The sequence below is a fragment of the Schistocerca cancellata genome, chromosome 2, assembly GCF_023864275.1.
Source record: "Schistocerca cancellata isolate TAMUIC-IGC-003103 chromosome 2, iqSchCanc2.1, whole genome shotgun sequence".
Taxonomy (NCBI): Eukaryota; Metazoa; Arthropoda; class Insecta; order Orthoptera; family Acrididae; genus Schistocerca; species Schistocerca cancellata.
Window position 1 is genome coordinate 805,403,715 of NC_064627.1, and position 72,089 is coordinate 805,475,803.

Below are 72,089 nucleotides of genomic sequence, written 5' to 3' on the forward strand. Positions count from 1 at the left end.
ATAGAGTATCTGTCTTAGAAGGAACTTCCAGCAGGACAGCTCGAATGGTCCTGAAGGTGTCGAATAGGTATAAAATACAGATTGTTAAGGTGTACGCTCCCACCTCAAGTCACCCTGACGAAGAAATTGAATCCTTTTATGAAAGTCTGGATAACACCTGTAAAAAAGGTAGCGATTGTCACTTCCAGATGGGCATTGGCGATTTCAATGCAAACGTTGGCACCAAGAAACAAGGCGACACAGTGGTGGGCAACTATGGGATTGACGACCGAAACGATAGAGGTGAGAGATTAGTCCAGTTCGCTGAGTACACCAGTATGTCCATCATGAATACGTTCTTTAAGAAGCACCCTGACCGAAAATGGACTTGGAGGAGCCCAAATTTCAGTGTCAAAAATGAGATAGACTTTATTCTGTCAAATATTCCGCAGATTGTAAAAGACGTATCAGTGCTAAATCAGTTCAACACTGGCAGTGATCACCGTCTTGTGAGAGCAAGGGTCGAACTCAATGTAAGAAATGAAAGGAGTAAACTTATGAAAGGGAAGAGAAGGGTAATCAACCTCAAAAACCTGGAAGAACATTCCTCGAAATTCCAAGAAGTCCTCCAAAGCAAGTTCCACGTAACTAAAGATTGTGATTTGGCGGAAATGATTGTTTCAAGTGCACAAGAAGTCGGTGGCCTATGCCAAAAAAATAAACAACCAAAGAAATTCAGTGCTAAAACTGAAACCCTTTTACAACAGATACAGAAATTCACTGAAGACACCTTACGAGCAAGATTGGAGAACAAGACAGCCAAACGCAAACTCACAATCGGTAAAAAGCAGATTATCGCACTCGATGGAAATGACAGTCGAATCACTGAAAAGGAGGCGGTTTTGAAGTTCATCAGAGACTTTTATAGCAATTTGTATAGCAATCCAGGGGAAAATTTGAGTGTATCTAATTTAAATGATATACCTAGTGTTCCAGATACACTCCCATAGGAAGTCAAGTGTGCTCTAGATAGCGTGAAGAAGGGAACAGTGCCGGGTGATGATGAGCTCAGCGTTGACATCCTCAAACTGGCAGGAGAGGTAGCAATAACTCACTTGGCAAAAGTATTTACTTCCTGCCTGCACTTTGCTTCAATCCCACTATCGTGGAACAAGGCTAAGATTATTTTGATACACAAGAAAGGAAGTATTCACAATATTAAAAAGTACCGTCCTATCAGCTTGCTCTCAATTTTGTACAAAATTTTCACAAAGATCTTGTTAAACCGAATTAGTTCCACCCTAGACTCAGCCCAACCTATAGAACAAGCTGGATTCCGAAGCAATTTTAGCGCAATTGACCACATTCTGACCGTTAGTGAAGTGATAAGCAGAGCGAATGAATACCAACTGCCTCTCTGCATTGCCTTTGTTGACTTTGAAAAGGCATTTGACTCCGTTAGCCATGTAGCTGTCCTCCAAGCTTTGAGTGAGCAAGGAGTGGGAGCAGCATACATTGAAGTGCTCAGGAAAATTTACGAGAATTCTTCAGCTTATGTTAACGTCGGCGAATCAACTCAAGAATTCCGCATCATGAGGATGTCAAGCAAGGCGATCCCATCTCCCCAAAACTGTTCTCTGCTGTATTGGAAATGGCTATGTCAAAGCTGAGCTGGGAAGGTAAGGGAATTAGAATTAATGGAAGAAGGCTTACCAACTTGAGAGTTGCTGATGATATTGCCTTACTGGCCAAAGACTTCGCAGAGCTCCAAAACGTAGTTACAGATCTTGCATCGGAATGTCAGCTGGTTGGCTTGAACATGAACCTTTCCAAAACAAAAGTAATATCCAACAAATGGGTCCCACCTGGAGATGTGAAAGTCAAGGACAGTCTACTAGAAGAGGTCAGTGAATATGTCTACCTTGGCCAGATTATAAATATGAAGGGAGACATAAGGCCAGAAATCTATCGACGCATCAAGTTTGGCTGGCAAGCATTTGGGAAGAATTCAAAAGTATTCAGATCAAAAATGCCAGTAAATCTGAAGAAATAAGTATTTGATCAATGCATTCTTCCTGTGATGACGTATGGCTGCGAGACATGGACACTGAACTCATTCACAAAAGGGAAACTTAGGACAGCACAGAGAGCCATGGAGAGATCAATGCTGGAATATACAAGAAAGGACAGGAAAAGGGCAGATGACATCCGGTCTGTGACGAAGGTTAATGACATCTTAGAGAGAATAGGTTCCTTGAAATGGCAGTGGGCTGGCCACGTTGTAAGAAGAAAAGACAACAGATGGACGAAGCTAGTGCTGGAGTGGAGTCCGAGAGAGAACCGGAGGCCTAGAGGAAGACCACCAGACAGATGGGACAAAGACATCAAGAAGATCGCGGGTAACACCTGGCAGAGAACTGTCCAAGACCGTCCCACTTGGAGAAGACTTCTGATTCAAATGGTTCAAATGGCTCTGAGCACTATGGGGCTTAACTTCTAAGGTCATCAGTCCCCTAGAACTTAGAACTACTTAAACCTAACTAACCTAAGGACATCACACACATCCATTCCCGAGGCAGGATTCGAACCTGCGACTGTAGCGGCCGCACGGTTCCAGACTGTAGCGCCTTTAACCGCTTGGCCACCACGGCCGGCGAGAAGACTTCTGAAAGCCTACCTGAATCCACGACTCGAAGACGCCACATCATCTAATGATTGAATTGGCTGATGATGATGATGAGGTGATAGATTCTGACCGGTGAACGCCGGTTGGAATAATTTAGCTTTCGAAGGAACTTCAACTTCCCGAGATCTGTATGTGCTCCATTGCAGAACTTTAAGCTTGCATTACAGAATGGAGAATAGACAGAGCATGAGTTTCTGTTCGTTATCCCTCATGTGCTGTTGTGAAAATCATCTATGCTGAACTTTGAATTATTTGAGCTGCAGAATATTTTGTGTATTCTGATAACGAAATGGTCTTCGTTTTCCGCACGTCTTGGCTGACTGTTTAGCTTGGGGATTTTGCTACCATTCTGGTAAAGCTCTTGATGCAACTTTACTGTATTTAATAAGACTTTTTCTGCCTGTATTACACAGCTATTGTAGGACGACTTCCTGTTTATCTGCGATACACTTTCATGAACAAACATTATCAGCATTATTCTCTGATGTCCACATCAATTATAGACGTTAAAACAGGAACTTCTCATTAATTATTCATTTATTTTTATTTAATGTTGCTATTTATTTTGTTAACTTGCAATTCTAATCAAGGCATAGACTATGTGACTACAGGATCACAGCCACAGGTTATTATTTGCAGCGAGTTAGCTCCTAGGCATGAATCCAGGGTGTGGCTCGACCCAGTGACATAACTGATCTTTTTTTAACGTGTCAGTGCATAGCCCTGTTACCACCTAAGGACCAAGAAACATCAGGTAAAGTCGTATTTGACTTGCTCGTATGAAATGCTATAAGAGAGTTTACTACTCAGCAGAACATCCATTAGGTAACGCCGCACTATCTAATTCAGTAACGCTTCGCAAAGGTAAAAATCATGATACCTTTGGTGTACGTAGTTAATAAGGAAAGTCAAGAACTTCGGTAAGTGCTGTTACACCACATTCCGAACTGCACAACTTCTGGCAAGGCAAGCTATAGATAATTTATTTCATTACGATATTGTAGTGCCTGTGTTATTCTAATTAGGATGAAAAGTTACTTTGGACGTGCAAAATTTGTGCCGAACCGGAACTCAAACCACGATTTCCCGCTTATCGTGAGCGGCCACTTTCTTTAAATTTTCTTTTGATTTTAAATTTTTTGCTTTAGAAGCACAGTCAGCGGAAGACTGGAAGAGGCAAGGCGAGCAGGAGTCGAATTCCAAGGCCTGGCCACAATGTCTACCCCCTCCTTTCACCGAAGCGCACCATTACATTTTTTTTATGTTTATATATACATTACTGGCCATTAAAATTGCTACACTTAGAAGAAATGCAGATGATAAACGGGTATTCATTGGACAAATATATTATACTAGAACTGACATATGATTACATTTTCACGCAATTTGGGTGCATAGATCCTGAGAAATCAGTACCCAGAACAACCACCTCTGGCCGTAATAAAGGCCTTGATACGCCTGGGCATTGAGTCAAACAGAGCTTGGATGGCGCGTACAGGTACAGCTGCCCATGCAACTTCAAAGCGATACCGCAGTTCATCAAGAGTAGTGACTGGCGTACTGTGACGAGCCAGTTGCTCGGCCACCATTGACCAGACGTTTTCCGTTGGTGAGAGATCTGGAGAACGTGCTGGCCAGGGCAGCAGTCGAACATTTTCTGTATCCAGAAAGGCCCGTACAGGACCTGCAACATGCGGTCGTGCATTATCCTGTTGAAATGCAGGGTTTCACAGGGATCGAATGAAGGGTAGAGTCACGGGTCGTAACACATCTGAAATGTAACGTCCACTGTTCAAAGTGCTGTCATTGCGAACAAGAGGTGACGGAGACGTGTAACCAATAGCACCCCATACCACCACGCCGGGTGATCCGCCAGTATGGTGATGACTCTTCCAATGTGCGTTCACCCCGATGTCGCCTAACACGGATGCGACAATTATGATGCTGTAAACAGAACCTGGATTCATCCGAAAAAATGACGTTTTGCCATTCGTGCATCCAGGTTCGTCGTTGAGTACACCATCGCAAGCGCTCCTGTCTGTGATGCAGCATCAAGGGTAACCGCAGCCATGGTCTCCGAGCTGATAGTCCATGATGCTACAAACGTCGTCGAACTGTTCGTGCAGATGGTTGTTGTCTTGAAGACGTCCCCATCTGTTGACTCAGGAATCGAGACGTGGCTGCACGATCTGTTACAGCCATGCAGATAAGATGCCTGTCATCTAGACTGCTAATGATACGAGGCCGTTGGGATCCAGCACGGCCTTCCGTATTACCCTCCTGAACTCACCGATTCCGTATTCTGGTAACAGTCATTAGATCTCGACCAACGCGAGGAGCAATGTCACGATACGATAAACCGCAATCGCGATAGGCCACAATCCGACCTTTACCAAAGTCGGAAACGTGATGGTACGCATTTCTCCTCCTTACACGAGGCATCACAACAACGTTTCACCAGGCAACGACGGTCAACTGCTGTTTTTGTTTGAGAAATCGGTTGGAAACTTTCCTCATGTCAGCACGTTGTAGGTGTCGCCACCGGCGCCAACCTTGTGTGAATGCTCTGAAAAGCTAATCATTTGCATATCACAGCATGTTCCTCCTGTCGGTTAAATTTCGTGTCTGTAGCACGTCATCTTCGTGGTGAATGAATTTTAATGGCCAGTAGTGTATATTACGCCATACGCCAAAAATTGTGACGATAATGTGAACGAAAAAGGGCCATCTTGCCCGCGGGGATCACCTTATCGAAGCGGCCGGCCGGAAAGAGGAGGTCGTCATTGCAATGGGCATCACCAGTCATCAACCGTCGGCGTGTCCGGGGCCGCTGCACACAGTCAGAGATTTTCTATTACTGTAGGGGAATCGTGGAAACATCATCTCTGTATATCAACGTCTTTTCACATCCGGCACACCCCGGCTGGGCGGTGGGTACCTGAATGACAACCCCAAATAGTTACCAAAAAGATTTCGTTATTGCGTTCTGTTCGATATGGCCAGGAACTCATCGATCATGTACTGCCACAAATCGAGGACTTCCCTTTCGCTGTCGCGGTACATGTAGTGTATCGCTATTCCTTGGACCTGGGTGACCGTATTCATCCGGGTCATCGGGAAAAGACGGCGTCGGGATGAAGGAGGTCGGCACAATTGAAACATGGGGGTGGCCTAGGAGGAAAGCCATTATCGGGGGGATCAGTTTCCAGCACTCGCATGGAGGGCCACAGTTCAGTTTGTGTTCGTCCGTATCTATAGACGCGCAATGGGGACGGATGGAGTTGTCAGTTAGGTGACTGGCATGTAGTCGGGTCGGAATGTTATCGTTAGTGACCACATACCACATCGACCGCACTAAATTGGACAGGAAGGGCGCGTGGATGACTCTCCAAACCCGCATCCAGTCGACCTTGGGGTGGCGTCATACAATTCATTAGTCGGATTCCAGCGTTGGACAACAATATAATAAATCTTTGCTGTCGGATTCCGTGTGTCCAGTATAACTCCCAACATACAGCTGTGCTCCACGAAAAACTTCCTAATATGTGATAGTGAGGGCTATAAATGTCCAACAGGTGCCGGTGGGCACAGCGTGTGTGGGGCCACTTGTAACATCAGGGTGCCAGGAAGACTGTCTGTTGGTGAAAGCCAGAGTCGCCGCATTGAGCCAAGGTACAGCGCCAACGCTCTGTGCTTGACATGAGTTAACTCCAACACCTCCTTTGTGGAAGGTAAAGTAAGAGTAACACAACGGATGTTAAAAACAGCACCAGCATTCACCACTCGTCCGAATACTAGCTGTATCCTAGAAGCCATCGTGTCTGTCATCGGCAATACATGGGCGTAATGATGGAGTTGAGAAGCCATGTACACACTGACATATTGAGCGCGTTGCAAAATGTCCAAAGATCTAAATTTGTTGAGCCAAGCCTCTATGCGGTGTCGTCGTACGACCTTATGATACGTAAAGGCCCCCGTACGTTGTATTTGTCGATGGAGCGATGTCCCTAGACATTTGAGCATCGGGCCCTTTGTCAGGGATACATCCAATTCTGCAGGCACGCCTCGTTCCACCTCCATGTAGCGTGATTTCCGGAGGTTTATCACACTGCCTGCCACCGCCCCTTACTGTTGGAGCCAAGAAAGCGCCGATTGTATTTCGTCACCAGTCCGTGCTAACAACATCACATCATTAGCGCATGCGCCACATCGAAAGGTCGCGTAGCGGAGGCTAAGACCTTCCAAGCGTCTCCGCAGTCCCTGAAAGCTGGTTAGAGGGCAATGGTGAATAACATGGCAGAAAGAGGACAACCGCGTCTGATGGACCTGTTGACACAGACGGGGTCGGACCGGTAGCCGTTTCCCACAATCCTCGTGACTGTCCCATGGATAGAACGAAGCACAACAGATATCGTCATGCATGGGATACCGACGTGTTCCATAACTGCACGCAGGAAACCATGTTTGACGCGATCGAAAGCATGGTCAAAATCCAGCGCAACAAGAAGGCGGCATGTTTGCATGAGCCCCACCACGTCTCTATAGATGCTCAGAGTCGTGAGCACATTACTGTTGCCTCCGAGGCAGGTTTGATCAGTGTGAATGGCTGCCTTAGATTTAAGCCTCTCACGGAGGATGCGTCTCAGCAGTTTGTAGTCGGTGTATAGTATCGTAATCAGAATAACACAGGCACTGCAATATCGCATTTATCTGCCGATACCAGGCAAGCGACTGTCAGGTACAACGTCTGAGCTGTGCTTGAATTTACATAATGTGTAAGTAGGCTGTTTAGGTTTTTATGTTGGTAACGCCACGTAGCGCTCTGTATGAAAATCACTGACTGTGCTGTGCGCAGTCTGTGGGTGGTTTGCGTTGTTGGAATATTCTCTATTGTAGTGTTGGGCAGTTGGATGTGAACAGCGCGTAGCGTTGCACAGTGGGAGGTGAGCCGTCAGCAGTGGTGGATGTGGGGAGAGAGATGGCAGAGTTTTGAGAGCGGACGATCTGGACATGTGTCTGTCAGAAAGAGGAAATTTGTAAGACTGGATGTCAATGACTTTTGAACACTATTAAGGTAAATACATTGTTTGTTCTCCACCAAAATCTTTCATTTGCTAACTATGCCAATCAGTAGTTGGTGCCTTCAGTAGTTAGAATCTTTTATTTATATGGCATTATTGGCACTCACTGTATTGCAGTAGTTAGAGTAACGAAGATTTTTGTGAGGTAAGTAATTCATGAAACGTATAGGTTATTGTTAGTCACGGCCATTCCTTTGTAGGGATTATTGAAAGTCAGATGCGTTGCGATAAATTATTGTGTGTCAGTTTAGTGTTGATCAGAATAAATAAAGAGAGAAATGTCTGAGTACGTTCAGTTTTGCTCAGCTGTTTGAAAATCAAATAACGTACAGGTTTTCCAGCACTGTCATTTATAAATTTTTTCTAAGGGGATGTTTCATGTGTTGACCCTTGGCCGAGGATACCTCAATGAAATCTTCTGATTATTTCTTGTAGGTTGTGTAATTAGTGTAGCTATTGTTTATTGCTAGCGCGTAATTGTAGAGAGAATTTTCTTTGTAGTTGTAATTTTTCATTGTTGTAATGTAAAACAGTTGTGGCATGCATCTAGATTTGCATCAAGTATTTCGCAGCTGCTATATACACTCCTGGAAATTGAAATAAGAACACTGTGAATTCATTGTCCCAGGAAGGGGAAACTTTATTGACACATTCCTGGGGTCAGATACATCACATGATCACACTGACAGAACCACAGGCACATAGACACAGGCAACAGAGCATGCACAATGTCGGCACTAATACAGTGTATATCCACCTTTCGCAGCAATGCAGGCTGCTATTCTCCCATGGAGACGATCGTAGAGATGCTGGATGTAGTCCTGTGGAACGGCTTGCCATGCCATTTCCACCTGGCGCCTCAGTTGGACCAGCGTTCGTGCTGGACGTGCAGACCGCGTGAGACGACGCTTCATCCAGTCCCAAACATGCTCAATGGGGGACAGATCCGGAGATCTTGCTGGCCAGGGTAGTTGACTTACACCTTCTAGAGCACGTTGGGTGGCACGGGATACATGCGGACGTGCATTGTCCTGTTGGAACAGCAAGTTCCCTTGCCGGTCTAGGAATGGTAGAACGATGGGTTCGATGACTGTTTGGATGTACCGTGCACTATTCAGTGTCCCCTCGACGATCACCAGTGGTGTACGGCCAGTGTAGGAGATCGCTCCCCACACCATGATGCCGGGTGTTGGCCCTGTGTGCCTCGGTCGTATGCAGTCCTGATTGTGGCGCTCACCTGCACGGCGCCAAACACGCATACGACCATCATTGGCACCAAGGCAGAAGCGACTCTCATCGCTGAAGACGACACGTCTCCATTCGTCCCTCCATTCACGCCTGTCGCGACACCACTGGAGGCGGGCTGCACGATGTTGGGGCGTGAGCGGAAGACGGCCTAACGGTGTGCGGGACCGTAGCCCAGCTTCATGGAGACGGTTGCGGATGGTCCTCGCCGATACCCCAGGAGCAACAGTGTCCCTAATTTGCTGGGAAGTGGCGGTGCGGTCCCCTACGGCACTGCGTAGGATCCTACAGTCTTGGCGTGCATCCGTGCGTCGCTGCGGTCCGGTCCCAGGTCGACGGGCACGTGCACCTTCCGCCGACCACTGGCGACAACATCGATGTACTGTGGAGACCTCACGCCCCACGTGTTGAGCAATTCGGCGGTACGTCCACCCGGCCTCCCGCATGCCCACTATACGCCCTCGCTCAAAGTCCGTCAACTGCACATACGGTTCACGTCCACGCTGTCGCGGCATGCTACCAGTGTTAAAGACTGCGATGGAGCTCCGTATGCCACGGCAAACTGGCTGACACTGACGGCGGCGGTGCACAAATGCTGCGCAGCTAGCGCCATTCGACGGCCAACACCGCGGTTCCTGGTGTGTCCGCTGTGCTGTGCGTGTGATCATTGCTTGTACAGCCCTCTCGCAGTGTCCGGAGCAAGTATGGTGGGTCTGACACACCGGTGTCAATGTGTTCTTTTTTCAATTTCCAGGAGTGTAGATAGCATTTTCAGTGCTATGTTAATGTGTTTTCTTATTTTGCTCTTCAGATTGTGCTTTTCTGTGTTATCATGTGAAATATTGTGACAATTATGGCGTGTTGAAAACGTAATACTAGGCTCCAAAGTAAACTGAGAAATGACAGTCAAGACGAAAGCAGTGTGTTAGCGCCACCGTGTAATGAATTAACTAATGTTCAACATAGTAATTTGGTAATTGTGCATAGGGAAATGGACCAGGCGGCAAATAATGGTGTAGACAGTGAAACAATTAGTGAACAGGGAAGCATTATCGATCGATCGGTCAGCAACAGTTCGCCTCAGGAATCCGAAATGACAGGACATAATCTTACCAATACTGTAGATTTAGGTTTGGGTCCTCACCGTTTTCTCAGATAAGTCAAGACACATTTTCTGCTTTTCAAACTGCGAATATTGCCGGTTCAAATGCACTGCCGAATAGCACTGAGGAACATGTTTCAGACACCAGTGCATTGTTATTACAATTAATGCAACAAACAGGACAAAAGCTTCAAACGTTAGACACAATGGAACAAAATATTCAAAAGTTAGGCACAATGGAACAAAATCTTCAGAAGTTAGACACCACGCTTAACAAACACGTGAAGGTTTAACTGATGAGTTACTTAAAATCGAATCGAAATGTCAAAATGTCTGTTATGACGTAAAAACACAAATTTGTGAGCGTTTTCAACCTATTTTTTCGCGTCGTGAAAATGCATTACAGAATCACGAAGCAGCCATCAAGGAACTGCAAACTATAGTTCATGAAAATCATGACACCTTGCAAGCTAAAATTCATTCAGTTGCATCTACCGATTCGGTTACGCAACTTGCAAAAACTCAAGGAGACTGAAAGGACATAATAGATACGCTTTCAACACAAATGGACACTCTGAAACTTGGTACAGAAAAACACACTGAGGAAATCAGTTTATTATTGGAGAAAGTAGTCGAACTTACGGATCAGTTCACTACTAATCTACAAAGGTAGATGATGATCTGAATGACACCAGACCGGTAGCCTTCACTGACTCAGATGAGTATGAACGAATTAGAAAATTCAAACAAAATCAGAATCAAATCAATACACAGTACAAAAGAGAAGCCCGGGAAGTACAAGATCAGTTGACACAGGTAATACAAGAATTACATATTTCAGAGGACCAACTGGTCATTGGAGCACAGATTAGAATTTATGTGTGGCTACTTAGAGAATGAACCAGCCGTAAGAATGCGATCGGTCATTCACGATTATCACAGTGAAGGAGAATTTTATCATGCCTTCCTCTCAGCATATTGGTCTCAAGCTACTCAAGATCGCGTAAAACATAGCATCATAATGATGAAACATTTCATACAATCTGAATTTTCCAGTCTCGTCACATATTTTGAAGACATGTTGCACAAGAATCAGTATCTGTCAAACCCATACAGCCCCTCAGAAATTATTCGCATTTGCTTAATCAAATTGCCTGAACATTTACGACATGTTACATTGGCAGGACGTTACAAAGACGACATTGAATCTTTTCAGGGACTGTTACAAGAATCGGAAATTGACACTGACAATCGCGGGATGCGAAAACAAAAACGCAACAATTACAGGTCACATCCATCACAATTCCGCGGTGACAGAAATAATAACTGGACACGGCAAGGCTATTCTTACAACACAAATCATGACCAAAACAGACACCACCCATATGACAACCGTTGGCAGAGTAATAATAATTACAGGGAAAGATCACCTCTCTGCAGTAATGACTATGACAGAGACAATCAGAGAAACAGACAATATGGGAACCAACGTAATTACTATCAAGGGAGACAGATGAACTTCAGACGCAACGGTCCACTGTGCAGTTACGATTCCGGGAGAAATTCTCCACCACATGACCGACAAGAAAGAAACTATGGAAACTACCGACATGACGACAGACGATATAATCATAACGACAGACTTGAATTTCATCAGAACTGGCGGGATTCAAACAGGGCAGGGCCTTCCCGGCAAGGTGAATTTATAGAAGCTGGGTCTCCTAATCCCAATAACGACGCGCGCCAACAAAGAGACAGTAGCAATCACTCACACTGCTGGCAGCCACAGATCGTTCTTGTGAAGCTGACAACGTAGCTGCCGTGGCTACTAATTATGTAAAAATGGAAGACATTAGGGACAACTTACTCCAGGAACATGACGTAAAACGGAACAACATGGCATATCCTGTAATTCACATTACAGTAAATGACGTAAAATTTACGGCAGTACTTGACTATGGCAGTCCCATTTCAGTAATTAGTGAAACAGCCTTTAGTGAACACAAAAAATGGAATGATTTCCCCACACTTCTCTTACGTAAGATTAAATTATAAGGTGCAATATTTGGAAAACCAACCTAGAATTCTTTTGTCAAAGCCACAGTTTCTCTATGAACTTCCTTATCGTTCCATTATTGTCAACAGAAATTATATTGGGAGTAGACTTTTTGAATGAATACAAAGCAATCTTAAACTTTCACGATGCTGAAATAAGTTTAGAGATAGAAGGTAAGTCAATAGCTTTGAAATTTCAAGATTGGCTCTCAAACCATGACGAGGAAATTAATCGGCTTTACCTTCTGTTAGACAACAGTTCGGAATTTTCGACGAAACTTGACACTAACAATCACTCTGCAAGTATTGACAGGGATGATATTGACGGCGTGTTTGATACTAATGAGTTAATTCAGAATAAAATTCAAACATTTAAAAATTTTAATGACATTGATAGGCAGGACGTTTTTGAGATTTTACAGGCACATTCCACAGTTTTCACTCACAAAGCAGGAACAATCAAGGGATTTCAATACCAATTTCGTGTTTGTGAGCATACTAAATTTTGTATTAGACCATACGTAATTCCGGTACATTATAGGGACCGTGTTAGAACACAAATACAATCTGTGCTTGACGAGGGCGTTATTGAGCCTGCAGTAAGCTCATACAACAATCCATTACATGTTGTTGAGAAGAAAAATGTATCGATCAGGCTTGTCTTAGATTCGAGACAAATCAGTACTTCATCATTCCTGAAACAGACAGGCCGCAAACGTTGGAAGAACTTCTTCAAAATTTTAATGGTGTTAAAGTGTTGTCTCCCATTGATCTCAGATCCAACTTTTATCAGATCGAACTTCATCCAGAATGTTGAAAATGCACAGCTTATCTTTGTTTCTGGATTTGTTATCAATTTTGGAAACTTCCTTTTGGTTTGAACATTTCTTCGGCAGCATTCATTCCTGGACTAAATACCATATTAACTGAGTTCTTCAAACGTCACATTACCTTATATGTGGACGACATTCTAATAGCAGGAGCCTCATGGGAACAACGTAATCGCATCCTCAACGGTGTGTTGCGTATTTTTGCAGAATCTGGAGTTACAGTTAACTTGGAAAAGTCTGAATTCGGTAGGTCAAAGGTTAAGTTTTTGGGACATATTATTTCTTCTGAAGGCATTCAGCCGGATCCTGAAAAGTTTGAAGCAATCAGAGCCATTCCAATTCCATCCACAAAAAAACAAGTCCGCAGTTTTCTAGATCTCGTATATTTTTACTGTCGTTTTCTGAATATGCAGATTCTAGTTACATCAAAACTTTGTTCTCTCACTGGAAAAAATACTATTTGGAGCTGGGACGAACAGGCACAGTTGAAATTCAGTTCTTTGAAAGAAGCGCTACTTAACGCGCCAATACTAGCTCATCCAGATCTGTCACAAGATTTCTACCTTAGCACGGATTCTTCTAAAGTCGGTCTTGGTGCCCATTTACTTCAAAAAGCAATAGAAAATGACACTACTGTTCAGAAAACCATTGCTTTTGCTAGCCAAGCCCTAACAAAATCTGACAAAAATTATTCCGTTACCCAGTTAGAAGTTTTAGCTATCGTTTGGGCATTGAACAATCCCGTTTCTTTCTTTCTGGTAAGCACGTAAAAGTATACAGTGATCATCGTGCATTACAATTTCTTATGTCTTCAAAATTAAATCATGACAGGTTAAAACGTTGGACATTGTTTCTGAAAGAATTCAACTTTTCAATAGTCTACATTCCCGGCTAGGAGAACATTGTTGCCGACGCACTATCACCTGCACCGGCTGGGCTTAAGAAAAGTATCATAGAAGGCAACCTCGAAAAAAATGTCAGTATTCTTTACATTCAGAAAGTCACCTTTGAAAACTTCATCACCACATCTTTAAAGGACATTGCTCTTGAACAAGGTAAGGATCTACTTTGGAAAGACATCAAAAGTAAATGGCATGAATGGATAAACATGCTGATTCGGCATTATTATCTGGTTAGAAACAAAATACTCGTCAAACACTGCACTATTGACAGCAAGCTATGGGTACTTTGCATTTCTGAAGATTTTGTTAATAAGCTCATTTGGTACATTCATTTCAGCTACGCATATTTTGGTCCACTATAATGTTATCATATTCTTCGGACGACTTGTTATTTTAACAAAAGAGAATTCGAAGAGTCTTGTCTATTTGTAAACTTTGTCAAAGGTCTAAACCATCTACTATCTCACATCGTACTCCGTTGTTTCGTATCATTCCTTCTAAATTAAAAGAATTTGATGCTGTTGATCTCTTGGGACCCCTTGTCAGAACATTAAATGGATTTTCGTACGTTCTAGTAGCTGTTAAACTTACTTCAAAGTTTGTTTCTTTGACTCCGTTACGTAAAGCCACTGGACGGTCTGTATACAACGCCTTTGTTAAAAATTTCTTACGTGAAGTTGGTAATGTTGCTAAAATCATTTCAGATCTTCTGTTTGGTCACGCATGCTACGGAATCATAAAAGCAAACCTGTTTTTAGTTCATTGTACTCACCACATTGTAATTCAAAATGTGCTGAGTGAAATGCCTCATGACTCCACTGCTTTACCACCTATTCTTGTACTGAAGAATGAAGAACCACCGAACAGAATCAGAGAGCTTGTACCTTTTCCGAATACACGTAAAGTTCGACACAAGGACATAATTGATTTGGCTATTAAAAATATAAATTCTGCTGCAGACAAAAGGAGAAAACTACACGGTAAAGCAAATGCAAAGGAACTATATATTGGCCAAAAAGTTCTCATTAAAGCTCATTCATTGTCATATAAGAAGAAACACTTGGTTCACAAATTTTTTCTGAATTACAATGGACCTTACAGAATCCGACGTATATTACCATGATAATTGCGTTTAAGTTGAAACTCTGCGTACTAGGAAGAGTAAAGGATTGCACCACATTTCACATGTAAAACCGTTTATTGAGAGGTAATCTGCTTTTTAACTTAGTCTTTGCCATAAAATCTTTCACTTCACATTACTAGTATGCTTTGTCACACTTAGAAACTGTTATCATGCAACAATGTTTTGAAGTCAACTATACAGGCAAGAACTTAGGGAACTTATTTAGACAGTAATTACGAATCCATTTTTGTAGTAAACAGATGACAAGGTGTTATTGTGTGTACATTCTTCCTTGTTCGTTACACGATTACATAACGACTATGAGGCTTACATACTTAGAACATATACCAGTACTGCTAATGAGATTTTAATGCAACATTTTGGTTTACTTGAAAATACATTCTGGATTTAAAGTACTTTCTGAGAGATACCAGATGACACAGTGGTTAGTTTATTAGACAGCTACACGATTATATCACGACGCTACCAATGAGTGACACAATTTATATTATTGCTTTTGCGCTGTACCTGTTTTATATCTGCACAGTTTTTCTGAATTCTTCTGGAAAGTAAAGCATGTTTTAGTAATAACTTTTGGAGTATAGCTACAATGAGACAGCCTTTTCTGTAGCACAACAATACATTACAGTATACTACTTTCTTGATCACAGTAATGTACATAATAACTACGATATGCATAGCATTTCACTTTTGTTTATTATGAGGTAAGTACATTAACTTCTACAGAACTTTGCTTATGGACGACGATAATCACGACACTTAGCACAGTTTTACCGTTAAGTAATGACAGAGATTATCTTACGACAAGACGCACAGTTTAGCGCTACAGTACACGTATTTGAGTGATTAATTTTGTACTTAAAATATTTATTTTTAAAGATTTTTGAATTACAAAGATACAGATGTTTTCTGTGATACATTTCAATCCATTGCTGTAATCTGTAACACCTGAGGGTATAATTACATTAATCCTCAGGGGGGTACACGCCTACTTTGTGTACTAAGTGTGTAGCGATGCGCTAGGAGCCCTAGCTAACGTGGTATTTGCTTATACAACTTTACACATCAGTACCATATATCTCTAACACAGAATTACACAGCTATCTGATCATTTAACTGAGAGAGACAAACGTTTTTTTTACTATGTCAATGACACATGTTTACACAATTACACATTTGGATAACTTCACACTTATGAAATTGTATTTCGTCTGTACTTTGTGAACTGTTCATATTTTTTCGGAACCATTGTGATACATGAGAGCTTTGAATGTTGTATTTGGTAAGGAATCATGATTTTTGAAGTAAGTTTGAGGTAGATGACTTTATTGAAGGTTCTGAAATTATTGAAAGAAGCTGCGACGATTTTGAGATGTGACTGATCTGTTATGATGTTATTATTATGAAAACTATGTGTATGATGCTGTTGAGGTATGTTTATGGTGAATAAGCTGATGTTATATGAGGAATGTGATTACATGTTTATATGTATACGAATAATGAACAGAGGTTAGGGAACCAAGAATTGTACTTTCATACATGCGTGAATGTGGGTATCACAACACTGCTATTCATGAGATTTCGTTTCTACACATTTGTAAAATAAATTCTCAACCCCTTGAAATTTTTATATATATAAGACTGTCACTGTAGCGCAAACTGCTGGTGTAAATATTTCAGTAAGGAAGCTAAGTGACCTTGACATAAGTCGTCGTGGGCGCCCAGCTGTGTGACAGTCAGCTAAAAAAAAAAAAAAATAGAAAAAGCCATTAGGTGGAGAAAAACGAGGCCATTGACCTCACTATTGACATTTCTTTGTAGAAAGCACCGCAAATACGACACACTCATACTTGAAAACATATGATTACACTTTGGAGCTCGTGATTTCTGATCTTTACTGAAATGCTTAATGAATTGTGAGAAACAATTTACATCTATTTTCTTTCTACTTGAGAGAGTTTATACTGCCCTAGGAGATGCCATATGGCTAGTGAATGACGTTTCATGCGTTGCTTTATATATATATATATTGGAATTGCATACATATTTTTTTTCAGTGACTGGGTAACTTGTTTCATAGAGTAAGTTACCGTGATGGATCACTCTAGTGTTAAAATGTAATACAGATATTAGACATTTCCTATTTTTACTGTAATATTTTTCTGCTTGAGCTTTGTCATATATATATATATGCTCATTTTGTTTAATATCTAGTTTCTAGTTGCACTGCAGCATTGGTTAAAACAAAATTTAATAGATGTGCTAACATCGCTATTTTACGCCTAAAGATCCAGTAAATAATAGTTTTACGATCTACTTCCGAAAAAAAAGGGAGCACAAATAGACATTTCCCTTCACAGGAATTGCATACATACTTTTTTTCAATGACTGGGTAACTTGTTTCATAGAGTAAGTTACCGTGATGGATCACTCTAGTGTTAAAATGTAATATAGGTATTAGACATTTCCTATTTTTACTGTAATATTTTTCTGCTTGAGCTTTGTCATATTTAGATATAAGTTATTGCAATTGCCAGCCATAGTTCTACTGAACTGTACATTGTATTAAGACAGTTTCACTGCTGATTTATTTTTCTTGTTGCTGCACATTGGCTCATATTAATTATAATGCTGCATTTGCTTTCCAATTTAGATATACTGCTGCTTGATTTGCCAGTTTGCATTTTTTTGTCATTGCTGTTTGTGTTAATTTGTTATGCTTTGCTGTGTTGCCTTGTTCTCTAGTATATATATCTGTGCTCAGTAGATTTAAGTTAACTTACGAGTGGATAGGCTGTATAAGAGAATGAGTTGCGATGAATTGAAAGAAATGCATTGAGAAGTTATATAAAAAGGTTTGGCAAAGAAAAATAAAAAACATTAGTGCACAATGAAGAATAATTATTTTGAAAGAGGATATGAATAGAATACGGAAAGCAGCTGTAGATAGGACTTTTTGGGAATAATGGTGAACTGAGGGAGATCTCCGAGAAGTAAAGAAAGTTTTGTTTGCAAATCATATATGATAAATACTGCAGTACCAAATTTCATACTGAAAACAAACCCTGTCCTTTCTTTTGTGTTATTCTGCTATGTGTTTGTGTACCCTTGTGTATTTGTGTTCTTCCTGTATTTATGTGTTTATCTGATAAGAGTAATGTTGTAGAATTTTTCTAATAATATGTTATTTACTTTGTAAAGATCTTTAGACATTATTTATTCTGTTCTGTTTTAATGCTCATGTGTGAAAGTAATGCTGCAAAAGCTCTTCTCATAATTTTATTTATTTAGTTTTGTCATAATTCCTGTAACACTGATGTACATATTTATTTCTATTCTTTTGTAAAGCCTGTGTTACTGCAAATGATATCTATACCATTATGTTCTTTAATGATGAATTTTGTACCTTTGTAATTGTATTGTTATTTCGTAAATTTATAATTGTATAGACACCAGTTCTTCAAATTAAGTTTCATTTCACTGCACACGTTTTATGTTGGTCATAGTGTATGCATAATATGCGAGAACTTAAAAAAAACGGGACTGTTAGCATTTGCACGTGTGCTGATAATTCAACAAGGGACTGGTTAACAGCACTGCTGGTTCTAAGGACATACCAAAAAGTTTATGAGTGTACAAGTGGTGGTTTATGGACTTGCTATATTGTCCGCAAGACTCTTCAATGGTGATTGTGCACCCGCACAGTCGCAACAGATGGCTGCTGGCCATCTCTACAAGGACTACAGTGGGTCTGCACCTGTGGTGGCCCACCAATACCATCATCTCTGCAAGAAATACTGTGGGTCTGACTGAAATAGCTCTTGCTTAAATTTCATTTTGTGAAATCTGTTAACAGGGCTGGTTTAAGACCAAAGCGTCACAAGCCGCCAAGCGGAGAGGGGAGCCACACGCCCCGCAAGTCTAAAGCCAAGTCTACGCCGGACGCACTGCACAGCGCCGCACAGAAAAGGTTTGTGCGGCATAGATAAGCGTAGAGTGGCACAGAGGAACGCAGAATGGAACACCACAGGTGTGCAGCAGTAATCCAGTGTGTGTCAATAAGAATGGAAAACGAGAAACGCCGTTCAAACAGAGCCGCTCACGAACAAACCGTATCCTTTGATGTACCGACACTGCGCGGAACTTGTTCGTTGCTGACGGAGAGGTAATGCAGTGCTATCCCGAAACTCTTGCTTTGGGTTTGGGCGGCGCGGCAGATGTGGACGCGGCTTTAGATTTCTACACAGCGCCTATCACAGTTAGTAGCAGCCGCTTGTGGATCCAAGCTGAGAGATGTGCCCATGTGCGAGAAGTGTATACATTGCTTATTACAGTTAATAGCGAAAACTGATATGAGTGGAATTGTATGAGGCTTAAGGTGGGGAGACACCAAATTATAAATAGCTTATGTGGAACAATGTTCTCGAAACGGTCCTGTCTGCTAAGGTAAAAACTAAAGTAACTTGAGCCTAATGACAATTAGTAACTTCCTTTATTCTGTGTAAAATTTGAAAAGTAACGTTTGCAAAAGTGGTCATTAAAGATATTGGTACCAAAAGTAATAATTACTTCGTTAATATATCAATTTATTACTGTTCGAAGTATAATGAACCAATTTGCTTGTTGGTGCAAGAAGATTGATTTTAAGGAAGAAAGTTCGCAAAGTTAGTTAGTATTGGTTCCTGGCTCAGCGGTAAATGCCTGTGTTTTAGTGGTTAACATTAATTATCACAACGATAACTGAAGGTACACTGCAGAGCCAAAGAAACTGGTGCACCTGCCTTATATCGTGCAGGACCCCAGCAGGCACGCAGAAGTGCCGTAACACGACGTGACATGGACTCGACTACTGTCTGAAGTAGTGCTGCAGGGAAGTGACTCCATGAATCCTGCAGGGCTGTCCATAAATCCGTAAGAGTATAAGGGGGTGTAGATCTCTTGTGAACAACACGTTTCAAGGCATGCCAGATGTTCTCAATAATGTTCACGTCTGGGGAGTCTGGTGACCATCGGAAGTGTTTAAACTCGGGAAAAGGTTCCTGGAATCACTCTCTATCAATTCTGGACGTGTGGGGTGTCGCATTGTCCTACTGGAATTGCCCAAGCCCGTCGGAATGCACAATGGACATGAATGGATGCAGGCGATCAGACAGAATACTTACGTACATATCACTTGTCAGAGTCGTATCTACACGTATCAGGGGTTCCTTATCAATCCAACTGCCCACGCCCCACACCATCACAGAGCCTCTACAAGCTTGAACAGTCTCCTACTGACATGCAGAGTCCATGGATTCAAGAGGTTGTCTCTATATCTGTACACGTCCATCCGCTCGATAAGATTTGAAACGAGACTCGTCCGACCAGGTAACATGTTTCCAGTCACCAATAGTCCAATGTTAGTGTTGACGGGCCCAGGAGAGGCGTGAAGCTTAGTATCGTGCAGACATCAAGGGTATATGAGTAGGCCTTTGGACCCGAAAGTATATATCGATGTTGTTTCGTTGAATGGTTCACAAGCTGACACTTGTTGATGGCCCAGCATTGAAATCTGCAGCAATTTGCGGAAGGGTTGCACTTCAGTCACACTGAACAATTCTCTTCAGTCTTCATTGGTCCAGTCCTTGCAGGATCTTTTTCCGACCGCAGCGACGTCGGAGATTTGATGTTTTACAGGATTCCTGTAATTCACGGTCACTCGTGAAATGTTCGTACGGGAAAATCCCCTACTTCATCGCTACCTCGGAGGTGCTGTGTGCCATCTCTCGTGCGCCAACTATAACACCACGTTCCAAAATGGTACAAATGGCTCTGAGCGCTATGGGACTTAACATCTGAGGTCATCAGTCCCCTAGAACTTAGAACTACATGAACTTAACCAACCCAAGGACATCACACATATTCATGCCAGAGGCAGGATTCGAACCTGCGACCGTAGCTGTCGCGCGATTCCGGTCTGAAGAGCTGAGAACCGCTCGGCCACCACGGCCGGCTAACACCACGTTCAAACTCACTTAAATCTCGATAAGCTGCCATTGTGGCAGCAATAACCGATCTAACAACTGCGCCAGACACTTGTTGTCTTGTATAAGCGTTGCCGACCGCAGCGCCGTATTCCGCCCGTTTACATATCTCTGTATTGGAATACGCATGCCTATACCAGCTTATTTGTCGCTTCAGTGAATGAGAAAAGTGGGAGCATGCTTTGCTTTTGAATACAACGATCCTCTAGGTTGCGCAGTTAACCCTCCGGAGAAAGTACCATAGCCTAGTTAATATTGAGGCAGGTGAGACCAGTGCTCTACCACTGGGCTTAGAAGGCGGCGGCCTGCCGTTTGTGAGATATTCTCGAATTGTCACGTCATCATACTGAAACTTACACCCCCCACCCTCACGAGTACGACGAGCGTGAAGCCACCGAAAATTTGCGGTCCACGCAATCTTCACCTAAACACGGTTAACATTGGTAAGAGCGTACTGCTTACTCTAAAGTAATGTTCAAAACGTTAATATTATTGCTTTTAGTAGCGAGTCCGAAATTAGACTTTACGAAAGGCAGTAAAGGTTGTAGAAAGGTCATGCAGCTTAACAGGCGCTACCACACACTCGTAATAAAAGCTGGTAAGAGAACGTTGTGTTTTCGGATAGAACCGGGGGTGTTGTGTTGGGTCATGGTTTACTGTAGGAATACATAAGACGTTTTTAGAACACCCTCTATAAGGTAAGAGGTCTTTTAATGGTTAGTTAGGGGGATGGCGATAAATCACTCGAAATAATGACAAACCTAAAATACCTAGGAATAACCGCTGGTAACAACATGAAGTCGATTGACCACATAAAACTGGCTGTAGAAAAAGCAGATGCCAGGCTGAGAGTCATTGGGAGAATACCGAGGAAATATAAACCATCCACTAAAGAAGTGGCTTACACAATACTAGTTAGACTATTTCTCGTTATTCAGGGATCCATGCCACACAAGATTAATAGAAGACATGTTGTTGTTGTTGTTCTTGTTGTTGTGGTCTGCAGTACGAAGACTGGTTTGACGCAGCTCGCCATGCTGCTCTAACCTGTACAAGCCTCTTCATCTTCGAATAACTGTTGCAACCCACATCCTTCTGAATCTGCTTACTGCCTTGGTCTTGCTCTACGATTTTTATCACACAAACTTTCCTCCAGTACTAAATTGGTGATCCTTTGACGTCTCAGAATGTGTCCTATCAACAGATCGCTTCTTCTAGTCAGGTTGTGCCTGTTTCTTTTCTCTCCAGATCTCTTCAATAACTCCTCTTTACTTACGCGAGCTACCCATCGAAAATAATTCACTCAGCGTCACTTGATTTAATTAGATTACATTCCGTTATACTTGTTTAGCTTTAGTTTATGTTCACCTCATATTGTCCCCCAAGACACTGTCCATTCCGTACAACGGCTCTTCCAAGTCCTTTGCTATCTATTAGAGAATTACAGTGTCATCGGCAAACTTCAGAGTTTCATTCCTCTCCCTGAACTCTAATTACTAGTACAAATTATTCTTTGGTTCTCTTTACTGCTTGCTCAATGTACAGATTGAATAACATCGGGGATAGACTACATCCCCATCTCACTCCCTTCTCAACCACTGGTTCATTTTCTTACCCCTCGACTCTTATAACTGCCATCTGTTTTCTGTAGAAGTTGTAAATAGCCTTTCTCTAAGTCTGCAAATGCTATAAACCTAGGTTTGTAATTCCTGAACCTATCTTTAAGATAAGTCATTGAGTCATTATTGCCTACAGTGTTCCTGTCTTTCTCTGGAATCGAAACTGGTCTTCCCCGAGGTAGGATTATACCAGTTTTTCCATTCTTCTGTAAAGAATTCGTGTTAGCCAGAATGAGATTTTCATTCTGCAGCGGAGTGTGCGCTGATATAAAACCTCCTGGCAGATTAAAACTGTCCGGTCCGAGACTCGAACTCAGGACATTTGCCTTTCGCAGAAGAGCTTCTGTGAAGTTTGGAAGGTAGGAGACGAGGTACTGGCGGAATTAAAGCTGTGAGGACGGGTCGTGAGTCGTGCTTGGGCAGCTTTGATGGTAGAGCACTTGCCCGCGGAAGACAAAGGTCCCGAGATCGAGTCCCGCTCCGGCACACAGTTTTAATCTGCCAGGAAGTTTCAATTCGTGTTAGCTTTTTACAACCATCACTTGTTAAGCTGATATTAACTCTGGTCGGGCCTCTTTAATTTTGCTGTAGGCGGCATCTACTCGTATCTTTCCCCTAGTGAAACATGCTTCTAAGTTATTACATCTGTCCTCTACCCGCTCCTGCTTATATATTTTGCACTTCCTGTCACGATCATTTTTTAGACATTTGTATTCGCTTTCACCTGCTTCACCTGCTGCATTTTTATATTTTCTCTTTTCAGCAGTTAAATTCGTTGTCTCTTGTATTATCCAAGAATTTGTCCTAGGCTTGTCATTTAACGTATTTGATCGTCTACTGTCTTCACCATTTCATCTCTCCATTCGGCCTATTGATCTTATACTGCATTCCTTTCCCCTGTTCTAGTCAATTGTGGCCTAATGCTCCCTCTGAAACTCGCAGCGACCTCTGGTTCTTTCAACTTATCCAGGTTTCTTAAGTCAAGCGTTAGCGACGATCAAATTATGCTCTGTGCAAAGTTCTACCAGGCGGCTGCCTCTTCCATTCCTTTCCTCCAGTCCATATTCACCTGATTTTTTTTTTCTCTTCCTTTTCCTAGTACCGAATTCCAGTCACCCATCAGAATTAAATTTTCATCTCAGTGAATTATCTGAATAATTTCTGTTACATCATCATACATTTCTTCAGTCTCTTCATACATTTCTTCAATCTCTTCATCATCTTCGGAGCTAATTGGCATATAAACTCGTACTACTGTGATGGGTGTGTGCTTCGCATCTATCTTGACTACGATATTGCGTCTACTATGCTGTTCGAAGTAGCTTACTCGCATTACTATTTTCTCATTCATTCTCACACCTACAATATAAATAAAACAGTTCCTGATTCACTTGCTTATTTTCAATACAGATATGTGCAGCGGAGAGGACATACATCTGGCAACAGTATGCAGATATTTTAAAACTCTACTGGCCCTCAAACGACGCAAAATGACCTACACTGTCCTTGATCTGCGACTGTGAAAAGGCGTCTGTACTCCTCACCAACACCAGCCATGTAAATAAACAATTCATCACCTGAGGATGATGGTTTGAACCATCGAATCACGTAGTGGCAAAATAAACAAGTTACTGACAGAGAAATTGTTTTATTTATATTGATCAACTGTCACAGCCCTTAGAATGCCGTCGGTATGTACGAAATATACATCAAACCTACTCCTGCATTACGCCTATTTTATTTTGTGTTTATAACCCTGATCCACCTCAGAAGTAGACCTGTTCCTTCTGTCAACGAAATCCACTAATCCCCAATATATATAACTTCAATAACTTCAACCTATATTTCTTAAATTTTCTAACATTCCACTCTGGAATTCGTAGAACCTCAGTTTTGTTTCTCCGATGGTGATATCCTCCCGAGTGGTCCCCACCAAGAGATACGAACTGCAGATTATTTTACTTTCAGAATATTTTACCCAAGTAGAACTGAATGCCTTCGGGAAAAATTACGGCTATGGTTTCCCCTTGTTTTACACCGTGAAAGGTGGCTACACTGAGCCACAGCGCCAGAGATCGCGCCAGAGAGTATTGTTCCGCCGCCTCCACTGGCAGTGATTATTGAGAAGTAGCGGCAGGCAGTTCTTGCCGAGAAGTTGTGGTGGACACTGCTTGTCGTGAAGTCGGAGTGGAGATGTGGTAGTAGGGAGTGTTTGTTCCATGTTTTATGCAGTTATCTGATGGGAGAGATAGCAGATGTTATTCTAATGGAGATATTGTAATGATCAGAGTGCTTTTCGTCAATATATATGAAGGTAACAAATTCCCTGTTTTTTTTCTTTTTATTATTTCTGTATCTCAAATAATGCATCATTACAGGTTCAGTCAACAAAGCATCTGGCTTGTGTTCTTGTATTAGAGTGTAATTCTGCTTTCCTTACGCAATTATAGTATTTCTAATTTTCTTTTATCGCGTCAGTATAATTGGTATTTAAAAATTCTTGTCTTGTTGAAGAAGAACCGTGCCAGATATGCGTTGAGTCATACTACCACACACAGAACAGCTACACTTGTGCTTGGTTGGCTTCGTAGATTTTATAGTTCCTGGGGACTTAATTAATTAACTGTGTTAACGAAAATTTTGTTTCATTGTTTGTTATCCTATGCAGTCAGATTGCGTAATAATACTAGTCAGGGCCAGCCGTTTACGAGACTTGCGTAATCGGACTTACAGCTACTAAAAAATATTTGCATTATTTATTTTTATTTAATTAAGCCCCCATGCACGTGGCGACCCTGCCAGGATCGTCCCTTGGAATTCTTCTGATTGTAAAAATAGTAGACAGTAGTATTGTAGTAGTAATTTGTAGTTTAGTAATTGTAGTCTATTTTGCATGTGTAGATTTGGTAATTAGCATTCTTCTATTGGTATTTTTCAAAATTTAATTTTTATTGCCTTGTATACGCGTTTGACGATTTAGTGCAATTATTTCAATTGTTCATTAATCGTGTTTGAGGGAAACATTTCGAGTGAATGGTATTGTTGGAGATAAGGAGTCATTGTGTGTAATTTTCGTACAGTGACGAATTTTTTATGTTTTGTAAATGCTTATGCGGTCGATGAAAAAGGCGAAAATGATGAATAGTGAGAATGACGAAATTGTTGACATGGCGAACTCGCCAACACAGGACAACAGTATGATGAATAATGAAGTGGAAAACAATGTAATAAGTCGGGAAAATAGTCCGGAGCCATTTCAAAATTTTTCTCATTCAGAAAATTCACAGAATACGAGATTAACGATAGAAGATTCTGGAATAGTATCGAACACAGATAGCTTTACAGCTATGACGAAGGAAGCTAGTTTTGCGGGAAATGTTAGGGGCGAAAAGAATTTCGAACCAGCTAATATGGAGCAGTTAATGGGTGTAATATTAAATTTGGGATCTGAATTAAAAACAGAGATAGGGACAATTAAAACACAGATGAGAACAATGGAAACATGGTTAGACTCACTGGGATCACAAATGGGAACAATGGAAACACGGTTTGGATCTGAATTAAAAACAGAGATGGGAACTTTGGAAACACGGTTAGATTCACGAATAGGGACATGTTTCAAAAATATGAAAGATGAATTAAAGAAAGAAATCAGAGAAGAAGTACAACCGATTTTGAATTCTCACAATAATAGATTAATTGCAGTAGAGATTAGACAAAGGGAACAGGATAGAGAACAGGAGGAAAGAGATTGCGTGATAGTACAGCAATTTTCAGAATTAAATTTACAATGTGCACACGATAAGGAAGAAATACTTGAAAGAATCGAGGAATCCGTACCAAATGACAGAATAAATAACCTAACACAACAGTGTGAACAGTTAACTACTAAATGTGACCATACTGAAACCCGAGTCGCGACACTTACGGAAGACGTAAATAAACAGAAAGAACAATTAGGTGACTTATCGGAAAGAGTTGAGGAAATTTCAGATAAACTGACAAATCTTAGTTTACATGGGGACAGAGATTCGGATGATACAGCACCATTGCCATTTGCAGAAACCGAAGAGTATCAGAACATAAATAAACATGTTGAAAATCAGGGAAAATTTAATGAACGCGTGAAAAGGGAATTTGAGGCTTTTAAAAAGCAAGTCAAACAGATCGAAGGCGAAATTGTAGGAAAAGATAGCAGAAGAAATTTAGAATCACAGGTAGCAGAGGGGTTTGAAGAAAGTAATTTGTTTCGTGTACGGGATGCAACAAGAGAGCGCCAGGCGTGTGAATTTAACAATAATCGTCATTGTGACTGGGACAGACGCGGTAGGTCTTTGTCGCCACGAGGCGAAAACTTTGACTATAAACACTTTTTGACTGTTCGGAAATTTAAGATCTTCCGCAATTCTAAGAATGACATACATCCATGTGCATGGTTAGATCAATTTATGTACGCACTTCCACCAAATTGGCCACTAAGTCACAAACTGGAATTTATGTGTGGATATTTAGAAAACGAACCGGCGACGCGGATGCGCGCACTCATTAGAGATGGTAATAATCTGAATGATTTTTATCATGCATTTCTATCGGCATATTGGTCCGAAAACACGCAAGACAGAGTCAAACACAGTCTTATCATGCAGCGTAATTTCAAACAGTCTGAGTTCCGCACGCCAGCGGAATATTTTGAAGACGTGATTCGAAAGAATCAGTTCCTTTCCAACCCTTATAGCCCGACTGAATTAATTCGCATTTGTTTAACTAAGCTGCCACAATCCATAAGACAAATTGCTTTAGCTGGAAGATGTAAAGACGACATCGAGACTTTTAAGACTTTGTTGCAAGAACTTGAGTATGACAACGACGACGGGACTTCTTGTAACTTTTTCAGTAACAGTATTTACAATAGATTTTCAGAGAAAAGAGATAGTGATCGGAACGGGCGTTATATGGGTAACTTTGAGAATGACAGACGTAACAGACAGGACAATAGATACCAGCCTTATGACAATAACAGACGTTCTAACAGAAATTACACAGACAATTATAATAACGGTAATTCGTACCGGAATGATCAATCATACGGAAACAGTAATCGGTATCACCAAGACAGAAATTATTCATACAGTAATAAAAATTCTTACTACAGAAATAATCAGGGTAGTAGATACAACAATAATTTCAGAAGTGACAGTCGAAATTACACAAGAAGTAGTTATGTAGACAGACAGGAAAACGGAAATTTTAATAACAGACACAACCAAGAATTTGTATCTAACAGACAGGAGGGACCTAATTGGCATCCTCCACGTGACAGAACTTCAGAGAGACAAGTGCAAATCGTAGAAATGGATCCGCGAAATGACGCGAATAATCAGAGACGTGACGCAAACAATCGACAATGACTAGCAGCTTCGGCTTCTGGCAGCAATATAGACGGTTCAGAAAGTAATGACACTACGGCTTTACACTACGTACGCCTGGAAGACATGAGAGACATTTTGTTAGACGAAAAGGAAAATAATGTAGACCCATTTTTACATCCTGTTATTGAAGTATGTGTGGGTAAGAATAAGTTCACTGCAGTATTAGATTCTGGGAGCCCATTGAACGTCATTAGTGAATCAGTTTTTCGTATATGTGAAAGGACTATTGCCTGTCCTGTGTTACCTATTTCTAAAACTACAATTCGAGGAGCGATTTCTGGAAAAGGTGTAGAAGTTAAACAACAGACCAACCTAAATTTCAATTGTCAAGGATACGAATTTTCTGCTAATTTTATTATTGTTCCATTACTCAGTACAAAAAATTATATTAGGTATGGAGTTCCTTAACGCACATAAGGCAATTTTGAACTTTAAAGAAGGAAGTGTGAATTTGACTGTTGCCGGAATGCCGAAATGTTAGAAATTTTTCGAGTGTTTAACAAGATCTGAGTCAGATACAAAATGTTTAAGGTTTCTTACTTCTGATGTTTTCGTTGAGCATTATGACGACAATGTGTTTATTAATGACAATGACAATAGATACAGAGACGCGATGGATGATATAATTAATAGCGAAGAACTAATTAATGAAAAGGTTAAGAAAGCTGAAGTGCCAGATGACGTTGCAAGAGAAGAGCTGCACCAAATTTTGACTTCACATGCTACAGTGTTTAGTCATCACACGGGAACTATACAAGGCTTACAATATTTATTTAAAGTAAAAGAACACACACCATTTCGCGGGAAAACGTACGCTATTCCTTTGGCTTACAGAGACAAGGTTAAGAATGAACTTCAGTACATGTTAGATCAGGGCATTATTGAGCCTGCAGTCAGTCCTTATACTAGCCCATTACACGTTGTTCTTAAAAAGGATGGGTCAATTCGTTTGGTTCTGGATTCCAGACAGATAAATAATATCATCATTCCTGAAACTGACCGTCCACAAAATTTAGATGAACTTCTTCAACATTTTCATGTAATTAAAGTTTTATCCACGATTGATATGCGCGCAAGTTTTTGGCAAATAGAACTCCACCCTGATTGTAGAAAATATACTGCCTTTTTAGCCTTTGGTAACTGTTACCAGTTTCGGAAATTACCATTTGGACTTACTGTATCTTCAGCAGCATTCATTCGTAGTTTAAACGAAATTTTACCTGTTTATCTTCGTGACAATATTACTTCATACGTTGACGATATTCTTATTGCTAAACATTCTTGGAATGAGCACAACAAAATTTTGGATTCATTATTACGTATCTTTGCAAGAGTTGGCATTACTGTGAACTTAGAAAAATCTGAATTTGGTCGTTCACAGGTGAAATTTCTCGGTCACATTATTTCTACAGAAGGTATTCTTCCTGATCCAGAGAAACTAGACGCTATTCGTAATTATGCTGTTCCTATTACAAAACGTGATGTTCGTAGTTTCCTTGGTGTCTGTAATTTTCTTAGACGCTTTGTTAGATTGGACAATTTGGCCACACCTCGTTTATGTGAACTATCTGGAAAGAATTCTAATTGGTGTTGAGATGAGGAAGCTCAGTCAGAATTTGAACAACTTCGTGATGCTTTAGTTGCTGCTCTACTTCTTTCACACCTGGATTTATCTAAAGATTTTTGTCTGGCGACGGACTCATCATACAAAGGCCTAGGTGCTCATTTATTTCAAGAGATAGAAGAAAACGGCGTTGTAGTACAGAAAACTTTTGCATTTGGAAGTCGTGTTCTCTCTAAATCAGAAAAGAATTATTCGATTACGGAACTTGAAGCTTTGGCTGTTGTTTGGGCTTTTACAAAATTTCGCACATTTTTGTTTGGCAGACATACTAAGGTTTACACCGATCATCGAGCTCAGGAGTTTCTTATGTCGACAAAATTAACTCATGGCAGATTGTCACGATGGGCGTTGTACCTACAGGAATTTGATTTTAGTATTGTTTACATACAGGGTTCTTCAAATATTGTTGCCGATGCTTTATCACGTGCACCTATGGGTTTGAAACAAAGTGCTGAAGAGGACTGCAAGGAAAACAATTATTGTTTGATGTATATTCAAGGTGTTGCGTTTGAGAACTTTATTTCGTCTTCGCTCCAGGACATCGCTAAGGAGCAAAATAAGGATCCAATCTGGAAGGACATTAAGGAGAAGTGGAGGAGAAAGGAAAGTGTAGCGATTAGACAGCATTATTTAGTTCGCAACGACATTCTTTTTAAACGAAAATCGGTCGACAGCTCTGTTTGGTTAGTTTGTATTCCTGATGAGTGGGTTAATAAGCTGATTTGGTATACGCATTTCAGTTATGCACACTTTGGTCCCAGAAAATGCTTTCATAAATTGCGAGAAAATTGCTACTTCAGTAATATGGATAAACGTATTCGATCTGTTCTTGCCAAATGCAAATTATGTCAAAAGGCTAAGCCGCCAACAATTTCTCATAGAGCACCGTTGTTTCCTATCATTCCAGCAAAATTAAAGGACATGGCTGCAGTTGATTTGTTCGGTCCAGTGGTTCGTTCTACTAATGGTTTAGCGTACATTTTTGTAGCAGTGGAGTTGACATCAAAATATGTGTGTTTTACACCGTTACGCAAAGCAACAGCTCGTTCAGTATCTAATGCTTTCATTAACCATTTTCTTAAAGAAGTTGGTCATGTTGATAAGGTTATATCAGATAATGGATCACAGTTTCATTCTAAAATTTGGCTTCATACTCTACGGCGTCGTAAAATTAAACCAATTTTCATTTCACTTTTTCACCCTCAATCTAACGCTTCAGAGAGATGGATGAAGGAAATCAATAAATTGTGTCGTCTTTGTTGTCATCAGAATCACAGAACTTGGGATCAGTATCTTCATATTTTTCAAAACATTCTGAATCAACTCCCTAATGATTCAACTTCTTTACCGCCTATATTGATATTAAAAAACAAAGCACCGACAAATCGCATATCTGAAATCGTTCCTTTTCCGCCTTCACGGAAACTGCGGCATTCTGAAGTTGTGAACCTGGCTCTGCAAAATATTGTGTCTGCGGCTGCTAGAAGAGAGAAATCAGCTAAGCGTCCTGGTCGTTTAAAAACTTTTTCAGTTGGCCAAAAGGTATTAATTAAGTCTCATCGTTTGTCTCACAAAGGAAAAGGCTTGTGTCGCAAATTTTTTCTGCTTTATAACGGTCCATATAGAATTCGCAAAATTATTCATTAGAACACTGTTGAAGTAGAAACTCTTAAATCACGACGCTCTAAGGGAATACATCATATATAAAACGTTAAAATTTTTGCGGAATGACATACTTTTGAGAAACTAACAGTTATATGTAAACACACGGAGAGTACAAGGATACCGCGCTGTGTTCCGGCGGCGGCACATACTCAAAGCAACAGTCAAGTCTGCGCGGCGCACAAGGCAGTCGTTGACCGCAAACAATTACTTCCTACGTCACGCGTACCTAGAGCTGATGGAGCGTTCAGTGCGAATGCACTGACAGCCGTAAACAAATACACAGTCTAATTTCTCTGATTAAATTCAGTATAAAGCTATAGTGACTTGATGAATTATGTTATTAACATTCAGTATTTTTCAGGATACGGTTGTATAAAATATTTAAGAACTTCAGGTAAATTCTGTGCGTGTCCGACGTTAAGACGACTTGCTATCGAGAAAATTTCAGAAAGAATGTAATTCCCAAGAAGAAAATAATAAACTAAAAAGGTAACTATTAATTGAGTTTATTTTCAGGTAACATATTTCCACTTAGGTACGTACTTTAGACGTAATTTGCTGCTCGCGATTATGTGATTCATACTTTGTGCTAATTTCATGTTCTATGAATTTACTTGTGAAGCGACGTGCTTGCGTACGTTAACTGATTTTGACAATGATTATTAATGAACTGGATTGTAACTTGTGTATATTATGCATCGCTTGGCTGCACTGCTTTTTCACTGATGTCATATTTTTTTATTATGTGCCTGCTGTGCTTATTTATTTAAATTATAATTGTCACCTGATTAATTGTGCTCATATGGTTAGGTATGTAAGTTATACTTTGTGATTTATCTGCTTGCGCCTTCATGTTTACTTATTAAGATGACATATGAACATTTATTTGCTTATGCTGATATGATGCTAATGACCTGTTTATTACGTAAGATATATGTTTACTGCTATGCGTATGAATTGCATATTTATACATTTCTGTTTGTCATCACAACTACTCTTTAATTTGGTATATAGCAGTGCTGATGTACAGTGTACGGACATGGAGTTTGGGTTACGCTGTGGTATGGGTTACGGATTGTTCGCTTGGCGAAGCCTCGTTGTAGAAATTGTGCTGCATCCACTTGTTGACATTCTGTTCACTACTGGTATATTTACTCGCTGTTGCTTGTTTTGCTTACGCTCAGTGCTTTATATTTTAACATAAGAAAATGAACTGCAGTAATTCGACGAGCGACTTTAGTACAAGAAACGTCATAGAAGTCACATGAGCTGGAGGTTTTATGGAAGCTGTATAAATTTATGCTAATAGGAAAGAAGCTAACGACATGACATACCAAAACTAGGTTTAGACCATTGACAGTTATTACACTGCATTTTTCGTGAGCAACTGAAATAGGAAGCGACACTTGACACAAGAAATACTCCACATGTTTGCTTCTGTTTGCCATAATTCTTGAAGTGGTGTACACACTGTGAAATATTATAATCATTCACACTCCGTAATCGTACTTAATTACTGAGAGTTATTCGAACTAAGTCTGTTAGAGGTCATGTATGCATTACTTTGTTTATAATTCATAATGAGTAGAAGATTTGGCTCAGATGGATTACACAGAGGTTGTGTGTTGACAGTGTGTCTTCGGATTGTATGGGATGATGAGGTTTGCATTAGGATTTTATCTGTGCTTGTTCGAGGAGACTGACTAGAGGAAAGAGTTGTTATGGAAGTAAAATGATATTGGCGATAAGGTTTATATGTGTCGACGTATTGAAGAGATATTATTGAGGTATTGAGATTGTGTGAAGTTGATGATTATTTGAGTTTTAGTGGACAAGAGGTAAGGTAAATGATATTGATGCTAAGGTTTATATGTATCGACGTAAGAGGTACTATTGAAGTATTGAGATTATGTGATGCTAATGATTATTGGAGTTTTGGTGGATAAGAGGTAAAGTAAGTGAGGTGCATATTTTTTTTTTTTTGTTGGTCTATATGGAACAAGGAGGATGAAGATAGCAGACTAGAACACTAAAGTGGAAGGAAGAGTGTCTACACACACTTTGTTAAATCACTAAGCAGTATGTACTTTTTTTTTGGAGAGAGGAAGTATTTGCATATCTTGGCTCACTGACAGTTGTTCAGCAACCGTACATTTTGATCTGGCTTGGCAAACATTGGTCTTGACATGATGACTATGACGTTGACTTAACTATTATTGACTGTTATACATTGCTGCCACTACTACTTGATACACATGATGAACATGAAATTTTGACAGAATTGCATTTACACAGTTAACACTATTCAATTACACAGTAGTACTTAATGTGGATGAAAGATGAGTGAGTGTGTTTTGTGTGTTTTCCTTTTCTAATTCTACCCACCTATCTCCTAAATATTATTTTATTTGTTTGTAGTGGCTTGCACTGACACCCATAAATATTATAGGTTTACTGATATTTGAGTATTTGTAATAGTAATATGACAATTATCTAATATCATTTGTGTGTTTATTAGAATTTGTATGTTTAGTGTAAAAGCATTTGTATGTGGATTCAAACTATTGTTCATGCCTGAACTGTCGGATTAGTGATGGTGAATATTATGAACTGTTACCTGCACTTTTCAACATGATTTGTGACACTTAGAAATGTTTAATTTCTGCTGATGAACTGTGTGATCAGTGATAGTAAATATTATGGACTGTTACTTGTACTTTTTCTACATGATTGGTGCCACTAGACACGTTTAATTTCTGCTTATAAACTCTGATGAACAGTGTGATCAGTGATAGTGAATATTATGGACTGTTACTTGTACTTTTTCTACATGATTGGTGCCAATAGGACATGTTTACTTTTTGCTTATAAACTCTGATGAACAGTGTGATTAGTGATAGTGGATATTATGGACTGCTGTCTGCACCTACTCAACATTGCTGGGTGCCATTAATGGACTGCTTCTACTGAAATGATGTCACCTGATGGTGTCTGCACCTACTCAACGTTGCTGGGTGCCACTGATGGACTGCTTCTACTGAAATGATGTCACCTGTTGGAGTCTGCACCTGTTCATCATTGCTGGGTGCAACTGATGGAACTGCTTTTATTGAAATGATGTCACTTGTTGCTCTCTGCACCTGCTCAACATTACTGGGTGCACAGATGGAGCTACTTCTATGGAAATGATGTCACTTGTCGGTGTCTGCACCTACTCAACATTGCTGGGTGCCACTGATGGACTGCTTCTACTGAAATGATGTCACCTGATGGTGTCTGCACCTGTTCCACAATGCTGGATGCCACTGATGGACTGCTTCTACTGAGATGATGTCACTTGTTGCTGTAGCACCTATTCAACATTGCTGGGTGCTACTCCTGGAACTGTCAACTACTTGTGGTGAAAGCATTTTATGTGAATATTTGTATAAACTGATTTTTTGTGTATTACTGTTTGTGAAAAGTTATGAGACTCTTACCTGTACATGTTCGTCATTGCTTACGCTATTGATTGAACTGTTTAACCATATAATACTTGTGTAAACTATTATGTAAAGTCATATGTATGAAAGAATTTGTATTCCTTACTGTATTTTATATATTAGGCTATTGAAAGGTCAGTGCAAAGCCAAAATTTTATTTAGTTATATAATATTTACATATTAATATTATCTTTCATTTTTGTCTGTATTTTTTTTGACGAATTTGGTGGTATTTTCACCACCAATGCTGGCAAAAATACCATCAAATTCTAGCCCGTGGAGGAGGGGCATATGAAAGGTGGCTACACTGAGCCACAGCGCCAGAGATCGCGCCAGAGAATATTGTTCCGCCGCCTCCACTGGCAGTGATTATTGAGAAGTAGCGGCAGGCAGTTCTTGCCGAGAAGTTGTGGTGGACACTGCTTGTCGTGAAGTCGGAGTGGAGATGTGGTAGTAGGGAGTGTTTGTTCCATGTTTTATGCAGTTATTTGATGGGAGAGATAGCAGATGTTATTCTAATGGAGATATTGTAATGATCAGAGTGCTTTTCGTCAATATATATGAAGGTAACAAATTCCCTGTTTTTTTTCTTTTTATTATTTCTGTATCTCAAATAATACATCATTACAGGTTCAGTCAACAAAGCATCTGGCTTGTGTTCTTGTATTAGAGTGTAATTCTGCTTTCCTTACGCAATTATAGTATTTCTAATTTTCTTTTATCGCGTCAGTATAATTGGTATTTAAAAATTCTTGTCTTGTTGAAGAAGAACCGTGCCAGATGTGCGTTGAGTCATACTACCACACACAGAACAGCTACACTTGTGCTTGGTTGGCTTCGTAGATTTTATAGTTGCTGGGGACTTAATTAATTAACTGTGTTAACGAAAATTTTGTTTCATTGTTTGTTGTTATTCTATGCAGTCAGACTGCGTAATAATACTAGTCAGGGCCAGCCGTTTACGAGACTTGCGTAATCGGACTTACAGCTACTAAAAAATATTTGCATTCATTATTTTTATTTAATTAAGCCCCCATGCAACCGTTCTCAGTATCAGCCCAGCAAGGCCGTTTCGGTTGATGTTACAAGACCACATAAGTCAATCATCCAGACTGTTGCCCCTGCAGCTACTGAAAATGCTGCTGCCACTCTTCAGGAACCACACATTTGTCTGAGCCGGTGACAGGTACCCTTCTGTTGTAGTTGCACTTACAGTATGGCTATCTGTATTGCGGGGGTATGCAAGCCACCACACTAATGGCAAGACCCATGGTTGATAGGGAAATAGAAGAAGTATACAAGGTGTTACAAAAAGGTACGGCCAGACTTTCAGGAAACATTCCTCACACACAAATAAAGAAAAGATGTTATGTGGACATGTGTCCGTAAACGCTTAATCTCCATGTTAGAGCTAATTTTAGTTTCGTCAGTATGTACTGCACTTCCTCGATTCACCGCCAGTTGGCCCAATTGAAGGAAGGTAATGTTGACTTCGGTGCTTGTGTTGACATGCGACTCATTGCTCTACAGTACTAGCATCAAGCACATCAGTACGTAGCATCAACAGGTTAGTGTTCATTACGAACGTGGTTTTGGAGTCAGTGCAATGTTTACAAATGCGGAGTTGGCAGATGCCCATTTGATGTATGGATTAGCACGGGGCAATAGCCGTGGCGCGGTACATTTGTATCGAGACAGATTTCCAGAACGAAAGTGTCCCGACAGGAAGACGTTCGAAGCAACTGATCGGCGTCTTAGGGAGCTCGGAACATTCCAGCGTATGACTCGCGACTGGGGAAGACCTAGAACGACGAGGACACCTGCAATGGACGAGGCAATTCTTCGTGCAGTTGACGGTAACGCTAATGTCAGCGTTAGAGAAGTTGCTGCTGTACAAGGTAACGTTGACCGCGTCACTCTATGGAGAGTGCTACGGGAGAACCAGTTGTTTCCGTACCATGTACAGCGTGTGCAGGCACTATCAGCAGCTGATTGGCCTCCACGGGTACACTTCTGCGAATGGTTCATCCAACAATGTGTCAATCCTCATTTCAGTGCATATGTTCTCTTTACGGATGAGGCTTCATTCCAACGTGATCAAATTGTAAATTTTCACAATCAACATGTGTGGGCTGACGAGAATCCACACGCAATTGTGCAATCATGTCATCAACACAGATTTTCTGTGAACGTTTGGGCAGGCATTGTTGGTGATGTCCTGATTGGGTCCCATGTTCTTCCTCCTACGCTCAATGGAGCACGTTATCATACGGGATACTCTACCTGTGCTGCTAGAACATGTGCCTTTACAAGTACGACACAACATGCGGTTTAAGCACGATGGAGCTCCTGCACATTTCAGTCGAAGTGATCGTACGCTTGTCAACAACAGATTCGGTGACCGATGGATTGGTAGAGGGGGACCAATTCCATGGCCTCCACGCTCTCCTCACCTCAACCCTCTTGACTTTCATTTATGGGAGCATTTGAAAGCTCTTGTCTATGGAACCCCGGTACCAAATGTAGAGACTCTTCGTGCTCGTATTGTGGACGGCTGTGATACAATACGCCATTCTCCAGGGCTGCATAAGCGTATCAGGGATTCCATGCGACGGAGGGTGGATGCATGTATCCTCGCTAACGGAGGACATTTTGAACATTTCCTGTAGCAAAGTGTTTGAAGTCACGCTGGTACGTTCTGTTGCTGTGTGTTTCCATTCCATGATTAATGTGATTGGAAGAGAAGTAATAAAATGAGCTCTAACATGGAAAGTAAGCGTTTCCGGACACATGTCCACATAACATGTTTTCTTTCTTTGTGTGTGAGGAATGTTTCCTGCAAGTTTGGAGGTACCTTTTTGTAACACCCTGTAGAAGCTCTAATGAGGAGTGAAGTGTTTCGTCTCCGATTTGCTTTGTAAGCGTGAAAGTTTAATGGAAATGCTCAAAAATCTCAGTAGTAAATGCTACATGAGAAAGGTTATGCATCACAGATTTACTGTCAAAATTTGAGAGCCTAAATTTCAAAAAAAGTAGGGCAATACATTTGCTTCTTCCCATCTCGGCAAATAAGCTCGATGAGAAAATCAGATAAAACAGGACCGACATGGTGGATTACCGACAGTGGCTCTTCCCACATATCATTCGAAAAAGGAGCAGGGATAATAGCGGTACGAGAAGTACCCTCCGTCACACACCACAGGATGGCTTGTGCAATGTATATATAGATGGATATATCCATGAAGTAAGCTCGCTTCGAGGACATACATACTGAGTGAGATGAGATGACTCACTGATAAGGTACTCAACTGAATGAAAGGCAGCAAACAACTCGAAAGACCACTTGTGAAATGCCGTCTTCCAGATACAAAAGAAAGTCGTTTCTCCATCGAATAATGACAGGTGATGAAAAATGGATCTTCAGCGTCGTAAATCATGAGTGGATCCAAGCAAACCATCGACACCCACAGCAAGACCAAATGGCTTTGGGGAAGGAGACAATGCTCTGTATGCTCAGAAGAGTGTCATCTATTATGGACTGCTAAAACCTGGTAAAACTGTTAACTCTGATCGCTACCAACAGAAAAGGATCGATTTAAATCGTGCATTACGTCAAAAACGACTGGAATATGTAAAAAGGCAACACAAAGTCAAATTTCTCCATGATAACGCTCCATCACACACACCAAAAGGGTCAGGAAACGAACGAGGCGTTCAGCTAGGAAATACCAGGGCATGTCGCTTGTTCTCCAGACTTGGCTCCGTGCAATTGTCATCCATTTGCATCACTGGGACACACTTTCGCTGAAGAACGCTTCAATTCATAGAAAATGTACGAAAATGGCTCGCCGACTGGTTGGCTTCAAAAGAATGAGCGTTTTTTTCGCGTGGCATTCATAGCGTGCTGGAGAGGTGGGAGAAATGTATAAATAGCAATGGAGATTATTTTCAATAAAATATTGTTTATCAGTTTCAAAAAACAGATGTGTAATTATTCCATCCAAATTGCGGTTTCATACTTCTACACCCGGTACACACCCACTGAGGTGAAAATGTGCCTCATCAAAAAAGAACACATTTGCGTCAAGGGGTTGGGTTGCAGGCTTGTCTTCACAAGAAGTTCTGCGCATTGCATAATCCCGAACTGACAACTGCTGGACCACGCACATTTTATATGGGTGAAAATTCAATTCATTATGAAGAATACGGTGGAAAGAACGTCGTGAAATGCCAAGAGCAAGTGCGTTTTTCCGAGCTGAGCGTTTCGGAGATTGCAGTACTGTTGCTCTAACTCGTGTGATATTTTGTGGAGTTGTAACACTTCTCTCAGGTTCTCTTCATACAGATGACACATCCCCCGTTGTTCTGAATGCATTTATCCAATTTAAAATTAATTGCTGTCCAGGAACACGTCCACATGGGGGTACTGCAAATCGAAACCAAAAGCACGCTGCACTGCATTGATCCAGTGGGAATTCGAGGAATACACTTCAACACAAAAAGACCGCTCCTCACGCGTCCCCTGCATCATCGCAACTGAACAACAAGTGAATATAAACCTCCCGTCGGTCACTATAACCACGCCCACTCTCCTCCATTCGACCAACAGTACCGTCACAACGTGAATTCTGAAATAGTAATTTACCCCACTCCACCCTGTACAATCTACAGAGTGCTGCTTCCCAAAACCACTCGCACAGCCAGGTCGCTGGACTCGGCATTTATGGACTGAAATCCATCAATTCTTGTTCTCCGTCGCCTCCACTACGTTTCCTCGGCTACAAGCTCTCTACAGGCTACACATGCTGTTATATGAACATTCTGCGCACAATTTCTTCATTTAAAAAGTCACAAACCACAATACCAAACGTAGTACGGTGGAACACCGAGATCATGGCCTAAAATATGAATGTTAATATGTCAGTGTTGTTGAAGTGAGAGAGTGGCGTGCCACCTCTTTCGAAATCTGGACGGCCTGTGCTTATTAGGGAAAAGAGTATCAACAGGCCTGCCCTCCGAAAAGTGTGATGGGACTGTTCTTTGTTCTCGATATGAATAACATTTTGAAGAGGGAAAATGACAGCATTAAATACATGTGGATGGCACCGCTACCAAACGTATAACAAACATAAAACTTCTAGGAATTAATGTCGATTCACAGTTAAAGTCATGTGAACACATAAACACCCTTGCAAACAGAACGTCATCAGCATGTTATCCCCTTAGAAGTACTGCAATCAGTGTGTAACACCCTGTGTGCGATTTGTGGTTTTACCAGGGGGGGGGGGGGGATGTCTTAGGGGGTTAGTATAATTATATATGTTACTAGCGTGGACCGTGGCGTTACCCATGGTTAAATAGTTATTTATAAATAGATTTTAATGCCGAAACTCACTATTCACGCGTATGCACTATCAGAAAAGCCATCCCTTGTGGTATCTTTAAAAGTACGTTATAGGTAAAGCTTATTTACAAAATCATCTACATACAGGTATACGAGGGGAATTAAAAAAGTAAAGGCACATTTGTGAAGAGCTGTATTTATTCTGATGATAGAAAACTGAAACATGCGTTATTTTTCTACGCAACCTCCCTGGACTTCAATGCAGTTTTCCCAACGTTTTACGAGTTTTTTTATTTCGTCAGATAATACGTTTATCGGTTGCATCTGTAACCAATTTTGCACCGCAGCAATGACGTCTTCATCACTTTCAAATCTTCTTCCCTGTAGTGCTTCCGTTAACGGTCGAAACATGTGAAAATCGCTTGGAGCCAGGTCTGGACTGTATGGTGGATGTTCCAGCACCTCGAACCTGAACTCCTTTATTGCGTCGGCTGTCCGTTTGGCAGAATGTGGGCGAGCGTTATCTTGCTGCAGGATGACACCTCTTTACAGTTTTCCACGACGTTTGGATCTGACTGCAGGTTTTAGTTTCGTACGCAACACATCACATCCACCATACAATACAGACCTGGCTCTAAAGCCTCGTTTACGCTGGGGCGACTCTTGCAACATTGTGGCATGCTACGGAAATGTGGCGTGCGTCGTCTTGTCATTTAGTTCTAAATGTTTTGAAATGCTTAACTGCTACATAATACTTTTTCAAAATTAATAAGCGAACATATTAATAGTATTAATAGTAAACTTTAAGTGTTCGGCTCCACAAATTTAAATTATATGTAAAGTTTTACTCCAGTGCGTGGGAAATAAACATCCCAGGTTGGGATGCATAAACTAAAACCAGAGGAGGGGATGGTCTGATGCAGAAGGGGTGAAATCCCCCCCATCCCCTCCTGCAAATCGCACACTGGTAACACCAGTGTCGTTTACTTACGTACTATTCATATGTACACTCAGTTCTTAGCTGTGGAATTCATTTCTGAGGAGCGTATGCACAAAAAGTGAACATAGTTTTCAAACTATGGAGAAGGGCCATAAGAATAATAACCAAAAATAGTAGTCAAGCTCATTGTAAAGAACTGTTCAGGACACTGCTTTTTAACTACACGTTGTGCTTACATTTACCAATCAGCTGCACACTTCAGAAATAACAATGAAAATTACTGCGCAACCAGCTCTGTCCATGGCCATGAAACAAGACGTAGACTGAACACACATTTACCAAGAAAGCAAAAAGTCGAAACAGCATTTTCTATCGAGGAATAAAAGTGTACAATAAACTGCCCAAGATGATTAATGCAATTACTAAAATTAACCTATTGAAAGCTGCAATTAAAAAGTATCTGTTGAGCAACGGATTTTATACAGTGAAGCATCACTTATGTGATACAGAGCAGGGTGTTTGCTAAAAAAAGTTATACATATAATGATATTAACGACAATAAAATATTTCTCAATTCACATAACACTTTACCACTATTTTTTTCTTTTCTTGTTTACCTTTTTTCCTTTCCTCCCTAACCTATGCAATGTATAATATTGATACCTTATCCTGTTTTTGGGCTCAATATCTCACACAACATAAAGGAATGCTGACTCAGTTTTCAGGCTGGCAAATGGGAAGTTGCCGTACACAAAATGGAAACCAAACATCGTCGCTGTGGTATTGACATGAAGTGATAGCATGTGTATCGTCACTTCATGGAATAACATGTATACAGTTCGTGTAGTGTGTGCGGTGACTGGGAGTGGGAAATGAGTGAACATTGTAGGATTAGCACTCTTTCAAACAGAGTAGTCTTGTTTGAGGGAGGGCAGAGTTCCCAATCTCCATCCGGCCATTATGAACTAGGTTTTAAGTACTTTACTCAAATGACGTCAGATAACTGCCAGGATGGTGCCTACTATAAGGCCACTAGCGAATAACTGTCACACCGTTGTCAAATCAGAACTATTAGTACACGAACGCATTTATACAGCGGGTCCCAGGAGGAATGGTCAGTATGCATGAATATGACAGGACCGAACATTCGAAGCAGCAAAGCTTAGTAAACTTGTGTTCTAAACTGCATATCCTAAGAGCTCTGAGTACTTGTTCCGTAGAAGAGACTTTTTTTTCACAGTAGCGAATATGAAAAAGTGTTCATAGCTCTTAAGGTATTGTATTTAATCTGGTGTTCCCCTCGCTACTTTTTATTGATGGCCGTATTAAAAGTTCGATGTGCCTACGTGACTTTTTTCTTGTTAAGTTCTAGCAGCAGATTTTATTATGAGGCACACATCGATGTATCTCAGAGATGTGGAAGAAGGCAAAATTATTCAAGATCCAGTTAAATACAGTTTACTTTTATCGGGAACTAAACGTCGTTATATTTGAAAACTACTTTTTCGTACCAAAAATGATTTCAGTGCTTGCTCTTTACAGCGATCAGAGATGCTAGGCTGATAGTTAATATTGGCCAATTATTGAACAGTGGCCTATCGCTGCGCTGCGCTACAAAGCGATTTAACAGTTTTTTTTCTCAATACAGTTTCAAAATTAATTGCTCAAGCTTAACTAAATTAATTTTTCACAAAACTATTGTTGAATTGCAGTTTAAATTAAACTGAAACTCTTTCTTAGTTAACTTTTCTTCATATTACGTCTTCGTAACATAGGTAGGGCATTTTTCCGAAATTAAAGATTGTTGATCCTTTTGATCTCATATATTTTTACAACCCAAGATCCATTTCGCTCACATGAGCTAACACTGAACCAAAGTGAAGACTCAGTGAGCAAACGAGGTGATCGAACCAAAGAGAGCTACCAGAATGACCTGAACAATATTAGAATGAGACTTACAGATTTATAATCTACAAACAAACGAATTCTAATGTAGAGTATTCTTACTCCTTTACTCTCTTGGGACTAGATTGTATTCCTTTTTATGACTAATACTTAAATATTTCAATTAAACTAATTAAAGTTACTTTTTTATTAAAATTACGGCTTAAAGTCGTCAAAGCGTGGCTAAAGGAGATAGCTTAGAGACCATGTTTACTGGATATATTTCTCTCGTTTTGGTCCATGGCATCACCTCTCAACTATGGATAGCAAAAGACTGCAACAGAAAAGATCTTTTTCACATTACCGAAGTACGCATTTTAGAGCCCATCTTTACTCATCTACATCTACATCTACGTGATTGCTCTGCTATTCACAATAAAGTGCCTGGCAGAGGGTTCAATGAATCACTTTCAATGTATCTCTACCGTTCCACTCTCGAATGGCGAGCGGAAAAAACGAGCACTTAAATTTTTCTGTGCGAGCCCTGATTTCTCTTATTTCATCGTGATGATCATTACTCCCTATGTAGGTAAGTGCCAATAGAATGTTTTCGCAATCGGAGGAGAAAACTAGTGATTGAAATTTCATGAGAAGATCCCGTCGCAACGAAAAACGCCTTTGCTTTAATGATTGCCACTCCAATACACGTATCATGTCTGTGGCACTATCTCACCTATTTCGCGATAGTACAAAACGAGCGGCCCTTCTTTGAACTTTTTCGATGTCGTCCGTCAGCCCCACCTGATGGGGATCCCACACCGCACAGCAATATTCCCGAATATGGCGGACAAGTGTAGTGTAAGCAGTCTCTTTAGTACCAGACCTTTTTGCTTCGGATGATCGTTCTTGTGATATCCCAGAAAATTGATCATCCCTCCTATGTTCGAATTACGTTAGTTTCGTTGTTCTTAAATTATAATCCCGCGACATGTCTAATATCTTTGTAAAAGTGATCTGTGAACGAACAAAGCTGCCACTACTACTACTACAGACATATATAAAAGACTTGACGCGTGGGGTGACCAGGAGCCTGCGATTGTTCGCTGATAACATTGTAGTGTACGGTAAAATGCCTTCTTTGAGCTACTGGAGGAGGATACAGGCGGAACTGAATATAATTTGTATTTAGAGCGATGAATAGCAGCTTCTTCTAAATATGAAAAAAGTTAAAATTAATGCAGACAACTAGGAAAAGCAATCCTGTACTTTTCGAATACAGTATTAGTGGTTTGCTGCTTGTCAAACACACATCCAATAAATATCTAAGCGAGACGTTTCCAAAGCGACATGAAATGGAGCGAACACGTAAGATCGGATCTATGAAAGGCGAAAACGGAACATTTGTGCGTCCCATTCTTCAGAACTGCTAGAGTGTTTCGGATTTCCAATAGGTCGGATTAAAGGAAGACGTAGAAGCAATTTAGAGCAGTGGTGCTAGGTTTGTTCCCGGTAAGACTTATCAGCACGCGAATAGCTTCGGAACTCAGATGGGAGTCCCTGGAGGAAAGAATGCTTTTTTTACGGAACAATATTGGAAAACTTTAGAGAGCCAAGATTTCCAAGGGCCTGCAGGGCGAACTACTGCCATGAACATGTATGGCGCACAAGAACCGCGAAGACAAACAAAGAGAAATCAAGGTACGTATGGGAGCGCATAGAAAGTAGTGTTACCCTAGCTGCATTTGCAAATGGAACAGAAAAGGGAATGACTAGCTGCAGTATAACTTATCCTCCCCCATGCAACTTGTGGTCACTCGTGAAGTATGTTTGCAGATGTAGACTAAGATTATTGCTGATGGACTGTAGTTGTTGAGGGAGCATATAAACATCCGTCTCTCACTGTGAAAATGGCTTTTTTATAGTTTTCGTACTATCAGAAAAGCAACATCCAAATTGCGTTGGCGAATGCGCTGATGTACTTAAGAAAAATCTTCATTTGTGTCTATAGAGCAGTATTGTTTTCTTTTCTGCTTATCTTTTATCAGTAAGGCAAGTGAATAGGAGGACAACGGCCAGACTGATGTGATACCTTTCCATGCTCATATTTACTTATTTAGCCAGAGAGACAACAGAGAGGGTAGACTTTAGATGGGCCACACAAATTCTGCATACTGTGAGCATTATAGGAAGGTGACGGAGAGGTAGGATATGTGGAGAAGTTGGAGAGCGGTAGGAAGAGGAGGTTGAGGAGGAGGAGGAAGGCGCCGAGACAATATTGACACGGCGGTCCGCAGGCAGCCGCGAGTGAGCCTAAGGGGCTTTGTGTGTGCCGCTAAACCTGTGGCGCATGGTACATTCTCCTCCAAAGGCACCCCCTGTCCGTCTCCACCATGTTTTCTCTCTGCACTAGCAAAACAACACTGTGGTCGCATCTGAAGAGTGACATTAAGATACAGCTGAAAGGTGACATAATTTAGCAATATAATAACGCAATGAGACCTCGGGCTATATTTTTTTAGGTTCCGGAGAAATGTAGGCACGCGTGAGGTTGTACTAATCCTGAGACTTGTCTTAGAACATAGGTTAAACAAAGGAAAACCATCGTTTATAGATTTTGTGGATTTAGAAAAATTTTTTGCTACTTTTGACAAGAACACACTGATTGAAATTCCGAAGACAGCATGGAATATTAGCGATAAGATAGAGGAATTCAAAGGTTATTTGCAACTTGTACAAAAAACGGACTGCATTTATAAGAATTGATGGACACGACAGAGCAGCAGTGGTTAAGAAGGGAGTGGGATATGGTTGTAACCTATCCCTGATGCTATTCATTCTGTACATTGAGCAAGCAGTAAAGGAAACCAAGGAGAAAGGTGGAATGAGAATTAAAGTTCAAGGAGACGCAATAAAAATATTCTGGTTTGGTGATGACATTTTAATTCCGTCGCAGACAAGTAAGAACTTGGAGCATGTACTGTATCGAAGTATGTCCTAAAGCTTCCTTGCTTTGTATCTTTCTTTAAAGAGTTCTTTTAGATTTAAACGTATAAAAAACGATATAAATGAGAGTAATACCAAAATTACAGATGAGTCAAAAACAACTTTACAACTTTAGAATGATATGGAAATTTATTGAGGTAACTTACAGATCGGTAGCTGTGCTATTTTGTAGCAAACAGCCCCAAGTTTCATTCAAGTAATGCATCCACCACCAGGAATTTCAGCGTAGTGCATAGTTAAGATGGCTACTTCCACTAGTGCGGAGCGTGCTGGCCGTGTGTTTTGGTTTCATGAAACGAACCCTGTAACAATTGTTCGACCTAAATTTCGCACCGAATACGCCAAAGAACCTCCAAGTAGGCCCAAAATTTACTCTCGACACAAGGAAGTTGTTGATACGGGTTGTCCACAGTAACACATCACCAGGTTGCCCGCGTGTTGATGGTTACGTCGAACAGATTAGGGAGAGCTTTGCCCAAAGTCCACGTCTTGCGAGACTAGCATTCTATAGAAGGCTATTTGGCGAGTATTGTGTAGACATTTACACTTGAAACCATACAGATTGACAAAGGCACAGCACATTCGTAATGCAGATCAGGTTGCTCGTGGGAAATTCTCTGTGGACATGTTGCGTCGAACAGAGGACGACCACGAGACATTCCTGAACATCATAATCTTCAGCGATGAGTCATCATTTCGTATCAGTGACATGTGAACACCCAAAACTGCAGAATATGGTTCAGCGAGAATCCACATGCAACCATGGAGCACATTTGTTTAAAAATGGTTCAAATGGCTCTGAGCACTATGGGACTTAACAGCTGGGGTCATCAGTCCCCTAGAACTTAGAACTACTTAAACCAAACTAACCTAAGTACACCACACACATCCATGCCCGAGGCAGGATTCGAACCTGCGACCGTAGCGGTTGCGCGGTTCCAGACTGAAGGGCCTAGAACTGCTCGGCCACACCGGCCGGCGAACACATTTGTGACAGCTCCAAAACTAATGTGGTCGGCGCCCTTAGTAAATTGCAAGTGTACGGCCCTTCCTTCTTTATGGACAAAACTATCGCTGGTGTTGTGCATCTGGATGTGCTTAAAAATTTTTAACTCCACACATCGATAAAGATGACCCAGATGGGATGGTTTTGTACCAGCAAGACGGTGCACCACCGTCGAGGTTTCCTCGATGATTGCTTTTCAGGTCAGTGGGTTGGCTGTAAAGGGGCAATCGCAAATCACATGGCCACCTCGCTCTCCATACTTGATACCATTGGAGTTCATTCTTTTTGATTTTATGAAAGACGTTATGTATGTTCCTCCCCTACCAAACAATTCAGCCGACCTGAATAATCGAATCTACACCGCCGTTGCTCAAGTTACGTCTTATTTGCTCCAACAAGTGTGGGAAGAAATTGATTACCAGCGGAATGTATGCCGCATTACAGATTAAGCCACATCGAACCAAAATGGCACTTGACACTTTTGAGTGAAATTTCAGGTTGTTTGCTACAAAATGACACATATAGAGATTCTGTAAGTTATCTCAACAAATTTCTGTGTAATTCCAAAATGGTATAGTTCTTTTTGACTCACTCTATATTTATGGTAGTGTGTATAATTCAAACGCTGCAGCGTTCGATTGGGAAGAATTCACACTGTATATTCATACGAAGTTATAATGTGATGGTTAATGGTGAATAATGCGTACTTGGTGCATTGGTGGGAAGTGTATGATTACACTCATGTCTAAGCCATGGTTCGGAAATAGGCGTGATTTCCCGGAACTAGTCACCACAAAGAAATGACTATTATCGCAACTATGGCGGACCTTCGAGAAAAATAAAGACTTAAAGAACTGTGATTATCCGAAAAGAGTTCAAACACCAGAAAACGTTGCTCTCGTGTCGAAACATCATCAAAGCGTATCTATGTTTGCATCCTTACAAATTAACTGTTGTGTTTGCCTCGGTCTAACAAAGAAATAACTATTATCGTAACTATGATGGATATTGAAGGAAAATAAAGGCTTTAAGAACTGTGAGTGTCGAAAAGAGTTCAAACAACAGAAAAATTTCTCTCGCTTTGAAACATCATCAAAGAGGATCTGTATTTGCATCCTTACACATTAACTATTGTGTCAGCCTAATTTTCGCTTGTTGCTTTCTGCCTGTAATTTCTGAGCGAAGTGGAATCAGGTGTTTTGGATCTTCAGTTTTTCATTTCTTCAGATGAGGCCTGGTTCAGCCTATTAGGCTATCTGAACTTAAACACCTAGTGCATCTTTACACATTAGAAAATTGCCAACAGTACTTTTAAGAGCGTTGCATGATTCTAAGATAAGTGTTTGCTGTGCAATATCTGACGTCCGCATCGTAACACCATTCTTTCATCAAACGGTTAATGCAGACTGATATGTCCAAAAAGTTTAATCCTTACGTGGATTAACTCAGAGAATTTGGACAACTATACAAATATTTTCAGCCTTAACAATCTTGTGACGAGTGCACAAAGCATTCGGTGAGGCGAGGGCGGACAATCAGAAGACGCAGTGCAATCTCCTTGCCATCTCTGGTAATTCTCTCCCTGTGGCTTTTACTTGTGAGGAAAACTCAAGTTTCAGATGCACTGAAATAATCCTCAAACAACGGCACACGTACAGCAGAACAGTGAAACCGCTGTTGCTGCTATCCCTCAAGACAGAGCTTCTAAGCGTGTCTCACAGTTTGATAAATAAAGCAGAGCGCATCTTTGATGTCAACTGTGGTCATTTCCAGAGTCTTCTGTGATGTTCATAAACAAGGCTCAGTCCTGCGTCAGTCCTATAGTACAGAGTTTGCGGGCTAGTTTTATTGTGGCCGCCTTGTGTGAGGGAAGACTACACAGTGCGTTTCTCATTCTGAAATTGCATTCTAATGTTGATCGTCGCTGAGAAGATCATGTTATGCCTCGTGTAAGAAAGAGAAGCATCTGCCACCACATATCAGAACTCTGCAATGGTTGGATGGAGGCCTATTGAGACTGTAGTTTACTGTACTCAACACCATGACAGCAGTCCAGTGCTACTAGCTCCCTAGAGGAGGGACGTATTGCTCCCTTGGAAGGGGGCGCTCGCATTGCTACATCACGTACCACGACTCATAATCAGTATTGACAACTCTTCAGAACGAAATAAGCTAAATTTGTCTACAAAAAGAAGCTGGAAAAAAAGCTGAAATAAAACAAGGTGTATTACTGTGCAGTTTCATTTTTCCAGTAATTATATTGTGTAACAAAGTTGCACGAATTTATATTTATTTTCTTAATTTGGAATCTCTTCACCATTAAGGTAATAAAAACAGTTAACTTAAAATGTATAACATTGTTTGAATTGCATATGCCTGATAATACAGAAACAATAAACCTGCATTTTTAAAAGTTCAGAACGGAAGATATGGATCAGTGCACATTTGCCGGCCGCTGTGGCCGAGCGGTTCTGGGCGCTTCAGTCCGGAACCGCGCTGCTGCTACGGTCGCAAGTTCGAATCCTGCCTCGGGCATGGATGTGTGTAATGTCCTTAGGTTAGTTAGGTTTAAGTAGTTCTAAGTCTAGGGGATCGATGACCTCAGATGTTAAGTCCCATAGTGCTTAGAGCCATTTGAACAATTTTTTGATCAGTGTATGTGAGTGGTGTCTGTTATGTCTGACACGTCCGGCAGCACAGTCACCATTCATATATATAATTTTCTGGTCCCAGTAATATTTAATGGAAATATTTTAGTGCGGCTGCACAGTCACTGCACAGCTACTGTGCTGCCATTCATGAACAGCTTTTAAGGGGCTGTTTTCCAGTAGTATAACGCTCGCTCACATACCGCTGTTGTAACCCAACATGCTCTACATGTTGCCTCGGCGTGCTAGATGACCAGGCCTGTCTCCAATCGAGCACTTATGGGACTTCATTGGACAACTCGAGCGTCATCCTCAAACAGCTTTAACCGTCCCTGTACTGACCGACCAAGTACAGTAGGCAGGGAACTTTTTCCTACAAACTGACATCCGGCACTATACAACAGAATGCACGCAAGTTTGAATGCTTGCATTCAACGTTCTGGCTGTTACACCGGTTATTAATGTACTAACATTTCGCATGTGCAATGGCTTATCTCGCACTTACATTAATCTGTGATCTTGTAATGTAAATAACTTAAATATATTACCCAGACGAATGCATTCCCGAAATTTCATTACTCTACATTAACTACTTTTTGATGTTACGATTTTTTGTCGTCGGTGTAGATGCTAACCATCCACTAGCTGGAAAGAGTGAAACGCTCTCTCAAATGGAGAATTACAGAAGCGAGGAAACTGCAGCTTCATATCTACAACAGGTATCAACTCAGGAATACACTGAAATGTAGTCCTCCCAATGTTCCTGTACAACTATCACAGCTCTTGTCACAGTGTTCTTGTAATATACGTCGCCTGTTTCAGCAAACGGAAAGGACATGGACAGTTCTCACCGACGTCGTTCCTGGCAGCTTATGCTGAAGAACATGCAGGCGGTTCAAAAATGGATAAGGAAAACCATACAGGACGCGCTTACTTCTGCCCACAAACTGCGGAAGAAAGAAAGCTTCACCTACCTGGCAGTCTTCCATATTTCTAGCTGAAACATTCGCGGCTATGCAGACAATAAAACACGCAAGATCTCTCAAAATAGTCAAGACAATAACAATCATAGACTCATAAAACATTCTGAAATCGATTAGTTACAGGAATTGGAAGAACAGAACTAGTGAATACAACCTCTACCTAGTAGATCACTATCATGTCAAAGAAGACTGATGATGTTGTAGAATTTGTGTGGATCAAATCTAATTCTGGCGGGGAACTTAATGAAAAAGCTGGTCGGCTACTGAGAGATGCAATTAGCAGCGGGAGACATGTTGTCATAATATTCTCTAGCACACATTACCTGCTGAAAATAAAACAATTAAGGATTCTTTCGTGAGAGAAAGAATGAAACGAAAGTCTAGAAACAAGAAATAAATGCTGTCCAAGTGTACAGTCATCATGGTTTATAAATACCAGACTTGAAAGAAAATAGTAGCGCCCATTGTGAGATTGCGTCTCAATTATGGATCTTTAGCGGCCCACCTGCATAGAATCGGTGTATTGGAGACACGCTAATGTTAAGTCGATGGAGTGACAATTTATGATGTGAATCACATCACAATTCAGAGAAAGCGTTATATCAAAGATGATTTAAAATTTTCAAAGGGACTTTCGATACAATAATGGGCGCATATGATGTCATAGTCAGATTTATAGCACAAGAAGACATCAAAACGTAAAAGTAATTGTGGCCATTGAACTTCATTCACGAACTGAATTAACTGATTTTATACAAATGACTGTTCAGCTGTCAATTGTATCTAGTTGTCTAAGTGAATACACATAACATTTTCAATCTGAAGACAAATTTACGAATATATCCCCTAAAATGTCTGATAATAAAGATCAAATGTTATCTTCCTATGCTTGTCAGTTTTGTGATAGCTAAGAAGTATGTATGCTAGAAGCCAATAATAAATAAATAAATAAATATGTTCGAGGCGTCTGCCATAGATACGTCTTCGTCCCTCGACGGCCAAGATGCAAGACCTAAAACTACTTATATCTAGCGCATATAGCAACGGATGCAGCCAACCCCGTCGACAATGAATAACTAGAAGTATACTGTGGTTGCTCTTCATTATCTTACAGATTCTTAGATTACATAACATTTGTCATACCCAACCGCTCCCTGGTCAAGAGATCAGCGTGTCTGATTGCCATGCGAAGGACCTGCGATCAATTCCCGGTACTGCTTGGGATTTTTCCTTGGCTGGAGGCCTGGAACGGGGTGCAGTCAACCTCGTGTATAAATTGAGGAGCAACTTGAGTGCGAAATGGCGACCCCAAGATTTGGGAAGCTCACACACTCAGCAGGGAGGACTGATAAAATATGACTAGTACAAATTGTAAAACACATACAGCACTAGACCGATGGACCCGCCTACCGCAGCAAGTCTTCCAACTAAAAATAAACAGCTGAACAACAGGTTGCCACAGGGAAACTGACACCTTGTAAACCACAAAAAATCACACACGGTTACACCATGCCGCTGTTTTCGTAATCAAACTAGAAGAGCACCCACCATTGCCCAGAATGTCCATCTCCTCCTCTCTTAGTCCATCTCCCCTGCTTCTCTATCCAACTTCTTTCTTTTCTCTGTCCATCTCCTCTTCCCCCATTTCTCTGTTCATCTGCCCCTCTCCTATTTCTCTGTCCACCCCCCCCCCCACCCCCAATCTCTTCTCTCTGTCCATCCCCACCTCCTTCTCCGCTTTATGTCCATCCACTTTTTACTTTCTCTGTCCAGTTCGTCCTTCCCGTCTCTTTGTTTACTTCCTCCTCCCCCCCCCCTCACTCCATCTCCTCCTTCCTCCTCTCACATTCCATCTACTCCTCTTCCTTCCTCTGTGCATCTCCTCGCCGGCCGCGGTGGTCTAGCGGTTCTGGCGCTGCAGTCCGGAACCGCGGGACTGCTACGGTCGCAGGTTCGAATCCTGCCTCGGGCATGGGTGTGTGTGATGTCCTTAGGTTAGTTAGGTTTAAGTAGTTCTAAGTTCTAGGGGACTTATGACCTAAGATGTTGAGTCCCATAGTGCTCAGAGCCATTTGAACCATTTTTTTGTGCATCTCCTCATCCCGCATATCTCTATCCATCTCCTCCTTCCTCCTGTATGTCCGTCTCTTACTCCCTCCTTCTCTTTCCACGTTTTCACCTCACAGTATTTATTTTCAGCTAGCGAGTAATGTGTGTGCTAAGTTTTGTCGAAATCGATCCAGGCGTTTAGAAGTACCTTTTTATCCGCGGCTTTGCCCTGCTGGGCACATGTCACGTCTGTTTAACGTATGTCACACGTATTTTGACACATATTTCACCTGTATCTCTAGCGAATTTCTCCGTGCAGTTTCGTTTTATCTCAGTACAGTTTTTAAGGCGTCAGATCACATGAATTATATGTTGCACAATGATATGATTTTCCATGTGCATCCGGTGATGTATATGGACAATGTCTGCGAAATGTGCTGCGTACGGTATTTGTATTAAAGAAATAATAAATTAAAACGGCATATATCATGCGGCAGTTTTTCACGCATTTCAGTATTTATGACGTCATAACGCCTGAACTATGTGTCGTACAAGAGCATATTTGCAGAGATATAGTCACTGATATGTAGGGTGGCCCATTGATAGTGGTTCAAAATGATTCACATGGCCTTGAGCACTATGGGACGTAACATCTGAGGTCATCAAATGGTTCAAATGGCTCTGAGCACTATGCGACTTAACTTCTGAGGTCATCAGTCGCCTAGAACTTAGAACTACTTAAACCTAACTAACCTAAGGACATCACACACATCCATGCCCGAGGCAGGATTCGAACCTGCGACCGTAGCGGTCACGCGGTTCCAGACTGAAACGCCTAGAACCGCACGGCCACACCGGCCGGCCATTGATCGTGACCGGGCCAAATATCTCACGAAATAAGTATCAAACGAAAAAACTACAAAGAACGAATCTCGTCTAGCTTGAAGGGGGAAACCAGATGGCGCTATGGTTGGCCCGCTCGATGGCGCTGCCATAGGTCAAACGGATATCAACTGCGTTTTTTTTAAATAGCTACCCCCATTTTTATTACATATTCGTGTAGTACGTAGAGAAATATGAATGTTTTAATTGGACCACTTTTTTCGCTTTGTGATAGATGGCGTTATAATAGTCACAAACGTGTAAGTACGTGGTATCACTTAACGTTCCGCCAGTGCGGACGGTATTTGCTTCGTGATACATCACCCGTGTTAAAATGGACCGTATACCAATTGCGGAAAAGGTCGATATCGTGTTAATGTATGGCTATTGTGATCAAAATGCCCAACGGGCGTGTGCTATGTATGCTGTTCGGTATCCTGGACGACATCATCCAAGTGTGCGGACCGTTCGACCGATAGTTACGTTATTTAAGGAAACAGGAAGTGTTCAGACACATGTGAAACGTCAATCACAACCTGCAACAAATGATGATGCCCAGATAGGTGTTTTTGCTGCTGTCGCTGCTAATCTGCACATCAGTAGCAGACAAATCGCGATACAATCGGGAATCTCAAAAACGTCGGTATTGAGAATGCTACATCAACATCGATTGCACCCGTAACATATTTCTATGCACTAGGAATTGCATGGCGACGACTTTGAACGTCGTGTACAGTTCTGCCACTGGGCACAAGAGAAATTACGGGGCGATGACAGATTTTTTTCACGCGTTCTATTTAGCGACGAAGCGTCATTCGCCAACAGCGGTAACGTAAACCGGCATAATATGCACTATTGGGCAACGGAAAATCCACGATGGCTGCGGCAAGTGGAACATCAGCGACATTGGTGGGTTAATGTATGGTGCGGCATTGTGGGAGGAAGGATAATTGGCCCCCATTTTATCGACGGGAATCTAAATGGTGCAATGTATGCTGATTTCCTACGTAAAGTTCTACCGATGTTACTGCAAGATGTTTCACTGCAAGACAGAATGGCGATGTACTTCCAACATGATGGATATCCGGCACATAGGTCTCATGCGGTTGAAGCGGTATTGAATCGCATATTTCATGACAGGTGGATTGGTCGTCGAAGCACCATACACCATGGCCCGCACGTTTCCGGATCTGACGTCCCCGGATTTCTTTCTGTGAGGAAAGTTGAAGGATATTTGCTATTGTGATCCACCGACAACGCCTGACAACATGCGTCAGCGCATTGTCAATGCATGTGCGAACATTACGGAAGACGAACTACTCGCTGTTGAGAGAAATGTCGTTACACGTATTTCCAAATGCATTGAGGTTGACGAATATCATTTTGAGCATTTATTGCATTAATGTGGTATGTACAGGTAATCACGCTGTAACAGCATGCGTTCTCAGAAATGATAAGTTCATGAAGGTACATGTATCACATTGGAACAACCGAAATAAAACGTTCAGACGTACCTACGTTCTGTATTTTAATTAAGGAACCTACCTGTTACCAGCTGTTCGTCTAAAATTGTGAGCCATATGTTTGTGACTATTACAGCGCCATCTATCACAAAGCGAAAAAAGTGGTCCAACTAAAACATTCATAATTCTTTACGTACTACACGAACATGTAATAAAAAATGGGGGTTCCTATTTAAAAAACGCAGTTGATGTCCGTTTGACCTATGGCAGCGCCACCTGGTTTCCCCCTTCAAGCTAGACGAGTTGCGATGTTTGTAGTTTTTTCGTTTGACGCTTAGTTCGTGAGATATTTGGGCCGGTCACGATCAATGGACCACCCTGTATATGAATACTATTTGCAAAATGTATTGCGAGTAGAGTTATTAGTAAAGAAGGAATAAATTGAAAGTTTATGCCTGATGCGGTATTTTTACTGCATGAAAAGCGAAAATGTTGCAACTGGTAAGCTTATTTTCTTTCATCATTTTGTGGCGAATATGAGTGATAAAAGATGTCGTAAGGATTTTAATTATGTGTAAAGTTTCTTGCAGTTTACTAAGTGCTCTCATTCTCAAACACTGGATGCATATAGTCTGGCCATTTGCGCGTCGAGAGCTACACTTCTTTTTCACCTCCTCTCCTTTGAGGCGAAGGTGGTTCTTACCTTCACACTGGTTCTTTCCAGGCAGTAAGTGCTATGTGTATCAAGTTTGGTTGAAATCAGTCCAGTTCTTTAGGATGTGATGTGGAACACACATAACGATGTATACATTCATCCACTTTTATAACATCTGTGTATTGACCACACTAGTTACGACCTTGGGGTGCTACAGGATCGATATCTCTGCGGTTGGCTCAGGAGACGTCATCCATCCCCAGTAACACTGATATCGTCGCTGTTACTAGCAATCCTTGCCTCATCGCATGGGTTGTCGCTGTTAGCAGTATAATTCCGCCAAAACCCCTACCACACGTCCAGACTGTCGCAGACGATTTTCTTCCCACTGTCCTAAACCGCTCCACTTCAAACGCTTTTGTGTATTATATGCCAGATAAATGTTTAGCAGGGCTTACGTATAACATTTTGTGATGGTCACCTTGAAAATGAGGGCGTGGAGAGCCTCCACTTCTTTCCCGGCTGTGACGGTACCTAACGGTTACCGCTGAGTAGTTGCTATGCTAAACAGCATCCCATACGAGCAAGCCAGTTGCGTCTTTATCTGTGGTTACTCGTACTTTAGGCACTTGGGCTAAGTACTGCTCTATTTAACAAGAATAGCTCGATGTAGGCATACGGCTCCGCAGATAATTCGCCATAAATAATAACTTGTAGCTGTGACCGTACAGTCAAATAGTCTATGCATTGGCTAGAATTGCGAATTAATCAAACACACAGAAATATAAAATAAAAGATAAATGAATAATTTGATAAAAAGGGTTCTATTCTAACGTCTGTAGTTGATGTAAACGTCGGAGATTTATGTTGATTAATGTTTATTCATGAAAGCACTAAACGGAAAGTGGTCCTACGATAATCAAGTATAGCACATACAGATAGATATACTCTTCCAAACCGCAGTAAAGTTACAAGAATGGTAGCAAAATCCGAAAATTAGTTGTTAACAAAGGCAGGCAAAAAAGTCCGTTTCGTGATCAAAATACACGAGATATTCACCAGCTCAAAACAGTTCAGACTTCAACACGATGATTCACAAATTAACACTGCGATACAAAAATAGTATCTCATACCCTGTCTCTCCTCATTTCCGTAAAACAAACGGAAAAGGGGTCCTACACTGGAGTACATTCAGACTTCTCGAAAAATAAAGTTCCTACGTAGAAGTTACAGTGTTGTAGCGGCCGTTCACCGCCCAGAATCTGTAATCCACACAGTCCACCACCACTCGTTACGACCCGCAGGTCTACTTTCTTACAGAACGCATGTAAAAATGCCAGAATCCCTCCTCCACTCGAAAATTCCTGGAGTCCACTTGACTCCTGTAGTGTTCCACACTGTGGTTTTTCATTGACTGAAGGCTGTCCCCACCAAAAAAAAAAAACATCGTTCTTAAATACTAAAGACATGATTTGATTCAACCTGACTACTTTCTGGACTAAACTAATATATTACAGCAATATTTAAATAAAGAAATGTTATAAACATTCGGTCACATTCATACCAATCACAGCAGTGGGGATGAAATGATGTGGAGGACAACACAACACCCAACCCCTGAGCGTAGAAAATCTCTTGTCCCAACCGGGAACCGAACCCGGGCCCCTTACCGTGGCATTCCGCCGCGCTGCGCTGACCACTTTTTTTTGCGACCCAGCTGGGAATCGAACCCGGGCCCTTTTCTTTTTTTCTGTCGCACTGACCACTTTTTTCCTTAAGATGCAACAATCTTTATCAAACAACCTAATAGGACATATATATACACAATGCAACAGTTCTTCAAGGTACAATTTAAACATGTACAAATGATTTTTAGTTTAATAAAAATATTAGAAAAACATTAAATACAACAAAATATAACACATTATGTCTTTTTTTTTTTGTCGATGCATGAGAACGTGGATAAGGGTGTCGCATCATTTGACGGGTAGGCATGGCACACCCCAACTTTGAGGGGGGTCAAGGAAGACGCTGCGGAGATAACCGGCAAAAGTTTGTCGGTAAGATGGTTTTCGGGTGAGGGTGCTATGCACGGTTACAACTTTGTACCAGAAGTCGAGGACTGTATGCGGACCACTCTGAAAGAGGTCTTTTAAAGCCTGTCCTCGAAACCAGATGAGTATATGGTGCTTAGCAAGAGGGTAGTGAAATCTTTGGGGCAACAACAAGAAATCTGGGGTTACCGTCGTTGGCAGGGCACGGACGTAAAAGCCCACGATTTTTTAGATGAGGAGCCATACGTTTCGTTTGAGGGGGCACGTAAGACGGTGCTCGTCGGTGTCTTCGAGCTGACAGTCAGGACAGAGTGGGGAGGTGGCTAGTCCTATGCGATAAAGTCGACTATTAGTTGGGAATTTGCCATAGACTAAAATATACCAGAGTGCAGACACATAAGACGGTAAAAAGGGTGCATGCTCACACCCCCAAACCGTTCGCCAGTTAATGTCAGGATACTGTAGCACCATAGGGTCACAAGGGTTGGACAGTATAAACAAACGATAATAGTCTTTCGTACGCGGAGGACGGGTGACTGGAAGATCGGCCTGAACGTAGCTGAGTTCTATGAAACAATTGGCGACATGGTACAATAATGGAGAAATAGCTGCCACATTGAGCGGTATATCGAGAAAAGCTAGTTGGAGGATATCTGAGAGACTGCGTGTTAAGGACGGGACCGGCCCCCGCCAGTGCCGCAACAGAGTGTGGACAAAGAGTGCAGAAGATCGTGCCCGCACGTTTACGAGTCCGAGGCCACCTTTTGCAGGAGGCAGTGTTAGAATGTTGTAGCGGACTTTGAAAAGTGCCCCTGCTGACACGAATTATCCAAAGGCTGATTGGATGCGGCGGCCAAGGAGTAACGACATTGCGAGGATCTGGGCGACGTGTACCAGTTTAGGGGCAACTTTCATGTTGACATAGGACACACGTTGGAATTGGTTTAAGTTACGGTGCACTGGACAGCGAACATGGTGCCGAATCGACTGCAAAAGCCGCCGGTAAGCGACGGCCACTGTGCGGTGTGTGGAGCTCGTAAATTCAATTCAATACCCAAGTAACGAAGGGTGGTACTGACTGGGAATGGGGGCACCATAACGGGGAGGCCACGTCCAGTGTGCATCATAGTAGATTTGCGGACATTAAGAATGGTACCCAAAATATGTTCATACTGGTGGATCCATTGGATTTCGTCATTGAGTTCCGTGGAGGAGCAGGTGAGAAAGAGGAGGTCGTCCGCAGTGAAAGCCCTGCAGTGAAAGGTGCAGTCACGTAAAGTGAGACCCTGCAGTCTAGAGGTAAGACCAGTGATGAGGGGCTCAAGTTCAATGGCGTATAGTAAAGTAGACATTGGGCATCCTTGACGCACAGAGCGGCGTATAGGAATCGGTCCTACAGGCCTCCCATTGACTTGAACCATCGAAACCGCGGGAAGTAGTAACCGGTGAATGCCATCGACAAAGAGGAATGGGAACCCCATACGTGTCGCCACCATGAGGAGGAATGAGTGTCGAACGCGATCAAAGGCACTCGTGAAATCGACGGATACCAGTGCTGCACGAAGGCGACAAACTGCCGCCAACGTGATGAGGTCACGGCATTCTCCTAGGGCTGTTTGTAAGGTGGCCCCACAACCACGTGCAGTCTGCTCCGGTGAAAGGACCGTAGGTAAGTCGGTGCGTATTGTAACAACAACGACGCTGTACTATTGTACATATAAGTAAATTTTTTTTCCATCTGATTTTTCGATAAACTAGTGTAACTGATGTTCTGATTTCATTTCTTTTTTGTTTCATGTCATTGTGTTAAGAAAACTGTAAACAAGTTTCAATGTGAATATTAATGTTTATGTCAAATGTCAAGCAATATTTTAATAGAATTGAAATGTAACAAATGTTGAAACTGTTGTAATATGTTTAAAATTGTAAATGTGCGTCTGGTCCATATGTAGGCAATGTGTTAGGATATGTAGAATGCAATACCCTGTCTGTAAGGGAGCGGTAAAAGGTGGATGGCAGGCGAGCGCGGGAAAATGCACGCGGGCACTGCACGGCACAACGGGCTCAGTAGTTGTTGGAGTTTGGCACTGGTTTGAGAAACACCTTCTGGAGCGAGGAGGCTCTCCTGGAATACGTAGCTTCACTGAGCCTCGGGTATGCCGTTCCAACGCCCACACAACATGGCAAAATTCCATAGGCACTAAATGGAAAAGTACTGCGGCGCTAAGAAGAATTAAAATGCCGATACGTCAAGAGCCATAGCTGTGGTTGTATGTGTGCTCTGTGCCTCGCCATCTCGCCACCCGCCAACCGCTGCATCGATACAAGCAGGTAAAACTTTTACTACCGTTTCATTGTGCGTGGTGACCTCCTGCGAAATGTCTTGTTCATTGTGAAAACTGTCCACCGACCTCTGAGTGGAAATGTCGGCTGGTTGGGTGTCGTTTTCGTCGTCTGGGGTGGCGACGCTTTGAGAGCCGTGGGTGAACGGCGGCGGCGTTTGCGCCTACGTGGCAAGTGTTGTTTGCGCACGTGTTCCTCAGTGTCGGAAGACGGCAAGGAGGAGCGTCGACCTGGTTCGAAGTCGTCGATGGGTACAATGAAATTGTCAAACAGGTGTTGTGAAGAAGTACTGGTCTCCTCAGCGTCCGGTGCGGGAGCCTGTTCGGTGGCAACGTTGTCAGGTGGGACGTCTGCACAGTCTGTAGGTGACTGGGACGGTGGGACGTGCCGATCGGAGGGACCGAGCGACGGGCTGAACGAAACTGTAGACGTGGCGAGAGCCGCTGCGTAAGTGACCGGTAGGGCGGTCATCGTGGGTGTGACGGACGCTTCCGACAACGGGAGCTGCGCGACACGTCGTTGAATGAATTCAGACCGTAAACGACCTTCTTTCCCGCAACCGGAACAGGTGCGAGGTTGGCCGTCGTAAATTATAATGGCACGGCAGCCTCCGATACGTAGATAGGAAGGCACGTGTTTCTGCAACACGATGCGGATCTGTCCGACCCCGTTTAAAACGGGATAGGTTTGGAATTGTACCCACCGTTCGGCGACATGTTCCAGAACGTTGCCATAGGGACGGAGCGCCGCGATGACGACGTCTGCAGGTAGTTCGAACGGCAGTTCGAAGATCATTATCATTCGTGTGCCGAGACCTGCGTGATCGACGGTAACGGGTCCGACGTTGCCGTCGGAATGACAGAAACGCAGTCCACGTTTTGCCTCTTGAAGTACTTTGTCACACGCCGCATCCTTGATCATTTTGACGTATACAGTACTGCTAACTATGAACAGGTAGATACCAATTAGATCCGTTGGTGGTATTTTAACTTCGTCACGAAAAAATCGTTCTACCTCCAGGGCCTTGGGTCGGGCGAAGTCTGAACAAAAGTTGAAACGTAATGTCTTCTTCCGATAGTTGTACGCCACGGTGGTCTACAAGGAAAACTACACTTACAGCGGCAGAAGTAAACACAGCCACACGGTGCGTGCTTCGCCTGCAGCGCTCTGACGCGTGACCGCCTCGCACAACTACCGGCGGCAGACTGCCACTCAACTAACTTGGGCGGACTACGTTTTGGAAGATAGAAGGTTTTGGTAGTGCATGCAGTAGTTGCACGTCTCTCGAATGAATCAAAGAAGGCGTTTTAGGCTACAGTGACATACCATGTGCACTCTAGTTCTATTCTGGGTGGTCTTTGATATTAATTAAGATCTTTATTTGATGTATTTATTTAAACAAAACATTGAACACGAATTGATAAACGTGCGATGGTATACAAATGCTATGAATTTACATAGGCAAGATATACACTATGTGATCAAATGTATCCGGACACCTCGCTGAAAATGACTTACAAATTCGTGGCGCCTCCATCGGTAATGCTGGAATTCAATATGGTGTTGGCCCACCCTTAGCCTTGGTGACAGCTTTCACTCTCGCAGGCATACGTTCAATCAGATGCTGGAAGGTTTCTTGGGGAATGTCAGCCCATTCTTCACGGAGTGCTGCACTGGGGAGAGGTATCGATATCGGTCGCTGAGGCATGACAAGAAGTGGGCGTTCCAAAACATCCCAAAGCTGTTCTGTAGGATTTCGGTCACGACTCTGTGCAGGCCAGTACATTACAGGGATGTTATTATCGTGTAACCACTCCGCCACAGGCCGTGCATTATGAACAGGTGCTTGATCGTGCTGAAAGATGCAATTGCCATCCCCGAATTGCTATTCAACAGAGGGAAGCAAGAAGGTGCTTAAAAACTCAATGTAGGTCTGTGCTGTGATAGTGTCACGCAAAACAACAAGGGATGCAAGCCCCCTCCATGAAAAAAACGACCACATCGTAACACCACCGCCTCCGAATTTTACTGTTGGTACTACACACGCTGGCAGATGACTTTCACCCATACCCTGCCATCGGATCTCCACACTGTGTACCATGATTCGTCACTCCAAACAACGTTTTTCCACTGTTCAATCGTCCAATGTTTACGCTTCTTACACCAAGCGAGGCGTCGTTTGGCCTTTACTGGCGTGATGTGTTGCTTATGAGCAGTCGCTAGGCCATAAAATCAAAGCTTTCTCACCTCCCACGTAACTGTCATAGTACTTGCAGTGGATCCAGATGCAGTTTGGAATTCCTGTGTGATTGTCTGGATAGATGTCTGCCTATTACACATTACGACCCTACTCAACTGTCGGCGGTCTCTGTCAATCAGCAGACGAGGTCTGCCAGCAAGCTTTTGTGCTGTACGTGTCCTTTCATGTTTCCACTTCACTAGCACATTGGAAACTGTGGACCTAGGGATGTTTAGGAGTGTGGAAATCTCACATACAGACATATGACACAAGTGACACCCAATCACCTGACCACGTTCGAAGTCCGTGAGTTCCGCGGAGCGCCCCATTCTGCTCTCTCACAATGTCTAATGACTACTGACTTCACTGATACGGAGTAGCTAGTAGTAGGTGGCAGCACAATGCATCTACTATGATAAATGTATGTTTTTGTGGGTGTCCGGATACTTTTGATCACATATTGTAAGGACATGAATTTCTCCTTTCAGGTGGCAGGCAATAAAGTAAGGTCATCGTCAGGACAGTCTTGGGACGCAGTGCAAATGCTGCAAGCTATGATGCTGTTGCCGGAGGCAAGATAGGATGGATGGCTGCGGCTGTTGACAGCATTCGGAGTTCCCCAGGCTACGCTTAGAAGACGAACTAGGATTACGAATAAAATCGTCAATGCTGTTCAAGAAGGACTGGGTAGATTCCAGCCAACTTTCAACACATCACTGAAGTGTGAACTGAACCTACTGGAGTCGCCCGTATTTGGTATGACTGTGAAGGAGAACAAACAATTTGCATTTCAAATCGCCGAAAAAATGGTTCAAATGGCTCTGAGCACTATGGGACTCAACTGCTGTGGTCATTAGTCCCCTAGAACTTAGAACTACTTAAACCTAACTAACCTAAGGACATCACACACACCCATGCCCGAGGCAGGATTCGAACCTGCGACCGTAGCAGCAGCTCGGCTCCGGACTGGAGCGCCTAGAACCGCACGGCCACCACGGCCGGCTCAAATCACCGAGAAAAGCAAAGAGGAAACTTGATTTTGGAAAAGAACCATTCTACGAAAAACAAGTTTTGGGCCCTAACAGTGATGCTTTTGAATTTTGTCACTATTTGTACTGCTTGGAACTTTACTCGCATTCAAAACCCGGAGAACACTGATTAAGGTGTCAGAAGTGTAATTTGTGGGCATTCACTGTATGTGCTGGAGTAAGCTACAGAACAAAAAAACTTTACTTGTGTTGTCTGCAATTATTATATAATTGGTGAGAATTATTTTTCAGAACCGGTACTAATTTTGTTGTGTAATGGATTAACATCCGTCTTTTGTTTGTTCTTTAAATACAAATCTATTATATAATGTCAAAAACGTATGGTGTATACTAATTTGAAATGATGGCACCAAGACAGCGGCTATCAAGACGAATCCAGTGATGTGAATGAAACGCGACCTTGATACAATTTTAATTTAATATTGTGGTTTATAAAGCGATAATGGTATGTCATTTCAGCTGATCTCTCCTGCTCTTTTGCTGTGTAACTGTGGACAATACAATATTGTGACAAACATTTGCATAATAAAAGAGATGCAAAAGAGGTCAGGCGTTAGATACAGACAGTGGCTTACTATGATGATAGCTATTGTGGAATGCTACCATCTGTTATACAGGGTGAGTCACGTCAGAGATATGGTCAACTTTGTTTTCTTTTTTATTTAATGGGATGCTATAGTTTGGTACTTATTTTCTGATAGCGGCTATCAAGACGAATCCAGTGATGTGTAACAGCAAGGTCATTGAAGATCAACGAAGGTCAAAAAGGTGGCATGAACATCCATTTACAGAAGGTGTTCGAAGTGATGACCATTGGTATCAATGCAGTGTTGCAATCTTCTTGTCATGGTGCAAATGGTTCAAATGGCTCTGAGCACTATGGGACTTAACATCTGAGGTCATCAGTCCCCTAGACTTAGAACTACTTAAGCCTAACTAACCTAAGGACATCACACACATCCATGCCCGAGGCAAGATTCGAACCTGCGACCGTAGCAGTCGCGCGATTCCAGACTGAAGCACCTAGAACCGCTCGGCCACCGCGGTCGGCTTCTTATCATTGACTGAGTGGTGTTCCTTATCACTTCGCCACTTATCGAAGCACATGCTCTGACAATTCTGTCTCGCATAGTCGTGCAAATAGTAAATATTCACCGAATACGGCGTATCCATCAAATGTGCCATTGACATCTTAACACCATTCGACGGTTTCGCAATACAACTCTAATAGGAACGGTAAGACTAGTATCGTCGGATCAAGAGAATCTGAATGATGTATTCCTTCGAACAAGAAGTCGATATGCTTATCATTTACGGAGAATGCTAACGAACTTCAATGAGAGCTAGAGACTTATACGCTGAAAGATATCCTCAACGTATTCACCCTACATCTCGTAAATTTAAATATGTGTATGATAAATTGACTTTATTGATCGGAAACATATCCGGCAAAGGAATGCTACTAACGAGGAAATGGAAACTGGTAGTCTTGCCACTGTGGTTTGAGATCCTTGTTTTTGTTCGCATCAAATCGCAAGGGAATCTGGCCTGAGCCAGAGTAGTGTTGTTCCTGTTCTGCATCGCTATAAATATCATCCTTGCCGTATCAGTCTCCATCCAGAATTAACTGGTATGGATTGTATGCATCGCATTGATTTCTGCCGATTGGCTCAACTTCTGATTCAGAGGGAAGACACATTTATTAATTTGATTTTATTTACTGACAAGGCTACATTCACGAACCATGGAAATGTTAGTTTGCATAACATGCATTATTGGGTAACTGAAAATCCCTGCTGGTCGCGGCAAGTTGCACACCAAAGACTATGGACGGTGAATGTATGGTGTGGGATTCTGGAGGACAGAATTATAGGCCCCTGTTTCATCGAAGGAAATCTCAATGGTAGGAACTGCATCACATTTCTGCAAGAAACATTAAGTCTTTTATTGGAAGAAATACCTGTAGGAGCAAGGAACAGAGTGTGGTATCAACACGATGGGAGTCCGGCACATTTTCCTTTGATGGCTAGAAATGAGTTACAGAGACAATTCCCATATCGTTGGATTGGACGTAGAGGAGATGCGCCGTGGCCGGCTCGTTCACCAGACTTGACGCCTCTGGATTTTTTCTTCTGGGGATTTGTAAAAGACATTGTTTACAAAGAAGTTCCAATTACACCTGAAGATATGCGAGAGAAAATTGTCAGAGCATGTACCTCGATAAGTGCGGATGTGATAAGGAATACCACTCAATCCATGATAAAAAGATTGCAGCACTGAACTGATACCAATGGTCATCACTTCGAACACCTTCTGTAAATGGACGTTCATGCCACCTTTGTGACCTTCGTTGACCTTCAAAGACCTTACTGTTACACATCACTGGATTCGTCTCAATAGCCGCTATCAGAAAATAAGTACCAAACTATACATCCCATTTAAAAAAACAAAGTTGACCTTCATATCTCTGAAGCGACCCCATCTAGCTACAAAAAACCAACGTCATATTATGGCCTCCATTGTCCCATGCAATTTTTCTCCCACAAACTTTTCAGCTCCTATCATACTTTCGGAGTTATTCTTGGTGGAAATAGTTAGTGACTCACATTGTATAGTTTATGGGAAGTACATGAAGCGTTTAAAAGTTTTTAATTCAGAGGTTCATGCGAAATATTAACTTCTATAGTTTTAAAGATATAGAAAATAGTGTGATGGCACTGGATGCGCCTAATTTTAATGAGATCACAGATATATTAAGATTTGCGTGAATATTTTACTGTTAATTATTATAGATTCTCAAAGAGATGTAAGAAGCCATCTTTGAGCTTGTCCAACACTCCATCATTTTTGTTGCATCTCCCATACCAAGTCCATGCGCGCAACAGCGGTCCGAATTCCCAGTACTGGGATTTACCGATTTCCGGCGAAGCTGCTCGTCTTTGTGACTGGACTCGGTCAGCTAGCCGAACCGGTGTGCAGACATTTGCCACGCCGGACATTTGCCACGATTTTACCTGCTCCGAAGGGTTGGGTCGCTTGTCTCCCCCTCCTCCTCCTCCGCATCGCTTACTGAGCCTTTCCGATGGTTTACTTAACGTAGAACGAGAATCTCTTTGGATTTTCCGCCACATTTCTAGAGAGAGTTTCGTTGTGGAAACTATTAAATGCATCTCGCATTGAAATCCGCACCAAATTTCGAGCCTCAGTAAAACTTCGCCAATCTTGGAGATTTTGCGTTCGTCTAAATTATACGTGCCTTTTTCTGTGCTCCTGCAGCAGCTTTCTGTCGTGTTTTGTGTACCTTGGGGGATCAGTTCCGTCTCTTATTAATTTATTTGGTATGAATCTCTCGAGTGCTGTTGATATTATTTCTTTGAACTTAAGCCACATATGGGTTTCACTTACATAGTTTGGAAGGGTTGGAGACTGTCTCTTAGAAAGACGTCAACCGAATTTTTAGCTGGTTTTATAAATAGATATATTTCGCGTTTAGTTTTGGTGAATTTCTTTGTTACGGAATTGAGCCTCGCTGGACTGTGTGTTCACTATTCCCTGTATCCGTCGTAATGCTCAGGATTATTTGTAGCTAAGAGGTCAAGTGTGTTTGCGTAACCATTTACAATTTAAATGGCCTCGTGAACTAATTGTTCAAAATAATTTAAAAAAAAACGTTTTCAAACAATTACGGATGTTGTTTTCTATCTACAAAAGGGTCTGAAAATGTATTTTTGTCAACATTCTTAAAGTAGATTGAAGTCACTGCCAACTATAATTGTATAAGTTGGATACCTATTTGTGATGAGACTCACGTTTTCTTTGAACTGTTCAGCAACTGTTTCATCTGAGACCGGGGGTTGGTAAAAGGAGCCAGTTATTAATTTATTCCGGTTGTCGAATATAATCTCTGCCCATACTAAGTCACAGGAACTATCTACTTCAATGTCGCTTGTGAGCTGAAATATACATTACATTATTTTTCCTTAAGTCCTGCTTCTTGTTTCTGATTGTAGTGCAGATCATTACAATTACGCCTTTTCTCTCCAAAACCTAGGATGCTTTCTCTGTGTCCTGTAAATAACAGAGCTAAACAATGTAGAACAACAACGTACGTTACAAGCATAGCATTCTGTATTACTTCATTTCCTTATTTCTAACATTTTAAAATTGTACGTCGACTTTAGATGACATGCCAATCATAGATGTTCTTATCTCTATTTAGTGAACATTGTGCGGCTACACTTTATTAACTAATGTTTCGCCGCAAGGGATATCGCATTTTAGAGAGTAAATTAATGTGGAATATGTCGTTCTTCATTTCACACATTCACATACCCATTTCTTCTTTCCTTATTGTCTTTTAAGCATGCAGTTGTAGTAATTAAAGTAGGCACAAATGCAGTGATAAAAAAGAAATGATTATCGTACATTCGCATTCTCTTTACATCGTTACGTTCTTGTTGCTCCCATGGCGATGGACTGTTTCTGTCGCAATCAGTAAGCGTGAAAGAAAGCTACCGTACAGACAGAGGGATCTATGTTTATACTTGTCAGAACTAATTACATACTGACATAATCGTCGGTATTGCTTTCGTTTCCGAAAAGTCATAAGTATTTCGATTTCGGAAAAGAAGGTCTGTATTTGGCCAAGATGTCGAAGAAGAAGGTCTCTTACGTAATGGTTGTATCGAGTAAGATGTGGAGACGGCGCTTTCAAAGCGGACAGAAGAAGTACGAGGAAGGGCGTCCTTTACCAGAGGGATCGCTACCTGGCGAAGAGGCAAGTTGAAACGTCCCCTTGGAAAAATTATACAAGACTGTAATTAAAGTGACACACAATATTTTTTAGCGCAACGCAATCTGACTTTTAATAATTCCTACAAGAGAATGGCCCTGACTAACATTAACCTATACCTTTCACAAATCACTTACCTCACAAAATCTTCGTTACTCGAACTACTGCAATACAGCGAGCGCCACTACTGCCAGCTAAATAAAAGATTCAAACTACTGAAGGCACTAACTACTGATAGGCATAGTTAGCAAACAAAAGATTTTGATAGAGAACAAACAATGTATTTACCTTAATAGTGTTCAAAAGTTATAATATATATAGCAGTTCATGACATCCATTCTTACAAATATACTGTTTCTGATGGACACACGTCCAGATCATCCGCTCTCAAAAATCCGCCATCTCACTTCCCCACATCCACAACTGCTGGCGGCTCACCTCCCAACTGCGCAACACTACGCGCTGTTAACAGCCAACTGCCCAACGCTATAATGGCGAGTATTACAACAATCCCAACGAGCCTCAGACTGCACACAGCACAGTCAATGATTTTCATACAGAGCGCTACGTGGCGTTACCAATATAAAAAACCTAAACAGCCTACTTACAAAGTGTGGCAAATGTCCGGGGTGGCAAATGTCCGCCATTCAGCCGAACCTGCCGCGGCGCACCCTGAGCCCTGCGCCCACTAGCGTACAAATTGAGCTTCCGTCATACCTCCTCCAGGCGGCCAAATCGCTCGCCTGCATACGCGTAACGTTACGCCGTCGCAGTGTTGCTGTGGGTCTGTATTGTCCTCACTGAATTATCCTGTAGGCATGAAGCCCAGTATCAGAGTAGTGGCAGGTGGCTAATTGCCCCCGTTGTGCAGTTACCATTCTGGTGGTGCTGTGGAATACTGTGGAAGGAGGGCAGGGCCGCGAGCGGACCACTTGCCGCCCACAGGGCTATCGATTGCCGCCCAGGCCGGCTGCCGGCAGCCGGCAGCAAGAGCCAGCCCACTCCCCGGGGCCTCGCGTCGCCACCTCCCATTGTTAGCGCAACCAGCCGGCCGCGTAATCACTGACACGCCCAGGGCCAGAGGCATTCAGACCGCCGGCTTAGCTTGCCACGCCACGAGTAGACATGACCCGGGGATCCGCATCTGTTTACAGTCAGACAGGGGAGCCCCGTACCACTGGAACCCGATACAAGATGCTGAGGAGCGAATGTTTAACAAGCACACAACGCACAAAGCACCTTCTCAAAACACCGGGTGATCAAAAAGTCAGTATAAATTTGAAAACTTAATAAACCACGGAATAATGTAGATAGAGAGGTAAAAATTGACACACATGCTTGGAATGACATGGGGTTTTATTAGAACAAAAAAAAAACAAAGTTCACAAAATGTCCGAAAGATGGCGCCGGACGGCAAAACGTCAGTGATTGCGCATGACAATCGTGTATAAAAGGACCTGTAATGAGAGAGAGAATCAGATGCGCCAGCAGTCACAGCATATTGACGTTACCTGCAAAGGCGCTTTTAGCGAAGCTGTATTATCAGAATGGGGAATGTGCTAGTTCAGCGTTACGATCCTATCGCCATAGGAAGGGGATTCGAACGGGTAAAGGTCCGTTGACAAATGCAGCTGTGGCGAGAATTACCTCGAAGTTCGAAGCCACGGGTTGTTTAGACGATAGACCCCGTATTGGCCGACAGAGCACAAGGCGTAATGCTGCTCAGACAGTTCAGGAGGAAATGGAGACTGTAGCGGTGTCGTCTATGCACGGGGAAGTCAGCAATCGTGCAGTCGCTCGTCGCACCGGCATTCCATACACTACTGTTTGGTTGGCACTTAGGCGTACCCTCCGATGCTATCCGTACAAAATCCATCGGCATCATGAACTGTTACCTGGCGATTTACTGAAGCAGAGGGCGTTTCAAAAGATGGTGGAAGATGACGATAGATTGACTAACGTGTTGTGGACCGACGAAGCTCATTTCACGCTCAGAGGGTCTGTCAACGCCCACAACTGCAGACTTTGGGCTCCCGAAAATCCTAAAACTGTCGTGGAAACTCCATTGCACGACGAGGAAGTCACGGTATGGGCTGGATTTACCACATCTACCGTTATCGGGCCTTTTTTCTTCGAGGAAATGCGTGATTGTGGTTTCGTAACTGCTACCGTGACGGGTGAGAGGTACGCCGATATGTTACAGAATCGGATCATCCCCAGCGCGGCTGGTAAACACGTGCTGGAACGTACGATGTTTAGGCAGGATGGCGCTCCACCCCATATTGCTAGACGCGTGAAAGATCTCTTGCGCGCGTCGTTTGGTGATGATCGTGTGCTCAGACGCCACTTTCGTCATGCATGGCCTCCCAGGTCCCCAGACCTCAGTCCGTGCAATTATTAGCTTTGGGGTTACCTGAAGTCGCAAGTGTATCGTGATCGACCGACATCTCTAGGGATGCTGAAAGACAACATCCGACGCCAATGCCTCACTATAACTCCGCACATGCTTTACAGTGCTGTTCACAACATTATTCCTCGACTACGGCTATTGTTGAGGAATAATGGTGCACGTATTGAGCATTTCCTGTAAAGAACCTCATCTTTGCTTTGTCTTACTTTGTTATGCTATTATTGCTATTCTGATCAGATGAAGCGCCATCTGTCGGACATTTTTTTGAACTTTTGTATTTTTTCGGTTCTAATAAAACCCCATGTCATTCCAAACATGTGTGTCAATTTCTACCTCTCTATCTACATTATTCCGTGATTTATTCAGTTTTCAAATTTATACTGACTTTTTGATCACCCGGTATGTAAACGGTTTGTTAAATTGAATACCCAACATTTACATGTTCTTTGTTAATGATACTCCACTGTTTACACCTGTAAGGGTCAATCAAATGGAAACGTCACAGATTTTAAAAAAGTAAACTGTTTACTGTAGAAAAAGAAATATTACTTCAAACAGCCAAGATAATAAAGAATTTAGTGTGATGAACGGTTTCAGCAAACTACGTAACCATCATTAGATTTATAGATAATAGGTCAATATATTGAAGCGCAGATAGCTTAATATAGAGTGAACTGTGTATAGCGAGCTACATGGCCCTATTTGTATAGCTGATGTCCGCAGCTCGTGGTCTAGTGTCAGCGTTGCTGCCCCTGGATCACGGGGTCTCGGGCTCGATTACCGGGCTGGTTGGGGATTTTCTCTGCCCGGGGACTGGGTGTTTGTGTTCTCCTCATCATTTCATCATCATGATCATCATTCGTGATAGTGGCTAGATTGGACTGTGTAAAAACGTTTGAGTGTTAAAAAATTGGGTCTTTGTACGCGCGCTGGTGACCGCACACTTGAGCGTCCCAAAAACCAAACATCATTGTATAGCTGATGACTGTAACGACTTGTTCGTAGTTTTTGTGAGTGGAATAATTGATTATATTTAAAAACGATGTTTATTTCACTTGTATTACACAGCGAGTTTCAGGATTACGCTATTTATTACTGTGGTCTTGTCATCTGCGTTTTTCGCATCAAGATCTCGAGCACCATGCGTAACCTAAACATCGAGCTACATGTTAATAGCATACTTATTGTGATTTGTATAAAGCCAGCTAAGTGGTTTCATTGTATGGTTACTGTATTTGTAACGGCCAGTCTTTGTAGTTCCTTTCATGTCTGCTTAACTGCACCAAGATACTGAACAACCATGTATGATTTTCGAGGCTTTATGCTGCCCCCACATTATGGCATGTACATTTTTATTGTATTTGTTTTTGTAATACGAACATACCATATGACTGGCTTCATTATTTGTATTGACGGTTCAGTGCTTCCTGTTATATTTTAAGGAAGTTTAAAGTTTTATATAAATTATTATAAAAAATA